The sequence below is a fragment of the Arachis hypogaea genome, chromosome 3, assembly GCF_003086295.3.
Source record: "Arachis hypogaea cultivar Tifrunner chromosome 3, arahy.Tifrunner.gnm2.J5K5, whole genome shotgun sequence".
Taxonomy (NCBI): Eukaryota; Viridiplantae; Streptophyta; class Magnoliopsida; order Fabales; family Fabaceae; genus Arachis; species Arachis hypogaea.
In genome coordinates this window covers 8,360,018-8,432,106 of record NC_092038.1, presented here as the reverse complement: position 1 = coordinate 8,432,106, position 72,089 = coordinate 8,360,018, and the positions used below count along the sequence as shown (strand labels likewise).

Below are 72,089 nucleotides of genomic sequence, written 5' to 3'. Positions count from 1 at the left end.
CGACATGAATGAGACTGACCATAGTTTAAGTAGTTGCATCTCTACACAAGCGTAATGCAGTGTTCAATGGTCCTACCTGGTAAGGTTTGGGAAGGATAAATGTATGTAGCCTTGTGCCTGAAAATGGAGATGTAGTTGTAGATTGTAAGCCAGAAATAACAATAATATATGTTCCTCCTTCAGTTTGGAAAGAGAAGAAAAAGCTCGGTGGTTTTGGCATAGGCATAGCAGTTACACCATCAGAAGATTTCCATCTTATTTAGTTTTCATCCAATGCATGATATAATTTATTTAGCAGACAAATCTAGGGGGAAAAGTTTTGTTGTGCTTGTAGCAACTCTGCATGTTGTATGGAGTTCCAGTTCTACACAAACTTTAACATTGTAGAAGTAAACTTGAAGGTTCACAGACTCTGTTGTTGAAAATTTTCATAGAACTTTTCTCCTGAACTTATTGCAGGTTGCAAAGGACTGGTTAGTTGTTACTTGTTAGGGGATCATATGAGACAATAAATTTCAGGTTTCACCAAGAACTTTCAGATTTATCTGCCTTTGGTGTCGAGGTTGGTGATAGGAATTAGGAAAGTCCTGTAAAGCATTTTGGCCTGGTGCTACAGTGTGGGAGAGCCTGTCTATGACTCTGTATACCTATGTTGAGATTTAAAGCCGAACTATTAGTATAATCTCATCATATTTTTACTCTTCTAAGAGACTTTTTTGCTTTTAGTTATTACAATTATCAAATCATTTGGGTAGCGTTTGTTTTCGGAGACAGGACACGGGAGACATGGACAGCACATTCTTAAAATGCGTTTGGAAGCAAAGACATGGACACTGAACATATTGTCTCTGGGACAGTTTTTTATACTTTTGTGTCCACTCTTTTACGAAGGACAATGATGGACACGGGATTTGGAACAGGGACACAGACTGTTTTTATGAATTTTTTTTTCTGTCTATGGTGCTATTTTTTATTATTCCACTGTTACTCCTTCTTATCTTTTCTATTTTACGTTGTTCTCAGAAAGTATTTTTTTTACTCCATGCTCTTTTTCTATCTTTATATTCTTTTTCTTTCTCTTTTTTTTCTCAGGTACTCTCTCCTTTTTATAAAAATTTTTATTGGATTGGATAATTTCTTTTTTCTTATCATTCTTACTTCAACATCATTTTAACCTTATATTATATTATTTGATTTGTAATAAAAATAATAACAAAAACAATTAGTCTGGACTTTTAAAAGATAAATATTATAAAGGTAAAAGTGATATTTTAAAATGCTAAAAAATAATTTATAAATTGTAATTGATTTTATATAATTTAAAAAAATTAATTTTTTGAAAAGAAAAATAAAATTTTAGATAAAAAAAATTAATTTTCTAAATAAAAATAGATTTTTATGTGCAAAAATTAATTTTTTTTCCATTTAAAAAGGGATTTTTTTTAAAACTGATTTTGTATTTAAAATTAATTTGGCTTATTAACCTAAATGAAATTTTTTATTAATCAAACTCATATTTTTTGTTAATATTAACCATATGTATTCCTACATATTAATAATAAATTTAAAAAAATAATTATATTTATAAATTTTATTTTAATATAAATACTATTATATAATTTTTTATTAAAATTTTGTACTGCTTCAAATATTTTTTTCAAGTTTTCACTGTTTGTACTCCTACGTACTCTCATTATTTATTAAATTAATTTATACTAAAAAATTTGGAATCGCATGGCTATTTTAGTCATTTTATATAATATTTTAGTATTGTCCATGTATATCCAAACATAATACTGGACATTACATTAGTGTCCTATCCATTGTATCCAAACACGATACACAAAATATAATTTTTAATATCTCTATCCTATTGTCTTTGTCTCAGTGTCCTGTTCTGTCGTGTCTCTACAAACAAACGCTACCTTGGAGTGTGTTCCATTTATCCTGAATTTCATGTTCTAGCTGCTAAAAATTGGTGAATTATACGATGCTTCTTATTCCTCAACCTTATCACTTTTAAATTAACTAACAATGCTACTCCTCTATTATATAAGTTGTTGTACACTATTTTGGTGTATGATTTAATTGTAATTTGTTATACAATATTTTGAAAGTATTATTATCAACTAGGGACTGACAATATCCATTTATAAAAAAACCACGTTACTTATTCGGTTATTCCTCAATCCTGTTATTGACAACTAGCGGCTCAACAGGCACTATCGTGCCTGTTCAGCCGCTTTTCTATTAATTTTAAGAAATTAATTTTATTTTTTTGTTAATATATTATTTTCTCTTTAAATTTATTAGATAAGTATTTTTTTATTTTAATATTAATGTGATCTTATTTATATCATATTTTATTAAAATTAAAATTTCTATAAAAATTCTTTAAATATTAAATTATAAAAGCTCGCAATAGAGAGGTATATATATTATCAGAAAAAATATAATTTAAAAAACGATAATAACATTATCCTAATTTAAAAAGAGTATACATAAACTAAAATATATGTTAGTTATTTACAAAAAATAATTTTTATTTAAATGTCATGAATATTCATATTTGTCTTCATATATTTTAATTTTTAAGTGGTAGGTCAAAATATGAATCTAAATATGAAGAGGCTTTCATTTTTTTATAAATAGTGAAAGATAGAAGAAATATGAATTCTTATTTTTTTCGTTTTAAATATCAAACTGTAAGAATAATTAATAAAAAAATAGGAGAGTATAAAAATTGTGTATTTAGAAAAAATCATTCATAATTCATTATACATCTTCTTATCAATAACTTTTCGAGTTTTGAAAAACTGTCAGATTTATTGACCATAAAAATAATTATATAACCGCTTCAATATTATTCAATTAAAAATTATGTGTAACAAAATCAAAATATAAATTTAAAAATATTATTTACAAATTTAATATTTATAAACGTTATTAAGTTTAATTATTTATTTTTAATAGTATTTAATTTGAGACCGAGATAAAAATTTATATTCAAAAGACTCTTTATCTTCGTGCATAATTCCAATTGTTAAAAAATATTTTATTTTTTTAAATTTTATAATTAATTTTTAGATTTTTTTAATCTCATTATTTTTTTAAAATTTTTAATTTATATTTTTATTATATCCCCTTACTATATTAAACACTATTCTTTCTCTTACTATCTCTCTCTAAACACATACTTGTCATTGTCTCATCACCATTATTATATTTCCTTGTTTTCCTTTCTCATTTTTTCCTTCTCCTTCCACCTTCTCTTCACCCGACCGTAATTAATTATTACCAAGTATTATTATCGCAACTTTTAATCTTGTCTATCACTTCGATTTATAATCATCTATTATATTAACTTTTATGAGTTGTTGAAATTTCGCTAAAAAAAAGTAAGAAATAAAGCATTTAAAATTTTTATCCAAATTATCAAATTAACTTTTAGAACGTATAAAATTTTTAAATTTAAATTAAATTAGATATTAAACAAATTTAGTATGTTGTTATTATAGGTAACAAAATTAAAAAATAAAAATTTAAAAGCATTATTTACAAATTAACTATTTATAAACGGTATTAAGTTTAGTTATTTATTTTTTAATAGTATTTAATTTGAAGTCAAGATAAAAATTTATATTTAAAACACTATTTATCTTCATGCATATTTCTAATTGATAAAAAATATTTTAATTTTCTTTTTAATTTTATGTTTAATTTTTTTAAATTATCTTTAATTTTGTTATTTTTCAAAATTATTACTTTATATTTTTATTATATCCCTTTACTATATCAAACACTTTTTTTTCTTATTATTATTCTTTATACACATACTTGTCATGGTCTCATCGCCATTATTATATTACCTTGTTCTCAATTCTCATTTTTTTTCTTCTCCTTCCACCTTCTCTTCACCCGACCGTAATTAATTATCACCAAGTATTATTATCGCAACTTTCAATCTTGTCTATCACTTTGATTTATAACTATTTATTCTGTTAACTTTTATGAGTTGTTGAAGTTTTGTTAAAAGAAGTAAGACATAAAGCATTTAATTTTTTTTCAAATTATCAAAATTTGATGTCAATAATCCTAAAAAACAATATCAAAATATATTACTTTTAACTAAAATAATTAAAAAATACATAATTGTAAGTTTTTAAACTAATAATTATAAATTTAAGTCGCAATTTAATATAGTACATCGGGACAAAAAGGCAATCATTGCTATTCATATTTGACTGCTATTATCTAAGTTTTACATTTATTTTATTGTGCACATTAATTTAAGTGTACTTTATTATTTTATTTTACATGTTTTGAAATAATGCCATTGTATTATAAGGATGAGATTAACTTTCATAATCTAATGCGAATCTTTTTATTATTTTGTTTGTTATTTAAATACTATCTATTTAAAATAGTTACTTAAAGTGAAACACTATATAAAGAGAGATAAAAAAAACTTTTAGATTTATCGTTCTGGTTTGCTTCTTATTAATTCTCACTTAATATACTCAAATTTAATGGTTTTGATGGTAGTGAATTTTTGTAATTAGTTAAAAAATTTTAACTTTTTCTTTCTCTCTCTCCGATCTTGAACAAACTCAATTTTATTATTAAATAGTTTTTTAAGTTCAGACTTCAGAATATTTTTAACTTTTTGTATAAAGGTTAGACTTAATAAATTACCAAAATTCAAACCTATTCTCTTAAACTACTTCTTGATCGTATAATTAGAATCGTTTAAACGGGAGATCATTAGACCCTTAAAGTTTTTAAAGTAAAAGAAAAATACAATAAAATAAATTAATTAAAAAATCTATTATAAAGGTTGAAATAATAAAAAATGTATAACATAATTTTTATTTTGTCACATTTAAATGTTATTATATGTAAATCTAATAATTAATAAAAAATAATATTATCTAATGTAAAATAGATTAAAAATAAAAAGAGATTAACAAAATCAATTAACAAAATTCTAAAAAATTAATTAACAAAGTTTTTATATTGCTACATTTGTTGTGTTATATGTCGAACTAATAATTAATAAAAATAATATTATCCAATGTAAAATAGAATACAAATAAAAAAAAAAGAAGTTAACAAAATATGTGTGAAAAATTTTCATTCTACTGATAGGTGTAGGCTTTTTTTTTATCTTTTATATGTTAATTATGTGATAAATAAAAAATATAAAATTAACTAATTTTTTTGCAATACAATTTAGGAAATTAATAAATGTCAACTATAGTACTCTATATAATTAAATATCAAATCCAGTACTCTACATAATTAATAGCTTAGATAGTTTAGGAAATTAACATATTAATGTTTTTAACGAATCTTTGATGGGTGCGAATTTTCTTGCGTCCTATATATATGCCAATCAAATAACTTAGCCAATATGTAAAATAAATAATATTGTGGTAGACAAAATTAATAATTTAATTTATTTTCAAAATAAATATTTATGTATTCAAATTTTGAACATAATACTCTACATAATCAATATTTAAAAAATTAAAAAAATATTATTACAAAGTAATTTAAAAAAAATAAGTTAACAAAATATTTATAGAACTCTTTCATTCAATTACTGTTTTCTTTTCTTTCTGCATCAAATTGATAAGACAAAAAAATATTTCTTTCTACATTAAATTTATAAAAAAAAAGACATAGTAGTATTTTCATATGTCAAAAGTTGATAATAAATTAAAAAGGCAGATAAATGATTGAAAATATAGATTAGATACTTAAACTAAAGAGAAGAAAAGATATAAGTGGATGTTACATGTGAAAATAGTAACCGCTGTAAGACTAAATGAAATTAACAACTGCAGTTGACGAATGCAATGAAAGAAGACGAAGGCGAGAGCGTTGAAGAAAGGAGAATAATAGCATAGCAAGAAAAATACAGAAAAGTAAAAACTAAACTACTGAAAGGATAACGTACTCAAAACAAAAGGATATAAATTAAAATTAATATAAGATTAAACAAAATATGAACATGATAAAGAATGAAGACAATGACAGAACAAACGATATAAACTAAAACTAACAAAGCATGAAGATATTGATAGAACAAACGATATAAACTAAAACTAACATAGAATTAAACAAAGCATGAAGATGATGAAGAATGTGAAGATATTGATATTCATACCAGTCCATTTTCTTTTTATTTATTAGCAATTTACAGACTGTCTTACATTTTTTAAAACTGTCATTTTAGTGGGAAGTTATTGGATTTTTTAAAATAAATTTTATGTCTATTTTGTCATTATAATTTAGTTTCCAAAATAGTTTATTGTAGGATTAATATAGTCCAAAAAATTGGACACCAAAATCATAGTCAACTCTCTGTATTGGCTTTATATATTGTTGTTAGACGTATAATATATATATATATATATATATATATATATATATATATATATATATATATATATAGAAAAAATAATAAATTAAAACTTACATGGCTCATGAAATAGAAAAATAAAGAGAAGAAAATAATCATAAAGGTTGAAACAATAAAAAATGTATACCATAGTTCTTATCTTGCCACATTTAAATGTTATATGTCAATCTAATAATTAATAAAAAATAATATTATCTAATGTAAAATAGATTAAAAATAAAAAAGAAATTAATAAAATCAATTAACAAAATTCTTATTTTAGGTCGCCAAATTATTTGAAAAATCAATTAATAAAGTTTTTATATTGCTACATTTATTGTGTTATCTGTCAAACTAATAATTAATAAAAAATAATATTGTGGTAGACAAAATTAATAATTTAATTTAGTTTTAAAGTAAATATTTATGTATTTAAATTTCGAACATAATACTCTACATAATCAATATTTTAGAAAATTAAAAAAAATTATTACAAAGCATTTAAAAATAATTAACAAAATATTTATGAAACTTTTCATTCAATCATTAATAGTCAAAGACATATAAAAAAATAAAAACAGATATCAAATAAAAAGAAACTGTTTTCTTTCTGCATCAAATTGATAAGACAAAAAAAAATATTTTTTTTACATTAAATTGATAAAAATAAAAGGAGATACAGTACTATTTTCATACGTCAAAAGTTGGGAATAAATTAAAAAAGCATAGAAATGACTGAAAATATAAATTAGATAAGTAAACTAAAGAGAAGAGATATAAGTGAATGTTATGCGTAAAAGTAGTAACTCTGAAATTTGCAACTGCAATGGATGAATGCAATGGAAGAGGATGGAGGCGAGAATGTTAAAGAAAGGAGAAGAACAGAACAGCAAGAAAAATATAGAAAAGTAAAATCCAAACTGCAGTGGATGGAGGCAATGGAAGATGCGTTGTTATATTTATAGAAGTAACAAAACTGTTTTCATTTTAGTGGGAAGTTAATAGAAGTAACAAAACTGTTTTTATTTTAGTGGGAAGTTATTAGATTTTTTAAAACAAATTTTATGTCTATTTTGTCCTTATAATTTGCTTTATTAAATAGTTTATTGTAGGATTAATATAGTCCAAAAAAATTGGACACCAAAGTCATGGTCAACTCTATGTATTGGCTTTATATATTGTTATAGATAGTTTGGAAGTATTTTGGGAGATAAATACAATTTTGGTCTTTAACGTTGAGGGTCAGAATCGAAATCGTCCCTCTTATAATTTTGGATTTAAAATCGTTCTTAAAGTTTTTTTCGTATTAAAATCGTCTTTTTAAATAAAATTTTTAATTTAATTCTTAAACTACTCCTATTTTAATAAATAAAATAAAATTTTAAAATAAAATAAATATAAAATAAAAAAAGAAAGAAAGGGATAAGAGAAGCGGGGTGGGTGGGGACTGGGGAGAGAAAGAAAGAAAGGGGGGAGGGGGCCGAGAAAGGGGTGGGGGAGGGCGGAGAGAAGGGGGACGCACCGCCGCCCGCCGCTTCTTCTTCTTCTTCTTCTTCTCGCCACCACACTGCAGCCCCTTTCTTCTTCTTCTTCTTCTTCCCGCCGCTGCACCGCCGCCCGCCGCTTATTCTTCCCGCCGCTGCATCGCCGCCCGTTTCTTCTTCTTTTTACCGCCGACCCACCGCCGCTCGCCAGTTCTTCTTCTTCTGTGAATTTCTGGATTTCTTCTTCTTTTGTTGTGGAATATTATTGTTGCTTATTTGTTGTTTTCTGCTTGTTAATTTGTTGATTTGTTGTGGAATATTATTGTTTCTGCTTGTTGATTTATTGGGGGTGGCGAAAGGGAATACGGGGAGGGGGAGGGGGAGGGGGGATGCTGGGTGGGGGGAAGGGGGAGGCAGTGAGGGGGAGGGGAGGGGACGCGGGGTGGGGGTGGGGGGAAGGGGAGGGGTGGGACGCTGGGTGAGGGGAAGGGGAGGCAGTGAGGGGGAGGGGAGGGGACGCGGGGTGGGGGTGGGGGAGGGGAAAGTGGGGAGGGGTGGGACGCTGGGTGGGGGAAGGGGGAGGCAGTGAGGGGGAGGGGAGGGGACGCGGGGTGGGGGTGGGAAAAGGGGGGAGGGGGACGGCAGTGGCGTTGGTGGTGATGTTGGTGGTGGTGGAGTGGTAGTGGGTGTTGATGATGATGATGATGGTGATGATGATGCTCATAATGGTGGTGGAGTGGCAGTTGGTGGTGGTGGTGGTGGTGAAGAGGTAATTATGTTGGTAATGGTGATGGTATTTTTATCCAAAAAATAAAAAGGACGATTTTAATACGAAAAAAAACCTTAAAGACGATTCTAAATCGAAAATTAAAAGATGGACGATTTCGATTCTAACCCTCAACATTAAGGATCAAAATCGTATTTATCTCTATTTTGGGTCTTTTTTTTTGTAAATTAAGTCCAGCATTTTCTATATTTGGGCTATATTACATGACAAAACTACAAGGATCAGGTTCATAAACAAATCCACAATTCCGTCACTTGGTTTTTGTGGAAAAAAAAATATATTTCTCTAACATGAGTTGATCAAGTGATCATCTTATTAATTCTTTTAAAATAAAATTCAGATCCTGAAAGATTAATTTTTCTCATGTATAGTTGGGGATGAGAATATATATATATATATATATATATATATATATATATATATATATATATATATATATATATTCTTTCATCTACCTCGTGATATTTAAAACAAGAAAGTGAAAAAACTAAAAGAGTGAAAGAATAATACAGTTCTTGACTGAAAAATAACAGTCTCACATTATAATTTGTGTTGATATATTAAAAATAGATTTATTGTAATTTAGATAGGCTGGTTTGTTTTAATTTAAGATATTTTGGTTTTTTACATATCTTTTAGTCCTGCAGTCCAAAAATTAATCTGTTATGATATTAAGCTTGGTATATGCACAAGAGGTGATTTGAATTAGATCACTTATTTAAGTAGACTAATAAACTAACCACTAAATTATTTAATTTTAATTTAAGATATTTTATTAATATATGTATAATTTATTTTTTATACTTCTAATAAAATTTTAATATAATGACAACAACAATAACAAGAACTTATTCATTAAGTGGAGTATTAACACTGCAAATAAAAATAATTTAGTTAATTTTTTTAAGGCAAATAATAAAAAAAATTTCATTGAAACCTATAAACTTATAAGATTTTTTATATATTAAAACTTTTTAACACGAAAAGCTCTGTATGTGTTTCTCTCGTTATTACAATTGTTTATTTATCTGCGAAACTAAAAAAAATCTACTTTTATAGTTATTTTTACTCTCTAATTGTTTTTTTTTTGTCTCTAGTAAGTGTGTGTTTGGATTTCAGTTTGCAAATGAGAGTTTGTACAAAATTAATTCTATAAAATTGATTTTAATGAAAAGTAAGTTTGGGTTAACGTGATTTATATTTGACAATCTTTATATCAAAATTAATTATAGTAAAATAAATATTGTTTAGATTATACTACTCAAAATCACTTTTAGATGAAAAATTACTAAAAGAGACATTCATCTAAATATTTTTTTTGTTATACATGCAAAATCAGAAAACTAACAAAAATAATATAAAAAATATTTATCATATAAATAAAATAAATAAAATAAAAAATAAAAATATGAAAGAGAGTATTATAAATTTTATAATGTCAAACAAAAAAAAATATTCTATAATTTTTTTACTACTGTCAGTACTCTTTAATTTAGTATTATTTTGGACTATAAATTTTTATTATTTATGACTCTATTATTATTTATAATTAATTTTTTATTTATTTGTCCTTTTTTATAGGATCATAATTTATATTATACAAAATTTTGATAATAAACGTAGTATATAATAATTACAATTACAAATATTACAAAGTTATAATAAATAGATAAAATTAATACAAAATAAGAATAGAGTACATCAAAGAATAGAAAAAAATGATAAAAAATAATAAAAATTTCATAAAACCAACAACATATATCATATGAACAAAAAATTACAATAAAATCAAATAAAAAAATAAAAAATTTCATACACAATATAAATACAATGCAGGAAAAGATAGAAAAAAATTTATATGAACAAAAAATAATAAAAATATTATAAAAAAAGTCAACAACATTTGTCATATGAATAAAAGAGCACTACACAAATAATATAAAAATATTTATCATATAAATAAAAAATATAATAAAAAATATAAATAAAAAATACAATAAAAATAAAATATAAAAATGAGTATTAAATATTGTTGAGTTAAGAAATTAACTAAATTAATTAGTGATGACAAACATTATTTCTGGCAAAATAAATAATTAGTGTTTGATAAATTAATCAATGAGTATATGTTGTTAATTATTTATTATTATGTTGCAGGCCTTAATTAAGTAACAGCAGCCCAACATCAAACAAAAGATATCAGCTAATGGGCTGAATAGTAAGTGAAAAATAAAGACAAGCTCAAGTCATTCATCTCAAGCAAAATTCATCAAAGAAGCAAAGCAAGGCACCAACGAGCTGTAGTAGAGAAGAACCCGATCCAAGCCCGAAATTGATTTTCAATTTCCCACCATCTTGCCTTACCAGAAGCAACGTTCCTCTCCTCTCTAATCAAGTCACATCAAGGCTTCGGAAAAGTAAGAAAGAGAAAGAGAAAAAACTTTCTCCCTTAGCTAGTAACCAAAGAAGCAAGAGAGAGAAAATTTAAGCTTGAAGCATAGAAAGCTAAAACAGAAAATCCAAACCAAATCAAGCTATGGTTAAAGGTAATCTATCTCATCTTGCATGCATCAGATCTTCTTCTCTTCTTCTCAACTCTCTGCTCTATCCGAAAATGGCATTCAAGGGAAAGTTGTTCTCTGCCCTATTCTGCTTCACATCTACGGTCACAAGTGATACTTGAGGACCAAGTAGTTTGTCAATGGCTAAGATCAAGTTGACCATGAGAAGATTTCTATGGTTATTGCTTTGTGGCTTTCGGTCAAGATGAGAAAGTCAGAGGGAAAGTTTCTACTCTGGGGATTAAGGTGAAAAAGTGAATCTGTGGGTTGGTGAAGCTCAAGGCTCAAGGTGTTGACCTTGGAAGAAGAACCAAGAAACATGCAAGGAGATAAAAAGAAGCTTGCTGTTCATTCAGAGGCAAGGAGAGAAAACCAGAGAGTGAGAACAGTGTTCTGTTAAGAAGTTCCTCTACTTGGAAAATGCTTTCTTTCAAAGAAGTATTCGGCCAATACTGAAGAACTGTATCTGAGGTTTGTGAATCTGGTTTTGCACATAGCAAAGAGGCTGCTGATGAAGTCAATCTCCTTTATGTTTTACTGATTGTAATGTATTTATCTTTCTGTAATTTCTTGTGAGAAAAGGCATTGTGAGAAAGCTCAAGTAAAAGTCATGAGTGAAAAAAGGTTGAGTGATACACTTGAGAGAAAAGCCTAGAGTTATTTTCTGATTTCTTTAGGTATGTTTATGTCTTGTATCTTGTACCCGTGAGGTATCCCTTTCTTAGTTGGGTTAGCACTAAGAGGTATAGTTAGGTATTAGCATAGCCAATGTCAAGTTAGGTTAGAACTTGAGTGTGAAAGGATTGAGTCAATCATGTGTTATTGGTGTATGTAATACTGTTAATTATAGTGAAATTCTTCCATAGTTGTGGAGGAGACTGGATGTAGGTTGCATAGCACAAGGCAACCGAACCAGGATACTTGCTGGTGTTAGCTTTTCTCTTCTCTGCTGTGTTCTGTTTTCTGATATTCATGAGACAAAAAATAAATTGTCTCATAAATTTCCGCTGCTAAGTTCAAATAGAATCAGAATTGCAAATTTATTTTAAAAGAGAAATAACAGCAACTTAAGAGGAAGGCATAGATTCAACCCCCCTTCTCTTAGCCTACTACAACCTTCAAATATAATAAAAAATTAAAATATTCAATTTGCTGGTAATTAAAACAAATCTGAACTATTTTGATAAAAAAAAGTTGTAACTAAAAATTATGAAGAAGCAAGAAGAACTACAAAAAATTAATCCTTTTTATAGAAGAAAATAGAGAGTATGGTTGGTAAAAAAAAAAAAATTATCTAATTTTTTAAGGGTGACCACCAACTATAAACGTGAAACGCAGAAGTTACAAATTTTAGCTTCTCCTTAACATGGGTTCAAAGGCAGAATCATTTCTGTGTTTAAAAAAATAAAAATTACCAAATATAACACTAAAACTTTTAAGAAATTCAAACGCATTTCTATCATCTCTGATGTGGTTGCCAAACACACCATAAGTAGTAAGTCTAAAGCATCCGAATTCCATTGTCAAAAGCTCGACAAATTCAATTCGACATAATTGAAGCCACAAAAAGTAGTTGAAATCTATTAACACAAATTTTTTTATTGCATTTTCTTATATTTTAAAAAGACTAATGCTAGGGAATTCTAATCGATATATATTATATCAGTTACTATTATAGTAAGTTGTCAAATAAATTTTTATAAAATTAACTAAAAGTAAATTTTTATTGAGTTTAAATTTTAAATATTTTTTAATTAAATTTTAAATATTTGTATTTTAAAATTTTTTATTTTTTTGTATAAATATATTTTTTTATTTTTGACGTTTGCGATTCTTTTAAAATATTTTTAACATTTAGTTCATTTAATTTTATTTTAGTATTTTTTATTTGTATCAAAATTACACCTAAATATTAATTTTAGATAAAAATATTATAGATAAAATAAAAAAATTATTAGAAATAAAATTAAATAATAAAAATATTTTTAAAAAAATTTATAAACGTTAATAATAAAAAATATACCTTGTTCTTTTATATATTAAATATTAAGGGTAATATTAATCTATCAATTCCATGACTAGACAAAATACTTCCAAGACACTAAATTTTTAGCCGCCTATATTAGTGCAGAAGTGGGTCCCCGTTCGAGACTACCAAACCCAGTTTCTTTGCTTGTCCATATCTTCCCAAATTTCAGTACGAAAATTAGCTAAGGAGTACATGTGTATTGATAATAATTAATTAATAACTATACATCACAAATTCTACTAATTCTTTAACACTCCTCTTGAGCAAATATATAAACACTCTCCCCCACACAGTTTTTTTCTTTCACAATAACATGGAAGAAGCAAGTAACTGGCTGATACCTACTTCAATATTTCTCCTCTTCTTCTTTCTTGTTTCTAAATACATTCTTCAAATCCATGGCAAACACAAAAACCTACCACCAAGTCCACCTTCTCTACCAATGATAGGTCACCTTCATCTCATAAAACAACCCTTACACCAAAGCTTTCACAACCTCACACAGAAATATGGCCACATGCTGTTCCTCAAACTCGGCACACGAAAAGTCCTTGTTGTCTCTTCACCTTCCGCCATTGAAGAATGTTTCACAAAGAATGATATCACTTTTGCAAACCGTCCCACCACACTTGCCGCCAAGCTTCTCAACTATGGTAGTAGGACGATAGGATTTGCTTCCTACGGCGACCACTGGCGCAGCCTCCGCCGTCTAACAACCTTGGAGCTCTTCTCTACCAATCGTCTTGCCATGTTTGAAAGCATTCGTGAGGAAGAGATTCAGTTGTTGCTGAAGGAACTCTTTCAAGAGTGCATCAAAGGTGGTCAAACTCAAAAGTTAAAGGTAGAACGTTATAATATCCAGTTTGGCAAAGAGATTCAATTCATATACTCAAATTTTCAGCTACTAATCAATTATAGTATTTCACCGACTAACTATAATTTAAATGACATAATCTCTCCATACTCATTATTTAAAAATCTCCGATTCAAGTTTCATTTCTAACTTTGGAAAAAATATATATATCATGTTAGCTAATATTTTAATTCATGTATACATAGTATCAGTAAATTTTAAATATATAATATATTTTAGTGTATCACAAATTTAGATATATTATGTTGTCTATTATTTTTATTATCTTTATTAGTCCATATACTAAGATAAAGTTTATGTAAAATTATTCTTCTATTCATTTTTTTTATTTTTTTTATTTTTATTTTTGGTTTGGTCACTTAATGATAATAGGTAGAACTGAGGCCAAAATTTGTGGAAGTCTCTTTCAACATGCTGCTGAGGATGATATCTGGGAAAAGGTACTATGGCAAGGATATTGATGAGGAAGGTAAAGAGTTCCAAATTCTGATGAAGGAGTTCACGGCGCTTCAAGCTAGTTGCTTGAATGACTTCATTCCAATACCGGAATGGATTGATTTTCAAGGCATGAAAAAGAAGATGGTGAATTTGATGAAAAGGGTGGATAGTTTTCTTCAGAAACTACTTGATGAGATCCAAAGGAATAGGAGCATCAGAAGTGATAATAATAATAATGGGAAACTGAATTTGATTGAAGTCATGTTGGACTTGCAAGATAAGGAACCTGAACTCTACACGTATGAAACAATGAAAGGAATCATTCTGGTGAGATATTTATTTCTTCTTCACCTTATTAAGAGATTGTTATAAGGGTTTGGCTTTTTGCATGCGCTATATTTCGCTTTTATTAAATAATTAATTTCTTTTTTTTAAATTAACAGTTAATCAATAAAACAGAAAATAAATAACGATAAATGCTTAATAATTTTAATTTAGAATAATATTAAAAATTTACTTTTTTCAACTAATATTAATCAATTTTTAGAAATAAATTTTATTACTTTTTAAATTTTAAATTCTAAATTATAATTTTTTTTATTTTTAATTTTAAATTATAAATCTAAATTCTAAAATTAGTTATTTATATCTTTTCATATAATAAATAATATATACATTTGGCTCTAGGCATGGTATTGTGGAACAAGCTGTGTGCTTCAGAAAGCACTTCGTGTTTGATTTTTTGGTTAAATTATTGGAATTATAGATAATCTTCGTAGCTCTTTATATTTTTTGAGTTGAGAATGAAGCAAATTCGCATTTCACTTCTTGAGATATTATTAAGTATACCTTATACAAATACAAAGGTAAAATTCAAATTAAAGGTGGTACGAATATATAATGGCATCTATTTAAATGAAAATATTAAAAATATATTTTATAAAAAAATTTTGTATTAAAAATATATTTTATCTATTTAGTTATACTTTAAAAAAATAATATTTTTATATTATATCAAAATTAAATTATATAATTTATAATTTAATAATTAAAAAATATCTTTATATAAAGATAATTATAAAATTTTGGTGATAGTATCACCATATATAATAATGTAAATCGCACACCATCATTCATTCCTTTTGTCTTTTTGTTGGAAGAAATGAAAAGTATTGTTGAATAGACAAGGTAGAAAAACAGAGGGAGAAAGTCATAACACGTAATGAGAAAAATTGACTGAAAATACCCCACATCATATGCCGCTCCAAATTAAAGAAGACGTATCTCTACCAAGTCTCTCATCACCATATCTTGACAATAATATCTTCTAGAATAAAGCTAGTAACCAAAAGTATATTAGCCAAAATTCAGCTAAATATTTTTGGATAAATTTAAAATTTCTATGAATTAATATATGGATGTTTCTTTTATTAAGTATTAGAATTTTTTTTTATATTAAATGGATGTTTTTTTATATATTTTTTGAATTTGTGATTGTTGGAGGTGAATAAATTAATGTGAAAAAAAGGAAGAAGGTTTTTATAGATTTTAATTAGGTTTATTTAATTAATTTAAAATTTTTAAATTTTAAATTTAAAAAATTTAAAATTAATTAATTATTAATATAAATTAATGTAGTTTTGTTTAGTTTTTGGCTGATAAACTTTTGATTTCTTATACTTTTCCTATCTTCTGTCTTCTACATGTAAAAGAAATTTTAATTCACATATAATTATTATTTATTTTATATTCATTATCAATTACTGATAAACTAATTGAATAATCTTAAATATAAAAAATATATAATAATAATAATAAATATTACATACATTATAAATATTAAATTAAATAAGATAATTTTATATTATTTGTTTCTTAGCATAACCGAAAAAATATATGTTAATTTGCTTCTAACGCCAAAAAACTTATAACCGCTGCTTATATTAGCATAGGCAATGATTTTTTGGATTTGGATATAAATGAACTTTAAAAAATAGTACAAAAGGCGTTGCCTAAGACTGGTTTAGAGAATGAATTTTGGGGAAATATTGTAAGATTTGATGATGTTGTCATGTCATATCATAGGTCAAAAATGATTTCAATCACTAATTATTTCAAAAATGAAAAGAGCTAACTAACATAGTAGCATATGTTTTACGAATACGTTTTTTAGAATATCATAAAAAAATAATTTATTAAAACTTATTAAAAAAAACTTTTAATATTTTTAATGTTTGAAATATATAAAAAAATTAAAAATAGTTATAATTTAAAAACTGTTAAGAATCCAGGCATTGCTGATAGCTGGGTCAGAAACTTCGGCTACTACAATGGAATGGGCAGTGTCGCTTCTCCTCAACAATCCACAAACAATGAAGAAGCTTCAACACGAGATAGAAACACACGCAGGCCATGATCAACTCTTGAATGAATCAAACGCTTCCAAAATGAAGTACCTGCAGAACATAATCACTGAGACACTTCGCATATACCCCGTGGCACCACTTCTCTTACCTCACGAGTCTTCAAGTGATTGCAATGTTTGTGGTTATGACATACCGAAAGGGACAATGCTGCTTGTGAACTTGTGGACACTGCAGAGGGACCCTAACTTATGGGCTGATCCTACAAGATTTGTTCCAGAAAGATTTGATGATAATGGAGATGGTAGTAAAGTTTGTTACAATATGATTCCATTTGGTGTTGGAAGACGAGCTTGCCCTGGAGCTGTTTTGGCAAAACATGTTATGGGACATGCATTAGGAGCACTGTTTCAGTGTTTTGAATGGGAAAAAATTGAGGATCAAGTGGACATGGCAGAGGGAATAGGGCTTACGTTGCCCAAAGCTCAACCTTTGGTTGCTTTTTGCAAGCCACGTCAAGAAATGGTTAAGGTTCTATCCAATATATAATTTGTGCATGCATGCAACACTCTATATTTAGGGGGAATAAATTCTATATATATATGTTTCATATTATGTGTATTGCACTATAATGTGAACATTATAAAGGCCTAAATGCTAAATAGCTTAAATAATATATGCTAGCTTCTTTTTCTTCCTGATTAGCTACCTGCCATTGTATTAAAAAAAATCGATACACAAGGTTTAATTTCACATTAAAATAAAATTAAAAAAAAAATAGATGTAATGTGGATATTGTTCATACCATGACCCAATAATAAAGGCCCAGGTCCAAAAGAAAGGCTTAGTCCAGAGGATTGAGCCTTGCTAAGCACCGACCTTCGCATTATGAAGTCGGTGTTGACTACGATTTGTCCTAAAGAAGTTGGACACGAGATTAGCTGGCAGATAAACACTCATTCAAATGAGTAACTGCCCCTAAAATCTCTCTAACCACTTCATCAAGCCATATCTTAACCTCCCTAAGATAATGGGACGGTTAACACCCTAAAGATATGGCACTACTCCAACGGTGGTTATTAGCTCACCACTATAAATACACTGACACCCCTCAGGTATCTCTAAGCCCAATACTCTCTAGACCTGCTCACACTCTTGCTAACTTAGGCATCGGAGTGTCTTTGCAGGTACCACCCCCCTCTCCTCGCACAAACAAGTCGGACGGAGCCTCCCGAGTCGCAGATCCATTCGGAGTCCTCTTCCTTCACACATTTGGACCAGCCAACGCCATCCATTCTGTTAATCTCCGGTTACCCACCATAACATTGGCGCCGTTGCCGGGGACCCGAGAGATCATCCACCGATGGCGGACAGATCCGACGAAGAAGGTCATGTGGAGACCGATTCTGAGCAAGAGAATCTGGAGACAGGCAATAACGATATGGACCTCACCCTCCACCAGGAAATTGATAATCAGCACAGAGAAGGCACCTCCGGAGTAAAAAACCCGAAGGTAAACTCCTCAGAAGGGCGCGAGTCAGAAAAAGAAGGACCATCCCATGTAACTGAACTCATGGGATTAGTCCACAGCCGCCTACAACAGTTAGAACAAGAGCGGGAGCGACAAAAGGAAACTGAAAAGAGCTTAAAAGAGGAGATGGAACGACGAAAAGAGTTAGAAAGAAAACTCTTAAAGTTAGAATCCTCCCTCAAAGGTCGTAACTCCCGTGAGGAACAAGAAGAGCCGCCCTTAGGTGGGGAGGATCCTTTCAACGAGGACATAATGAGAGCAAAAGTTCCGAGGAACTTCAAAAGCCCTGATATGGACCTCTACGACGGAACCACGGATCCAAAGCATCACCTGAGCAACTTCAAAAGTCAGATGTACCTAGCCGATGCTTCCGACGCTACACGATGCAAGGCCTTCCCGACCACTCTATCGAAGGCAGCGATGAAGTGGTTCGATAGCCTCCCTCCGAGGTCAGTTACTAGTTTTGAAGACCTCTCAAGGAAGTTTTTGATGAGGTTCTCAATCCAGAAAGACAAAGTGAAACATGCACTGAGCCTTCTGGGAATAAAACAGGAGGTCGGAAAATCTTTACGAGCCTATATGGAAAGGTTCAACAAAGCATGTTTGGAGATTCAAGACCTGCCCACAGAGGCAGTCAAAATGGGGTTAGTCAATGGACTTAGAGAAGGTCCCTTCTCGCAGTCCATATCTAAAAGACACCCCGTTTCTCTAAGTGATGTACAGGAAAGAGCTGAAAAGTACATCAATATGGAGGAAAACGCCAAGTTGAGAGACTTGAGTTGGCGACCTGGGCCCCCTCCCTCAGCAAAAGAGAGGAAAAGGAAAACCAAGAAAAAGGAAGAACTCGGTCTCGAGAGGCCAAGAAAATATCACTCTTATACTCCTTTGAAAGTTTCTATAGTGGATGTATACCGAGAGATTTGTAACACTGAAAGACTGCCACCCCTAGACCCATTAAAAACAAAAAAGGGGGGAGCCGTAGCAATTACTGTAAGTACCATAAGATATATGGTCACTCCACAAACGACTGTTACGATCTTAAAAATGTGATAGAAAAGCTGGCTAGAGAAGGTCGGCTTGATAGATATCTCATAGAAAGGTCGGACGGTCATGGAAAGAGAAAGCGAGACGATATGAATAGAAGAGACCCACCACCGCAGACACCAGAGAGACATATCCATATGATCTCAAGAGGGTTCGCGGGAAGGGGACTTACCAAATCCTCTCGCAAAAGACATCTCAAAAGAGTCTACCAGGTCGGAGAAGAGTCATCCGATCTCCCTACCATTTCATTCACAAAAGAAGATGGGCATGGAATAATCCCTGGACACGATGATCCAGTAGTAATAACTATGATCCTAGCAAATGCCCATCTCCACAGAACCCTAGTAGACCAAGGAAGCTCGGCGGACATTCTTTTTAAGCCCGCTTTTGACAAGCTAGGGTTAGATGAGAAAGAATTAACAGCCTACCCCGACACCCTATACGGATTAGGAGACACGCCAATAAAATCACTAGAATTTTTGCCCCTTCACACCACTTTTGGAAAAGAGGAAAAATCAAAGACCCTGAGTATAGACTTCATAGTCATTGACGTGGGGTCAGCATATAATGCGTTAATCGGCAGAGCTACCCTTAATCGACTCGGAGCAGTGGTATCCACTTCCCACCTCTGCATGAAATTCTCGACCTCAGCGGGAATAGCAACGGTAAGGGGAGACCAAAAGTTGGCGAGGAAATGCTACAATGAAAGCCTAAACCTGAGAGGAAGGGGCAGAGAAGTTCACACAATAGAGCTCGGTGGCGCAAGGGCCAGAGAAGAGCTGCGACCACAACCGGGAGGAAAAACCGAGGAGATACAGGTCGGCAAAGAGGAAGGGAAAAATACTCATATAGGAGCCAACCTAGGGGAAATCCTAAAACAAGAATTGACCAAGCTCCTAAGAGATAATTTCGACCTCTTTGCCTGGAAGGCCTCTGACATGCCTGGGATAGACCCGGAGCTCATGTCCCACAAGCTCTCGGTTTATCCAGGATCCCGACCTGTACAACAAAGAAGACGCAAGCTCGGTCCAGAACGAGCCCTAATAGTAGAAGAGCAAGTGCAGGCGCTCCTGGAAGCTGGCTTCATCAGAGAAGTCAAGTACCCAACATGGCTAGCCAATGTAGTGCTAGTCAAAAAACAGAACAGCAAATGGAGAATGTGTGTCGACTATACCGACTTAAATAAGGCATGTCCCAAGGACCCTTATCCCCTACCAAGTATTGATACCCTAGTGGACTCCAGCTCGGGGTACCAATACTTATCATTTATGGACGCCTACTCGGGATATAATCAAATCCCGATGTACGAGCCCGACCAGGAGAAAACATCATTCATCACACCCAGAGCTAATTTCTGCTATGTGGTCATGCCATTCGGATTGAAGAATGCCGGAGCCACATATCAAAGGTTGATGAATAAAGTGTTTTCCCCTCACCTGGGGAGCCTAATGGAAGTATACGTCGACAACATGCTGGTAAAAACCAAGAAGGAAGTAGACCTCTTGTCAGACCTCTCACAAGTCTTTGACACCATAAGGCTGCACGGGATGAGACTAAATCCCGCAAAATGCGCCTTCGCGGTGGAGGCAGGGAAATTTCTAGCATTTATGCTAACACAAAGAGGGATCGAAGCCAATCCCGATAAGTGTAGAGCCATCCTAGAAATGAAAAGTCCGACTTGTGTGAGAGAAGTTCAGCAACTGAATGGCCGACTCGCAGCCATCTCCAGATTTTTGGCAGGATCGGCACTAAAGTCCCTTCCACTATTCTCCTTACTAAGAAAGGGATGCCGGTTCGAATGGACTCCTGAATGCGAGGAGGCGTTCCAGGAGTTCAAAAAGTTTTTAAGCCAACCTCCTATTCTGACCCGACCAGTATCTGGAAAAGACCTCGTCCTGTACTTATCCGTAGCAGACAAGGCTGTCTCATCAGCCCTAATAAGAGAAGATGAGGTCGGACAACATCCAGTTTATTTCATCAGTAAAGTTCTACAAGGCCCTGAGCTAAGATACCACAAACTAGAAAAGTTTGCCTACTCTTTAGTAATAGCCTCACGAAGGCTACGACCTTACTTTCAGGCTCACACAATAAGAGTCTGTACGAACCAACCCATGAAGCAAATCCTCCAAAAGACGGATGTTGCTGGGAGAATGGTCCAATGGGCAATAGAGCTCTCCGAGTTCGACTTAAGATATGAAACTCGGACGGCGATCAAAGCCCAATGTCTCGCCGACTTCGTTGCAGAATACGCAGGAGATCAGGAGGAAAAACCGACTACATGGGAACTCTATGTAGACGGATCCTCCAACAAAACAGGAAGCGGCGCAGGCATAATATTGGTAGATGAAAGAGGAACCCAGATAGAGGTTTCCCTAAAATTTGAATTTCCAGCTTCAAATAATCAGGCAGAATATGAAGTCTTGATCGCTGGATTAAAGCTGGCAGAAGAGGTCGGTGCTACAAAGGTGATGATATACAACGACTCACAAGTAGTGACCTCCCAGATAAGCGGAGAATATCAGGCAAAGGACCCGAATATAAAGAGGTACTTAGAGAAAACTATGGAGCACCTTGGGCATTTTGCAGAAACCGAGGTTAAACACATAACTCGGGATTTAAACAGCAGAGCAGACGCCCTGTCCAAGTTAGCAAGTACCAAACCAGGAGGGAACAACAGAAGCCTGATCCAAGAAACCCTCCAGGAACCCTCAGTAGTAAAAATAGAAGACAAACAAGAAGTACTTGAGGTAGTCGGTTTAAACCTCGGATGGATGAATCCCTTAGTCGAATACATGAAATTCGACATCCTCCCTAAAGAGGAGAAAGAAGCTAAAAAGATCCGAAGGGAAGCACAGCACTACACCTTGGTGAGAAACATCCTCTACAGAAGGGGGATATCGACACCATTGTTAAAGTGTGTACCGACCTCAAGAACCCCCGAGGTATTGGAGGAAGTACATAGTGGGATCTGCGGAAACCATCTTGGAGCAAGGTCACTAGCCAAGAAAGTAATCCGAGCTGGATTCTACTGGCCGACCTTGCAGAAAGATGCCACAGAATTTGTGAAAAAGTGTCAACCATGTCAGATGCATGCAAATTTTCACGTGGCTCCACCAGAAGAGCTCATCAGTATCACTTCTCCATGGCCTTTTTCAAAATGGGGAATGGATTTGTTAGGTCCTTTTCCCCAAGCACCAGGACAAGTCAAATACCTGATCGTGGGAATAGATTACTTCACAAAGTGGATAGAAGCAGAACCATTGGCCACCATCACCGCTCAAAGAAGTCGGAGGTTCCTCTACAAAAATATCATCACAAGATATGGGATACCTTATTCCATTACTACAAATAATGGAACCCAATTCACCGATGCTACCTTCAGAAGCTTAGTGGCCAGTATGAAAATCAAACATCAGTTCACCTCGGTGGAGCACCCACAAGCCAATGGGCAAGCCGAGGCAGCCAACAAAGTCATACTGGCAGGGCTAAAGAAGAGATTGCAAGAAGCAAAAGGAGTTTGGGCTGAAGAGCTCCCTCAAGTGCTATGGGCCTACAGGACAACGCCCCAATCCGCCACTGGAGAAACGCCCTTCCGACTAGTCTATGGCGTGGAAGCAATGATACCAATAGAAATCAAGGAGCAAAGCCCAAGGGTAATTCTCCATGATGAGATCGGAAACATACGGGGGCACAAAGAGGAGCTCGACTTGCTTCCCGAAGTCCGAGAAGATGCCCAGATAAGAGAAGCAGCATTGAAACAAAGGATGACTACAAGGTACAACAAAAAAGTCATTCGAAGAACATTTGCCCTGGATGACTTGGTCTTAATCAGAAACGACATTGGAGTCAACAAATCAGGAGAAGGAAAGCTCGCCGCAAATTGGAAAGGACCATACAAAGTCAATGAAGTTTTAGGAAAAGGTTATTATAAAGTGACTGACCTGAACGGCACTGAGTTTCCAAGGTCGTGGCATGCTTGTAATATGAAAAGGTACTACAGTTAAAAGCGAACTCTACTCCCTGATGTACTCTTTTCCCAACTTCATGATTTTTTCCCAAAATTAAAGGGTTTTTTCTGGAGAAGGGTTTTTAACGAGGCATCATAGTAGAGGCTAAGGGAAAATAGGCTATTAAAACCCTTAGTAGCAAGAAGGTACCTCCCCAATTAATAAAGATCTTTTTTCATCTACAATATCTCTTATAAACTCCTTTCTATTTTCTAAGTCCTTCTACGAAACGCGCCGACTTAAGCTCGACAAAACGTGAAAATCCCATGAACCGACCTAGATGGTCGTTAGGATAAAACGACGAGGTACAAGTCGGTGTAAAGAGGTTATATAAGTCGATCGTATACAACTCGGAAACAACTCAACTCATAAGTCGATACAAAACTCCGAGTAGAGAAGCTCGAAAACACTTCGACTCAAAAGTCGGAGTGAAGAACCGAGCAGAAGAAAAACGCATCGCAAAAATAACCTAAGTCATAAGAACTCAACATAATTGAGCATAAGGAATAACAAAAAAGAGATTGAAAAACCTAGGAAAAAGTTTAAAGGCTGTCTAAAAGTCCTTAGACAAAAAGGCTTAGAAAAACAGACAAGCCAATGGGAAAGGTTTTCGGAAAAAGATCAAGGGAACTTTGAAAAATCAAAATCAGAAAGGCATACACGCATAAGGTAACTTAAACCCTTATTCAAAAAAGGGTATTTATTTTGTTAATTTAAAACCCTTATTAAAAAAAGGCACTTTCTAAAACATTTTGTTTACGGCCTTAAAAGGCCAAAAGAAATTGTCCAAACACCACCAACAAACAACATATAAAGAGTTTAAAAAAGGGGGGACTCACAGGCCGAGCCCCCATATAGCCATAAAAAGTTATTTCTGCAGAGAAGTAGATGGATCACCACCACCAGAATCAGGAGCGCCACCAGGACCGGAAAGAGAGGCATCCACAGGAGATGAAGAGGAAGTCGGAGGAACAACTGAAGAACTCGAAGCGTCCTTGGAACGAGGAGGGGACTCAATGATCCTCTGCCCCCGAGTCTTCAATTCCGACTCGGAAACGATTACGGGGGCAGGAGGATCCACAATAGCACCATCAATGACGACCTTGTCAGGATGTAAAGGAGAAAGATCCAAGTCGGGAGCAATAACTCTTACTTGCTCCAGGAAGATCCTCCAAGACTCCTCGGCACCATCAGCGATAGAGTCCTCCAACTCGGCATACGCATTTCGAGAGTTCAGCAAATCCTTCTTCACAGACACAAGATCTTGAAATAAACTCTGATAACTCTCTTGTGCTATTTTCCTCAAACTCGCCTCCATGTTGCATTGGGCCCGCAGCTTACTCTCCTTTTCCCGAAGGCTGTCTCTCTCCGCCCTCAGCTTGGCGACCTCCTCCTTCAACTCCCTCTCATGCTCCTGATAAGAAAGAAGCCTCCCCTCCAGCTCCTCAACCTTCGAGGTTAACCCCAAAGAGCTGAGAGGAGTCTTCTCGAAAATATCCAAAAGCTTGCCACAAACACCCGCCGCCCTAAAACTCTCCTCAACCAGAGTGGTGAGGTGGTTTCGAACAGAAACATCATCCAAATTATATGAGGATAGATGTTCTTTCGGACGAATGCAAGAGCATCCGCCTTAACCCCACCATCAAAAGAAGAGCCAGACTCTAAAGTCTTGCGCTTCTTCTTTTCCGGCTCAGAAAGAAGTCGGGCGGAGGGGAATGGCCGAGATAAGGCTGAAGAAGAAATCACAATGGGCTGAGGGAGAGTCCCCACGTTCTGAGGAGGAGGAGGAGGAGGAGGAGGAGAGATGATTGCCCTGGCACCATCAGCCCTGGCCCGGGACTTGGCTTTAGCCTCCTGAACTCTCTGGTAAGACTCCTGAGCATTTTTCCTTGCCATGTCTGCAAAAGAAACAATTAGCAAAAATTACAAGTCGACAAACCTCAAGTCGGCAGATACAAGTCGGAAATAAGAAATGCATATACTACCTAGTTGCGACCGAACAAAGGTCGGCGATCCCTGGAGGAATTTCCTAGTGTCCAAGTATGGGGCCCTCCCCCACACTTCTCGGAAAAATCCCACAATGGCCGCCTCCACCTCGTCCAGGTCATCCAGACCGTACTTCTCGCAAGGGGAGGCCTCCAACCAATAGAGGGGGAAGCGAGGGGAAGAATTCTCATCCAGGAAAAATGGGTGGTGACCCTCTACGGCTTGCACTTTGAAAAAATAATTTTTGAAGTCATGGAAGGATTCGTCAAAAAGGGTGAAAATTCTCCGACCTTGTATGGCTCGGAAAGACACCCATTGCTGCTTGTTATTTAGCCCACTAAAGGGCTTAGTCATGTGAAAAAGAAAGAAGAAAATCCTCAAAGAGGTCGGAAAGTCCAAAGCGTGACTAATAAATTGATAAATTTTCAGAAAACCCCAAGAATTGGGGTGAAGTTGGGTAGGGGCAACTCGACAGTGGTGCAAAACAGACACCTCAAAATCCGAAAAAGGAAGAAAAACACCCAAGCGGGTGATCATACATTCATACATAAAGAAAAAATGAGGGGCCGCCTCATTGGCCCTCCCAAAACAAACCCGGTCTTCTGGACCCGGGACTACCAACTCATACTTTGGCTCGTCCTCCTTCGAAGTACAAATCCTGTGGTGAGTACGAAGATGAGTAATAAACTCAGCGTCGACCAAGGGTTCCTCCCCTAGAACCGTAACATCAACCCATTGAGAAAGAATATCTATGGAAGCCATTTCTTTTTTTTATAAAGGGTGACAAAAACCTACAAAAGGAAAAGAAAAGAAAAATAAAAAACACGGTCTCTAAAGGGAGGAGATACGGAGCCAAAATCTGCAAACCAACCTATCTACCTACATAATAAAAGCATGCAAACACAAAGCATATCATGAAAGAAGAAAAGCTAACCTTTATCCAAAAGTGAAGGTTGGAAGAAGCAGAAGTCTCCAAACGCAAGAATGCAGCACGAACGAAGAAAGAAGAAATTTGAAAGATTGCAGAAACGGAAAAATGAAAGAGAGGAAAAGTATTTATAAACATGCTAAGGGGCATAATGGTAAAAACGGAGCAGTCATTAATGAGAGTGCACCGTTACCAAAGCCATCAATCCCTAAGTACATCCCTAACGGACACGACGCTTGAATAGACGTAACTGTCAGAAACAAAAGGTCGCGAAAATCACGTTGGTTTAAAAACCCGCGTCTCCTCCAAGAAGGTCGGCTACGAACCCGAGTTAAATACTCGAACCCAAGTCTTAAAGAGATCTTGGGCTCAAGTAGGGGCACTGTTCATACCATGGCCCAATAATAAAGGCCCAGGTCCAAAAGAAAGGCTTAGTCCAGAGGATTGAGCCTTGCTAAGCACCGACCTTCGCATTATGAAGTCGGTGTTGACTACGATTTGTCCTAAAGAAGTCGGGCACGAGATTAGCTGGCAGATAAACACTCATTCAAATGAGTAACCGCCCCTAAAATCTCTCTAACCACTTCATCAAGCCATATCTTAACCTCCCTAAGATAATGGGACTGTTAACACCCTAAAGATATGGCACTACTCCAACGGTGGTTATTGGCTCACCACTATAAATACACTGACACCCCTCAGGTATCTCTAAGCCCAATACTCTCTAGACCTGCTCACACTCTTGCTAACTTAGGCATCGGAGTGTCTTTGCAGGTACCACCCCCCCTCTCCTCGCACAAACAAGTCGGACGGAGCCTCCCGAGTCGCAGATCCATTCGGAGTCCTCCTCCTTCACACATTTGGACTAGCCAACGCCATCCATTCTGTTAATCTCCAGTTACCTACCGTAACAGATATCAAAAACATTACTTAGATACTAAAATTAATTATTAAAATCAATTATTTATCTTTAATATATATTTTATATTAATAATTAATTTTAATAGTTCATTTTGATACATACCTATTATAATAGTATGATATATATACTCTAAAAAAAAAAAGAAGAAGGGAAATTTCCGTATAGTAGCTGGTAGTTAGTCTTCTCCATCACTTTAGAAAAATTGTTTTTCACAATAACGATGGGCCAATGGGAGGAGACTGGCGGCCTTCTTAGCTTCACTAGTCTTTTAGCTAAATTGGTGCCTTGAAAAATTTGTAATAATAAATTCTATCATTAATTAGTGTAAAATTACTCATTCACATAGACGACGTTATATCATGGGTTTTTTTTTTCTCAAATTGAGAGAAAAAAAAAAATAGAAGAGACAAGTGACTTTTTTATAAGTATATTTTCGTTTATGAAACATACACATTGACACAAGCATAAAAGTACCACCAATTTATAATTATCATGGGCACTACTGAATTACTAAACATTTGTAACCAAACACATTTTACAAAGCTTGCATAATTCCTATTCAATTTTACTTAAGGTTTCAATTTTTTATTGTTAGTCAAACATTGCAACTCATGTTTGACTACTACAACTTCCAAAACACTTCTACGATGTTCTATGTGTTGACAAATTGTAGCATTTTTTAATCCTCCAGAATTATTGATAAATAGAAGATAATCATTATGATGTGCTCCAGTTATATTATCTATTTTTTTTTTTTACACATTCTAAATGTTTGCACCATTCATTTCTTAAATCATTTTACGTAGTAGTACTGTATTGTTATTAACTTATTATTCACCTAAAAAGAAATAAGAAATTAACATTGATTAAAGACCAGACACAAGAAACATGGACACAGGTAAACTCATTCGTTTGGTTAAATTGGTAAGCAGAAATAAATAGGTTGTTGCCGGCGTTAAAGTCTATTTGGGAAGTAATAAAAGGTTTTTTTTTAATTATGAAAAGTTTATCATTGTCATTGAAAAAAAAAAAATTTATTTCAAAATAAAAGAGATTGTTGTGCTATTTTTATTTTTGGTTTTGTAAAAAATATTTTTTGTTTCTCCTACAAATATTAGTTTACCACTATTTTCACGTAAGGTTTTATCGGCTAGAAGTACTAGTATTTTATTATTTTTATGGAATATTCTATCTGTTAAAAGTGTTGTCTTCTACCATTTTTTTTAATAGGGTCATTTTCTTATTTTACAACATTTTTCTACTTTTTTATATATCTCTTCGTATACAAAATGTTTGTTTAATTTTTTTAATTTTTAATGAACAAAAACTATTAAATTCATAAAAATATGTAAAGAAGAGATAGTGGCTGAAAATATATTTAGAACATTAATAATGCTGGTTGGGCAAATTTAAAAATAAAGTTCTTGAAAGAGACTGGTTTAAATTATGTGTATAAACAATTTAAAAATAAGTGGGATTAGATTATGTAAAATCAATATTTAATATTTAAAGGTATTCATTATCATCATTATTTTAATATCTATTTTTTTGTATAAAAAATGATATTTGTTGAGTTATTTATTTAAATACTATAACTTTAAAATAAATACTTCTATATAACTAAAAAGTAAAATATAAAATAACTTAACAATAAATTATTATTAATAAAAATTCTTATATTTTTAATTTTTTTATTTTTAAAAACTTATTTAAAAAGTTCAGATGAACCTTCTTAGTTTAACATTAAAAAGAGTAGGTCCATTTAGAGGAATCCGTCCCAGATTTGGTTAATAGTTCCAGAAAAAAACAATTAAACATGCCAAAATTTTTAAGAGGAAACACAGCCTTTAAATTTTTAATAAGAGAATAAATATCAGATGCATTGTTGCTAGCAATAAGAATATCATTTACATTAAATTAAGAGATAGATAATGGAAGGATTGGTTTGTCAAACAAACAAAAAGGCACAAACTGCACTGTTTTAACTTTTAAGGTTGCATCAAGTGTACGAAACCAGGACCTTGAAACCTGTTTTAGACCATAAACGGCCTTATGAAATTTACATATAAAAGCAGTATTTGGATTAAGGAAGCTTGGAGGTTGGACCATATGTCCATATAATCCACGCTTATTTTTTGCTCAAGTTACATTAGATGAAACTCAAATTCGAGATTTCTTACTGGGAGGGACACATATGCGGTCTGGATTATAGTTCGTTGACAACCAGTCTCATTTTATATCATACAATCTCTCTTTTAAGATTTTTTAATAGCATAGACCCACTTATTTTTTTAATTGTAAACATTATACAAACAAATCATTTTAATATCTATATCCGTCACAGAATTTTATGGTTCAATTACGGAAAACTACAACTACTAGATTTTTTTTTCCCGCTCAAAGAATAAGGTCCATTTATTTTTCGTTTTCAGTCTGGATAAACTCCATTTCTTTTTTTTTTCTGACGGGGATAAACTCCATTTCGAAAGTTGAGATATTGTAACACGTGGGCCAAATTTTCTAACCAAAAAAATGTAACCCAAATTTTATCACAAATGGTGGGCTCAAGCCCAAATTGTAAAATACACTCATATGTAATATCGTTTTGGTCCACAAAAAATATGGGCAACAACAAACTGAACTTCATGACCAAAAAAAAAAAAAACAAACTGAACTTACTCTGCAAAGTAAAAAAAAAAGGAAAAGTATAAATAGACAATGAGAATATTAAATAATGTGCATGAAGCAACTTATTGGCCAGCGATAAATCTTTAAATGAAACTCAGTATCGCGACAGATTAGTTCTTGGCCTGCTGGGTTAAAAGATCCCGTGAAAAACAAAAAATATTAAATAATGTGAACAATGGACAGATATTTAATTCAAAATATCATTTTGACTGATATACGTGCTGCATGGAAGCGTCCCTTCACAAGAGCATCAAATCTGCAAACACTATCATGTTAAGTAAGCATGTTAACATTATTGTTAACCTTTGCTTTTTTTTTTCCCTGCTTGTGGTACAGATTTGGTTTGGAGGAAACAAGAATCAAACATCATTAGCACAAAGTTTCATGGACAAGGTGAAGGTTCATGACCTTGAAAAAGTTTTGGAGCCTTTGTTTTATTATTGAAAGCAAAAGCGCCAGTCTAAAGAATCATTTGGCGACTTCACTGCCCGCATTGTGAGTTTTGAAATTGTGCTCTTTTTGTTTGCACCTTTTTTTGTTTTAATCTTCAAATGATTATTATAGGGTTTGGCCAAAGTGACACCGTTTTCTTTGTCTATGGATTTGAGAAGCTTAAAGAAAATGCCGAGAAATGGGAAGGTCCAGTAGTGGCACCAACACGATACAACCTTATGCAATTTTGCGAATGGTGGACAGGTGACTGACTATTACTCTGCTGTAACGGTGGTAACCCTAGGGCTGGATGAGATTCATGTTTGGATTTTGATTACTTTTGACGGTAAAAAGCTTTTGATGTAGAAACTTTGGATACATTATCTTTTATCGTATGCTTTGCCTTCCTGAACATACACACTAAGTTTTTGTATCAAATTTTGGGACTTGGGTTGTAGACAACTCTTTTCTTGTCCACATTTGTCTTGTCTAGGTGAGAGAGTTTGTTCAATCTTTATCTTCATTCAAACTCATTGTGTTCATTGTAATAACATGCTTAGATTTACACGGAGGTTATTAACTGAATATCATCATGTATCTGAAACCATAAATGATAACACGGGAGCATTCATTACATTCCCTTGATCTAGGATAGTGTAAAGAAATTCTTAGTGGAATATTTGACATAAAGGAAAATTGTATACTTATGTATGGTTTTTGTTCTCATTGCCTTAATTGTTAAGTGCAATCCAAACTCATTGTGTCCTATGTATATATAAAAAGAAATTAGTTAATACTAGTGAAATCAACCGATCAATTTAAATTAGTTAGGCTTCCTCTCATCTAGTTCGCCGGAAGCAAATAACGTCCAGCAAATTGGAGGCTGATTTCTATTAGCTTCCCCACCTTCCTGGCTTTTGCAGTTTCGTTCTTCCCACATCATAATACAATGCCATTTATTTTTAGGAATAATTTTGTTTGAAAAATATATAATTAAATTAAGGATCCGCTATGGAGAATGGACTATTTATATAACGGGCTATTGAGTGAACATTGATTTTGGGATTCACTAAGAATCGAGCTACCTTTTGAATTTAGCGTTCTAATACTATGTCATGATACCACTCATCCCAAAAGTTTCAACAAATAGAAAAAAGTAGCCTGTCCGGTCTCTTTGGGACGGGCCAATCAGAATAACGTCCTTTGAGAGTTCGAGATGTAGGAGCACTAATGGTTATATCTCTAATACTTTATAAACATTCATTATACACATTATACAAATATTCTATTGGTTCCTCGTACTTTTCTTTAAATTAATCTTTCCCTTTTTTTTCACAACAATGTGTTTTGTTTTGTGTGACGACCTCCACATCCTTATAGATTGATAGTGCAAGAATCTTTTTGTTCATGCACTCACACACACAATGAGTTCATTCTCCACTGAGTTATAACCAATCTCAAAAGTCGAACCAAGTGCAATTCAGCTATGCCTCCACTTCCAAATGCAATATATATATATATATATATATATATATATATATATATATATATATATATATATATATTATCTTTCTTTTGTTGGGTCAAGACTCAAGAGAAAAAAGTAATATAATAAATATGGAGCCTAAGTAGCCCAATTAAAATGGACCTAGTTGTTATTGTACAAGACGTTTAAAGCAAAAGAATAAAAAATAAAAAAATGTCCTTACCAATAAATAAATAAATAAATAAAAAGAGCATAATAGTTTTTTTTGTTTCTTACTGTATTCCCTAACCCGACAAATTGCGGATCTAAATTCCATTTAAGGGTCTGTCGCTGGCCAATTATCATGTTGGTTAAATGTAATAGTTATCAATTATCATGTGAAATGTGGTAATCCGTTTCCTCTCTTATATTTCTGTCTTCAATTTTTCTATGCTTAATGCTTATACAAATTCCCTAAAATCATTACAGCAACATTGTCTTGTCATGATTTAGAATTTAGATTGCACTACCAGTTACTTTATATGACCAAACATTACATTACATTAGAGAACCATTCAAGTAAGTATATGTTTCAAAGAAGATAAAGCTCCTTTTATAGCGAAACATTTGACTCTGTTTCTTTTATTAATTATCATATAATCCACTTTGGGAGATGGGGGCTGTGAGAGTGTTACTAGGTAAGGTTCCTGTATTAATCATTTAATCTTTTGCAAAGATTTGTATCTACCAATTTCCAATTATAAATTATTACTCCGTAGAATGAAATATTAAACATTGACTTGTGTCAGATACTTCCATTCGAAAAAGTGTCAGGGCCACATTGCAATTTTTCATAATAATAATAATTTCATGTTATTTTATTTTTTGAAAAGCTGCAATGAACCATTAAAAAAAAGGAAATTTGCTAAAAATTCAAGTTTTTCAATGGATTTGGAATCTTACAACTTGTTCATAAGAATCACTACCACCGTATATATAATAATCTGTAACGGTAAAATCATGAAACTCTTCAAAAGGGTTTTAATTATAATAATTGAACATATATTTTATTTTAATTTGACATAGAGTACCTTTTTTCTTCCACCTTAACTTTGCTTTCACAGCAATGGCAGCATTAAAATTTAAAGATATGAGTATATGACTGTACTGCATCAATTATTAATTAATTAATTAACTAATTTTATGCACATTGTTTATTTTCTCTCATTTGTCCACGTGGTGCTCATGCAATGCTTCATATATACTTGTACTACCCACCGGTACTTTTTCTATCTTAATTGTAGTATATGGTAAGTTTGAACATTCAAAAATCAAAATAGGAGCTAGATTCTAATTTCATAAAAAACCCTTAACCACAATAAGAATGGAAATTGATATATATGGGTGACGGCAGGGACGGACATAAGGGGACGAGTGGCGGCTTCGCCCCCCAATTCTTTTTAAGAGTAATAAATTATTATGTATAATTTAATTTTTAAAAAAAAATATTTAGTATTTAATTTAGTATAAATAAAAATTCAGTCTAATTTTAATATTAATAATTTTTAATATCTAAAAAGTAAGTAACAATATTAAAGAAATCTGAAAAAGATATTATTACTAATATTTTTTAATTAAATAAAAAATTTCAAATATCATAAAGTGAATTCTTTTTCTTCTTGTAGCAGTCTTCTTTTATTCATTTGGTATTAATACTCTCTGTTTCAACTGCTACAATTAAGAGATCTTTTTCAACTATGAATATTGTGAAAAATAACTTAGAAATAAAATAAAAGATGAATTTCTTGATAATTTTCTTTTAATTATATTGAAAAGAAAATTACTGAAAAATTTTACACAAATTCCATTATCGGTGAATTTTATGATATGAAGAATCGACCATTTTGTTAGTAAAAAGTATACACATATTTCTTTTTACTTTAAAACATATTCTCTGTCAATATATTTTTATAATACATCTTATATTATATAATTTTTTTACATAATTTTTAATATTATATGTGTTATTGGCCCCCTATAATATCATTTCTGGATCCGTCTTTGGGTGACGAATCATATTTATTTAACTGCGCGCATAACTCGATCTATAGTTAATGTTCAAATTTAAACCAACTGAATTTCTTATTCCGTATGCAATAAAATGTGATGATGATTATAAAATTAAAGAGAAATTCTTGGCATACAAGAGATTAAGGCTTGTAAGTCCAATTAAAACTAACGTTCAAAATGCGCTTCGAACTGTTCTTCTTCCTCTTCATCTTCTTCTTCTTCTTTTCTTTCGTTTCTTACCTTCTCTTTCTTCTTCTTCTTCTTTTTCTTGCTGCACGTTCTTCTTTCTCTTACTCTTCTTCTTCTCCCTTTCTTTCGTTTCTTGTCTTCTCTTTCTCCTTCTTCTTCTTTTTGCTGCACGTTCTTCTTCCTCGTCTTCCTCTTCTTCTTCTTCATTTACGTATTTTTCTTTCTATTTTCTTTTTTCTCGATTTTCATTGTTTTTTGACATCAAGCTCTGAAATCGTTTTTGAAGAAGAAGAAGCAGCAGAAAATGAAGAGAAGAAAGAGAAAGAGTTCTGAATTATGCATAAGGTGTACTTCGAGTGTATTTCTTAAATTCTTTTGGTGTAGTTTTGTAATCCTTTAAGTGTATTTCTGTAATCTTTTGGATGTATTTCTATAAGGGTAGTTCTCTGGTGCCCAAAGTTACAATGACTAAGAATGGCCAAGATTTGGCTGTCCTACAAATAGATGACATATAAAAAGGAGTATACAGATTTTTAGTGGGATTGATTATTATAAATGCTAGTAATTATTGTAGGACAAAAAAAAATATCATGACCAAAATTCTGTGTACATTATATGGGCTTTTTATGTAAAACAAAAAAGTCCTATTAATCATTTTTGAGTGAATAATACCCAAAACTAAAAATCCATTATAACGATGGATCAACAAAATTTCTTGAATTATTAATAAATAACGGTAATTTGAAAAAAAAAAATAAAATCATAGAACATTTATATAAATTCTTGCTATTAATGTATTTGTAGCATAAATTATATGAGAGAATAAATTTATAAAATGTTTAAATTTTATAACAAAATATTATTTTAATAAAATAACTATTAAACATTATTATTATTATTATTATTATTATTATTATTATTATTATTATTAAAAGAGAAATTATTGGGATTAACAATTTTTAGTATTTTTAGTCATTTTTTGAGCAACATAAATATTAAATTATAGTGACTCTGACGATCAAATAAGTAATGATGTTAAGATTTCCATGTTTTTAAAAGAGGCTGCATTGGCAGATGCTGAATATAAAAAATAAAGTGCATGATATATATAAAATAAAGTATATATTATAATTTTTTGCTTTGAATATACTAAAATTTTTTAATATTTAATTTAATTATATTTTATTTTTAACTTTAAAATAAATTTTAATTTGACTTTGCAATAATATCTATTTTTACAGTATATAATTATCCGATTATTTTTTTAATTGCATTTAAATAAATTACACTTAATCTTGTTACTCTAATTCTAAATATATATTTTTTAAAATTTTATTTTTAATCACATTACTTTCTTTTTAAGTACATTTAAATTCGAATAAGAATAAAATTACAAAAAAAATCAATAATTATCTATAATAAAATAATTAACATTATTTAAGGATAAAAAAATATAAATATTGAGAGGACAGAATTATGATGCTTTCATTTTTAATATAATATGGTATTATTGATTTTTAACTAATTTATTTAAATAAATTATCTTAGGTATGACATTATGAATTTAAGATTTATAGATACCAGCTTTAGTGAATTCAAAAAGTGAAAAGATAAATATTATTAATAGAACTTATTATAAAGATTTTTATTAAAAGTAATGTTACATGGCCAATAAATATTATCATTTTTGTCCCGTACTTAATCAGTAATAATTGATACTCATATTACATAGCTCTTACACACAATAAACATTTAATTTACACCTATGTTTATTATTTTCACTCAAATTTTTTATAATTTATACACATGAATTAATAAAATTTATCTGTTAAATATAATTTAATATTTATGTTGCTCAAAAAATGACCAAAAATACTAAAAATTGTTATTCCCAATAATTTCTCTTTTAATAATAATAATAATAATAATAATAATAATAATAATAATAATAATAATAATAATGTTTAACAGTTATTTTTATTAAAATAATATTTTGTTATAAAATTTTAACACTTTATAAATTTATTCTCTCATATAATCTATGCTACAAATACATTAATAGCAAGAATTTATATAAATGTCCATAATTTTATTCTTTTTTTTCTCAAATTATCGTTATTTATTAATAATTCAAGAAATTTTGTTGACCTATCATTATAATAGATTTTTAGTTTTGGGTATTAAACTATTAATCATTCAAACATGATTAATAGGGCTTTTTTGTTTTACATAAGAAGTCCATATAATGTACACAGAATTTTGGCCATGACATCTCCTTTTTTGTCCTACAATAATTATTACCATTTATAATAATCGATCCCACTAAAAATCTGCATACTCCTTTCTATATGTCATCTATTTATAGGACAGTCAAATCTTGGCCATTCTTAGTCATTGTAACCTTGGCTACCAGAGAACTACCCTTTCTATAATCGTTTGGGTGTATTTCTGTAATCCTTTTGGTGTATTTCTGTAATCATTTGGATGTATTTCTGAAGTTTCATTATCTTCAAAACGATTTTAAAGCTTAATTTCAGAAACCATGAAAATCGAAAAAAAAACGAGGAGGAGAAGAAGAAGAAGAAGAAGAAAACCGTTGAATAACGCATTAAAAGACTCGTATGTGTAGCAACTTATAAGACTTGTAAGTCAAAAAGACTTGTATGTGTAGGAGACCTCAAAATTAAAATTTTTCAACATTAGACTAATTAATGAGCTTTATTACGGTGATCCATATTATTATATGAGAAAGTTTAGTGGTCATTATTTTTATTAAAATTTGGTCAGTATTTAATCATTAAAAAGAAGGATTATGTTATGTATATACTAAAATTAGCCACCAAAATCAGCTACTAGTATAAAATATATAGTAGAATACAAATACACTATGAAAATAAATTAAACCACACATATATTTATACACAAATATATTAGTAGCTGATTTTAGTGGCTGATTTTAGTGTACAAATAGCATTTTTCTAAAAGGAAAGTGAGTAATCATACACCATTAGATATAATCTCACACCATTAAAAATACTAATAATAACTAATTGATAGCTACAAATCACAAAATATACTTATTCCTAGCACTCCTCTTATTATATTACACATTCTCATGTTTAGTGGATAACATTATAAGATATTATATAAATTTATATTTGGATCATTTATATGAATAAAATAAATGAAGCTTAAAATTATACATACTTCTATTAAAATCGAATCAACTTAACTCGATTTATATATAATTTTAGAAATAATTAAAATATTATATCAATTAAATTATTATTTAATTTGTAAAATTAAGTGTAGAACAAACGTTTTGATGATATTATGCGTTACTTCTAATTCTAAAAAATTCAAGTTTTAATTCATATGTTATTTTGGAGAGCTATACTTTATATTAACTTTTTTAATATCAAAAGTCTCAGTTATGATTCTTTAGATGTTAATGAGTCAAAGAATAATTTTTAATAAAATTTTAAAAATCATTTATTATTTTGTTTTGAATTTATAAATTTGTAAAAATGTAGATTTTTTAGAATTTGAATTAAAATATAAAATTTGAATTTATAATCTTATTCGCTCATATTTTAATTGAATTTAAATTCGAGTATTTTTATTGATATTTATATTTTAAAATTAATAAAAAATAAATAATTTGTACAAGTAGTAAATCAAATCAACTTGATTTACAAATTAAGTATAAATAAAATTAAGTTGATTTAATTTACAATAGAAATGTAAATCAGACAAACGTGTAACTGAATTGTGTTTGAGACATCTATATAATTTTGTATAATAGTTTGATTCGATTTACATGTATTTAGTGTAAATCAAATTAAGTTGATTCGATTTACAATAGAGATGTAAATCAAACAAACGTGTAATCGAATTGTGTTTGAGATATCTGTATAATTTTAAGACACATTCATTTTATTAATATAAATTATCCTTTAATTTTCATTTATACATTAATAGTGTAAAAAGTTTCACACACAAATAACCAATTTTATATAGATAAATTTTACTCAATCCTTTTTAAAATAATATGTAACTTACCTTTTATGATGTGTCAACTTCTAATTAAATATTATCTTAAGCTAATAACTAATCATACTTATAATTTGAGTTACTTCAATTTAATTAAAGTTAATATCTTAACCATAATAAAATTATTTCATAATTAAATTATTATTTAAAATAAATAATTATATAATTTTTAAAATATTAATAACTAAATTCTGTTTTATTTTTCAAATCATTCTTCCCAAAACACAAAGAAAAAACTGAAAAACTTTTTTTTTAAATTAGGTATCGTAATTCTTTTAGTAATGACTTTTACTTCTCTCATTCATTATCGTTGCATTTTCCAAAATCATTTATCCTATCAAGTAATTAACTTGAACATATTTTAGCAAAAATAAACTCATAAAATTTTTATTATTATCCTATTTTCTATAATAAAATTAAACTTTTATCATAAATAGTGAGATTCATTTAAAAATTTAAAAGTTCACAAGGTTTATAATTTGGTAAAAATATATTGGAAAGAAACAAAAAATAATAATAAATGAAGTGATATCCAAAATATTCAACTATTATCACAAAGAGGTAATGAGCTGTGAACGGTTACATTGAGGAGTGATAATGTGCCGGAAACTCAGAAGTGTTTTTTAGAAAATAATTATTTGAAAAAAAAAAAGAAATTTAGTGATTAATATTTTAAAAAATTAGATAATCACTCGTCTTAAATAATAATTTAATTACAAATGATTTTATTATGATTAAGATATTAATTTTAATTAAATTAAAGTAACTCAAATTACAAATTTTTTTAGTTAATTATCAGGTTAGGGTAATATTTAATTAAAAATTAACAAATCATAAAAGATAAATTATATATTATTTTAAAGAAATTAATTAAATATAATTTATTATTTTATATTGTCTAATTAGTAAAAATAGCTAATTTTCATATCTAATACTTACAAAATTATCAAAAAACATGAATCTATGACCGTAAATATATTAAAAATAATCTAACATTAGATTATCAAAACACATACATATATATAAATTAATTATGAGTTCATATTTGAATTCATCGCTGAAAGATAACACGTTTGCTAAGTTGATCTTCTAATTATATTAATTCTTGAAAAATATAACATAAATTAAAATAGTTCTTTTTCAAATTAGATGATAACGTGTTACATTTAAATATTACGTAATATAATGGTACAATAGGTTAATATCACGTGTTACAAAATTATTGATGAACCAATTATAATATATTAATTAATTATTTTGTGATATGTGACATTAATTTATTATGTCATTATATTATTTGATATTTAATACATTATCATCTAACATATAAAAAGATTTATTTGATTTATAGTTATATTTTTTAAAAATTAATATAACTAATAAAAATTTTTAAAAATTAGTTTAGAGAATAAAATAATTTTTAAAGATGAATTTAAGTATTAACTGAAATAATTATTACGATCAAATGATCATATCTTAGAGTAAATTATGTTAGATTCAAAATTGGTGTCTAAAATACGAAAATAGCTAGACACATAAATGCAGAATTGAAAAGCGTACATGAGCATAAACAGCTAGTGGTAAAGACAACACAAGAGAGAGAAGGGTCCAAAAATTTACAAGTATTGAACAGTTGCAACTTCGATATACGTTCCAATCCTCGTGGTGCATTAATTTAAGCCCTATTGGTGCATGCCTTACTTACTCTCTCGTCGCTTACAACATTATTTGATTTTCCATTGGCTTCTTTGAATTTGGAAGAAAAAAACATAGTATATTGTAATTAAATAAATAGAGAAGCCCAAGGCCAAATTAAAGAGAGAATCTCAGCGTGGCACTGTTGCGAATGAGAGATACAAACCGAGACAAAGTGAGAAAAGGATCAATCTTATTAGTATAGTTGCATAAATCTATTTATATTATGGTTGTATTCTATTTGACTTTATCTAAAATTCAAAGTAGGGCAACACAAGTGTCACACTAGCTATACGATCTGCATACACAACAATTTAAATGTGTGTGCGGTCATTTTGATTTTGATACTTAAAAATTAAAATCCTACTTTGCAAATGAAAAAGTATAGGTAAAATAATTATTAATTTTGCTTTTTTAAAAAACAAAATTTAAATAATTATTAATTAGTGATAATTAATTAATATATAGTACAATTTAAAAATATTTATTAACTTATTATTGACTAAATTTTTATTGGTTACTTAGTCAGATTGTTTACATTTTACAAATTTAGAATGATACAAAAAAGTCTACATAGTAACACTGTAACGTCAGTGACAAGTACAAGCCAAATCATGTTTTCTTTGATTCGGATCCTAGCTTCGACTTGTCTAGTTATTTCATTCAAAACTATTATATACAAAAAATAAATTATTAAATTAGTTATTATATAGGCTAATTTTTTTATATGAAAAATATTAGTATTTTTATTGAAAATAAAATTATTTAGCGTAATTATATATAAGTGAATTTTGTAGGTTGAGAATTAACATGCAAAATGTGTGTTTGATATGTGTCAGTATCTTGACAATCACATAGGATGCGTATTGAACACTTTTTTTTGTATTTCTACAATACTATATACACTTCAAATATTAATGTTCAACTAAAATATTATCTTCATCTCCATATTAAAAATAATTTTTATATTATATATTTATATATAAATATATATTTTACTTAATTTGTTATTATTATTATTTTATATAAATGTCGACTGATTATAAGTTAAAAAAAGTTAATTTTTATATATTTTTTTAATTAATGTCAAACTTAAGTGCATGGTATTTTAAAAGCTTATTTAGTGTTTATTTTATCTATATATCAAAATTAACTTCTTGATAATTCATTGATGGTTAGATACCCATATATTTAACTAAAATTCACCATTTATTTTCAAATTAAAATTTAGTTTATTACTTCAATGCATCATCAATATTCCAATCACTTAACTATATGCATGGGCTCATGTTATGAAAAATTATAAATCATAACGTTTTTTTTTTGTAGGAATTGTAATATTATTACTACTATAATAATAGAGTTTTATAAAACAATTTATCCATAAATATTCTCTTAAATAGTCATAAATTTTGAGACATGACTAACAACATTACAAAGCAAATAGAACAATTTAATCAATTAATTAATTATGTATGAGAATAAAAAAGACAGAAATGATCCTACTAGAAGCCATTGAAATCCTTTTAAGATTAAACCTGTGAAAAAGAAGTATCGTTAATAATTGAGAGAGTGAGATTGCGACCGTTGAAGAAGAAAGAGTTGAGACAGAGAATCAAAATTTGTTCAGCTTAGACGGCACGGACGATGTATATTTATTGGCATACTCGCATTTAATCGCTGATTATTAATGACTCACTGACACTTTATGTGATTGTTAAGAGCACACCTTGTTATGTGTGACTTCCTTCAAAACATGCGCTGACAAAAATTTCCTCATTTCAAATTTTTTTTTTTAAATTTACAAGCACGAGTTTCTTCACCTATGCTTAATTGCTAATAAAAATTATTTATAGTACTAGTAGTACTACTTAGTACTAGTATTTCACTATTTATATTCCATTTATTCGTAGTATTCATTGTTTCAGTTATGTATTTACTATTGCTTCTTCAAGTGGTAAGTTTTATTTCTAACTTTTTAGTATACATTGCTATCATTTTATTTTATCAATGTATTAGTATCACATTCAAAACTTGAATATAATAAACATCCCTCGGTTCATTATTGGCGCGGGAAAAAAATATATATTTTCCATGATTCTATTAAAATGAGAAGAGAATAAGAGGAAAAAAGTAATAATAAAATTGGGATAGTAATCAAATACATAAAAAAATTGTGATTATTTGATATTAAATTATAGTTACTTTAATTTGGGCAGCTCCAGCTTTTAAGCTTGTGTATCTGCTACTATATATATATATATATATATATATATATATATATATATATATATATATATATATATATATATTCTTGTTCCGCCGATGGTTGTATAAAAAAATACATAAACACACGTTTTTAGGGTTTTTTCCCCGTTACATAAGAATTCAATATAATTATTTTATAACGTAGTCAAATATATTCAAATTTGAAAGTAGGAGAATATAATGAGGAAGAGGAATTGGACATTTGGTTGATCAGAATTAGACAAAATAAAAAATCAAATCATAACAGGGAAATCCACCAGTACTTATTCATTAGTGGGACTTACTAAAGTCTTTTTGAGTATGGACAATAATATCATGATTTTTTATATCTTAACTACTAGTAAAGTGTACGAAGTGAAGTGACGGGTCCGAATTTAAAATTTAGAACTTATTATATATGCTATTTCAGTGATTATCACGTAAAAATGTTTGGCAAATTCTATAGGAAAAATAATTTTGTATAAAAAGAATTAAGATAAGTGTATAATTTATTTTAAAAAATTAATAAAAATAAAATAATATATTATATTAGATAGACATCTAATTATTTATCAATTTTTTTTATTTTTTTTATTATTGCGTGTATCAAAATATTTTTATATAAAGGTGATAGTTAAAAATTATTAGATAATTTATCATATTAGACTATATCACTTAATATATTTCATATTCATGTAAAAATAACTTTATCTTAATAATTATTATATAATTATTTAAATAAAGTTTTTTTTTCATATTAGAGTATTTTAGTTAGATTTTAATTTAATTAAATTATTTTCATCAAGAACTTATTGTAATAAATATATGCACATATATTAAATATAATATGCATATCTTTTTTTTTTGTAAAAGATAGAACTATAAAAATATATATCATAAATCTTTTGTTTTTCTCTTTTTATTTATCTCAAACTTATGAATAAAAGGCTTGATTTTATCCTTTAAAATTTTCCTTTGCTTTGTTTTCTCTCCGGTCTAAAACGTTTGATTTCCTTATCATAAGAATATCCATTACTAGAGACGATTGAGATGATTAATTATAATGAGAAACAAACTCAAACTGCACAGAGATTCAAATTGGAATTCGATTTGCTAATATGAGAGTATGGTTAGGCCATATTGGATTTAACTAGACTTGGATTCAACCTAATATTTTATTAGGTCTATTTTAAAAATTTGAATCTAACCTTAAATTTAATATATAATTAGTATATGTAATTTTATAAAATTTATATGATAAATTAGTAAAAATTTATCTTTAAAAGTTAAATTTAATAAATATCAATAAAAATATTAATTTAAATATAAAATATAATATTTTATTATTAATTTTATCATAAAGTATATATTTTAACTATAAAACATGACTCCAAATCATATAAAATTATTTAGGCTAAGTATTTTCTAGATCCAATTCAAAAATTATAAAATTGCAAATAACAAATTAAAATTCAACAAATTTGAATTCAAGTTGAATTTTAAATGGTATAGGATTTTGAAGATTTATATATAATAGAAAAGTATTCAAAAGCCAATAAATTTTATAATTTGTGATTATTAATTAGTCAATATTAATATTTTTAATAATATAAATTATATCTAATGGTATAAAATTATTAAAGTTTTTTATTAATTAAGTACTAAATAAATTTTAATAAAAATAGCCACTTTATATGATATATGAGAGGTATAAGGGATACATACATATTATTGCATGTATAAATTAAAAAGTATAGGGTAATAATTAAGTTGGAATAGATGATTGGTTAGTATATATAAAAGGAGCAACAGTAATGTTTTTCAAATTCCGATGAAGAAGCAGTGGCAGTGGCAGTGTCCGACGTTGGAAATAAATAGTTACACCACACACAACATAACATACACACATAACATAACACCACGGTGGATACTACAATGAAGATGGCAAAAATATCTTCTCATGAAGATGCTTTGGTTAAAAGTGTGGTTTATTTATTTAGCCACACTTTAAACAAAAACAACACTTTTATAAATATCAAAATCTAACCATACAATCCATCATCCAAAGGTCAAAAAGAAATATACTCATATGAAGACAATTATGCCATCTTCATTGTAGTATCCACCTAACACCACACCAAAAAAGAAAACAAACCACCTTTCATTTCAAATCTCTTGCATTGTGTTGTGTATTTAACTCACTTCACGAGGACCTTGTTGCACTCCACACCACGCCCATTCTCTCTCTCTGTTTTTCATTGCATGGTATGTATGAAACCCGTACCACTACTACTCCCGCCATGTCATCAAGGAGACCCCCACTCAATAAGTGGCACCTTCCACCGCCTCCCACTCCCCGCATCCTCCACTTCCCTCGTCGCCGGAGGCCTCACAACGGCAACAACGCCGACACCTTGCTTCATGGAGAACGCCGTGCATCTGCGCCTCCCATCGTTCTCTTTGCTAACGGTGGGGAGAGGAGAGAGAAAGTCGCCGAAAGAAGCAGCAGGGCGGTGGTTGATGAAGAAAACTACTGCAAGTTTCAGGCGGAGATGCTGAGGGCTGAGTGTAACCTTTTGCGGATGGAGAAGGAGATTGCATTCAAGAAGCTTGAGAAGACTCGTTCCAAGATCGACACCACTCTCAGATCTGCACTTCGCACTCTTGTTTCTGTTAGTTCTACTCCCTTCACTTCTCTTTCTTTAATATATCATGTATGAAAATGATTTGGTGGACATTTTTGTATATGCATTACGCATGCATCTATCTTGAATAATGCAGGGAAGAATAAAGATTTGTGAAGGGGAGAACATTGAGAGTGTTTTGGACGAAGGGATTCGTGAGTTGACGGAGAAGATTCAGAGGCTGCAAAAGAGATCAACAAATTCATCCCAGGCTAGTAATAATAATTATAACAGGAGAAGCAAAAATTTCGACAAGCAAGTCTCGGTTTTGCAGAGAAGACTTGACAAGATTGGAGGATCCTCCAATGACATATACTTGAGGGAGTTTCAAGAGATGGCAAATATAAGCTTCTCGGTTAACACCATTCATGAATCCGTTGTTGCAAGAGGAAAACTAAATGTAAGCGGCAAAAACAAAAGCATTAATCAGTCACTAGCTAGCATCTTAATCTACATTTTGAGATATTTGTGTTTGTTTGCACAGGTGGAGATATTGAAACGGAAAATGGAGGGACTATCAAAGGGGGTATTGTTGAAGAGAATGGAGGAAGAGTACAATTCAATGTTGTCAAGTGCTAATAGTTCTGCTTCAACTTCAAAGAGAGTTGAACTTCATGATTCATCATCTTCTTCCATCCGAGTACCTCAATTGCATCAGGTATAAATACATGTTTATTTACCTTATTTTTAATGTATATTTTATATTTCAATATCATTCTATATACAGTAACTGATTTTTTGTATAAGGTAGCATATGTAAATGCAGTATTCCTGAACCCAATTGTGGTGTTGTTTTGTTTAAAACTGCAGGAAAAATTGGGTTATGAAGGAGGGAAATTGTGTTCAGGAGAATGCAAGATGATTGTTCGAAGAATCGTGGAGCAGGTTAGAGCTGAAACAGAGCAATGGTCCCAAATGCAAGAGATGCTTGCTCAGGTTAAAGAAGAGATGGAGGAATTGCAGGCTTCTCGCAACTTTTGGGAAGATCGAGCCCAGTCCCTTCAAAATGATGTAAGAAAAACTTATTTAGATGATTACTCACTCGAAGTTGTGGAAAAATAGTTTGACATATTTGACTAAATTGTTATTGAACTGTTTATACCTAGGTGCAAGAATGGAAACAAAGGGCTATTTCGTCTGAAAATAAAACAAAAGAGCTTGAAGCGAAAATTGCTACGGTCTCTGGTGATCTTGAAAGGCATGATGAGTTGGAGAAGAGAGTAGTGATGGTTTGCAACTCAAAGGAAAATAGTAATAGCAACAAGCATAAAGAAGTTTCAGGGAATGGGGAAAGCAAGAAAGCACAACATGCTGCCACCATAGGTGGAGTCCTCGCCACGAAACGAACACCGTTCCGAGACATTGGGAACTCATCATCATTGCTGGTGAACCACAATGCCAAGCGATTTTCCCACTTCCATAGCCATAACCATAGCCATGTTGCTTCAAATGCTGACAAGATTTTCTACGAGTGACCCTCACTAACACAACAAATATAGATATCATATAACAACCTTTAACATAATGGGATGGATAAAGATAAAGGTGATTTGGTATGTGTCAATGTAATAATGTGTACTAAGTCAAAAGAAAATGAATGCCCAAGGTTGTTATATTCATGGCATAGGTTACCAACCAAATTCATTATCCAAATGAATATGAAGAGTGTAATGCGTTTGTTGGCCGGCCTCGTTCATTATTTACAGCATGATCAAAGTATAGTTTTGAAGCATCAGCTCTGTGAAAATTTGTGTTTCTCTATCTCCTTCATATTCCATACACAATGCTATTTAATTCGGAACAATAACTTTTAGTTTTACACATATACATAACGGTCCCAACATATTTCAAGGTTTAAATTCCAACTTCTTGGATTCTGTCTCAAATTTTATTTAGAAAATTTTATTGAAGTACGAAATTTTTTTCTCTCTAAATTTATAGAAAATATATTTATTGTATATGACAATTTTGTAGGTATTTTTTTAATAAAAAGTAATTTTCACTCTTTATTGCACCATAATATTACTATTTTATTTAAGTTTTTCAAAAGAGAGTGTGTAAAAAAACCTCTTACTACTATTTACAAAATAAGTTTAATTTTGATGTATTGATATTATAAAACGTTTTATATAGTAGTTCAATTATATCTGTTTTTATAAAATATTACGTAACAAAGATATTTTTAAAAGGTCACCAAAAATTTATAAGATAATTTTTTTGGATTAAGATATTCTAGATAATTATATTTTCTTTTTCACTAATAAATATGGATGAGCTTATTATATGTAAAACGGATTGTCTTGATATTCTGTGTATCATGTAGTAGTATTCATTTGAAGTAACAGATTTGGTTCACAAGATTCAGGAGCTATTATCTCGACTTTGGTTTGTTCATGTTGAGTGGGTGTACCAGAAGTACTTTTGTTCATGTTGAGTGGGTGTACCAGAAGTACTGCGGATTGGATGGCCAGATATGATACCAAAAGTAACTCTAATCCAATGTTCTGAAAATCGGACCGAACTGGCCGGTCGAACCGGTTCAACCGAGAACCGACAATACAAATGGTCCGATCTTCACCCTAAAACCGTTAGAAGAAAAATCGTTAAAAAACCGTCAAATCGGCTGAGAACCGCTCGGTTAGGCCAGACCGGTGACCGGCCGGTTCAGATAAAACGGCGCCGTTTTAAAATTGTAATTTAAAAAAAAAAGGATCCAGTGCTCCTGACCCCCCCCCCCCTTCCTCCTCCTCCTTCCTCCAATCATTCATTCATTCATCCATGTTCTGGAGAACTCTGAATGAAAGAAACCCTAACCGTGTAGCCCTCCGCCTAGCCCTCCATCGTCGCCGCCTAACCCAGGTCCTCAGCGCCGCCGCCGTCCCAGCTCCTCAGCACCGCCGCTTTTTCCTCTTCCCCGTGTCCAGAACCCAGAAACTCGGCAGGTTCTCTTCGGCTCTTCATCTTCGCTGGCTTCTCGGCACGGACCCAGGTTAGTGGCTTCTCTTCTTCATCTTCACTGAATGTTTGGTCTTCTTCTTCAATTTTTGTTCCATTTTTTATTTTTCTTCTTCCAACCACCGTCTTCTATGTCGTGTTCGTCGCCTGGCCTCTGTCTCCGTCGCGCTTCTGCCCCTCTGCTCAGACTGCTCAGAAGAAAAACACTTCTCCGTTCCGATTTCCTTCCTTCGAGTTTAGAGAGCAGAAGCTCAACCAAGAAAAAAACCCGAGACTTCGAAGGTCAGTTCACAGCTAACTTCTTCTGCCTTCTTTATTTATGCCATGTTCAATGATTATTTGATTACTGATTATTTGAATGTTTTGTGTTTTAATTTTTTATTGAATGATTATTTGATTACTAATGAGCTCTGGTTCTGCTTCTGCTGTGTTGCTGTTTTTGTGTGTTGTGATTTTTAATGGTTCTGCTGTGTTGCTGTTTTGTGTGTTCTTTATTTTTTATTCTGTAAGTTAACTACTTGCCCTTTCTCTAGTCCATAGTATCTTGCAATTGCATCTGTTTGTAGAATGTGGGGTAGCTGACAACAACAAAGCTTCAAACCAGAATAATATAATAGTGTCTTGTAATGTGAACAATAATTCTGACTCTAAGATGGTCACAATCAAATTTTATGCACAAAAAACATGTAACGTGACACTGAAATGCATCATTTATGCTCTGTTCTGAATTTCTGATTTCTGAATAATCATTGATAAGTTGTGTTGTTGAAATTATTGATAAAAATGGCTTTGCTATGCTGCTGCTGCTGATTTTTAATTTCTAAGTCTGCTATTTTTGAATTTTTGTTGATAGATTTATTGATTTCAGGGTTTAGGGTAATTATTTGTTGCTGTTTTTTTAATTTTTGTTGCTGTTAAACAAAGTGCTTGAACTGAATTGTGTGTTTCGAGGTCCTCTGAATCCTAGATTCCTTTCCAAATTAAAGGTTTTGACATTGAAAAATTGCCCCTTTTTAAGAACCATTTTTTTGCAATGGGGCTATTCAATATCTCTCAGAGCTCCAGAAACTGAAAATTCACAGTTGCTTTAGATTAGAAGAACTTATTCCAGTCACAGAGATCGGTTATGTTCTTCCAAAACTGGATGTGCTGCTGCTAGCTAACTTGCCAAGACTCAGATTTGTAACCATAGACATGACATTGAGATGGTCCTCTCTACAGGTGCCCTTTGTTGAAATCTTTACCATTTTGCAAGGATAAGGAAACAAACTTAAGATCCATGTGGAATGAGTTCAGGTGGAGACACAAAGCTCAATCCAAGATATATTTCTACCCTCGAATGAGCTTACATGTTAGTCATATTTCTTCATGGTTCACATTAATGTTTTATGAAGAAGTAAAAAGCGAGTTGTGCTTGTGCCTGTTGTAATAGGGTGCTTATTTGTAATTTATTTATTATTTAATTCTAAAACGGTTTTTTTTTTGTTGAACCACAGTTAGACCGGTTAGACCAGTAAACAATGAACCAGTAACTAAAGCGGTTCGATGACCGGTCCGGTTCTCAGAACCTTGCTCTAATCATGTTATTCATATCCTTGGATATAGGATTTAGTTTACTTTATTTCTTTGCATGTTTTTTTTTTGGTCGAATTTCTTTTCATGTTTAAACACACAAAAAACATGGATGGACTTATTTTCTAAAGGGTATGGCACAATCCGTTGTTTGGTAAAAAAAAGCAAAACAAAATGAAAAAAAGGGGAAAAAAAAGGAAAGAAGAAAATGGTAATGAGTAGTGTTCATTTGCAGCAGCTAGCAAGCTGAAAGTGATCTTTGCCAACTCAACGGTGGTGACGCCCGAGTGATGGTTGCCAATTGAATTAACGCATTTCATTCCCTCTTTTCTCGTCTCTCCCTCTGGTATTCCTCTTTTCCTCTCTTCTGTTGCCTTGGAATTTGGGTTCTTAGGGTTTTGTGGGGAGTGAATCCTCTCCAATGAAAAAAAAAATTGGATGGTGTCCAGTGTTTAATCTCATTCTTCATTGCTTTCTCTCTCCTATTTGTTTTTGGTTCCACTTATAAAATTAAAGGTGAGAAATCACACTTTATTCTCTCAAGTGTTAAAAAAAATGGAGAAGATCCATTTCCAGTTTTGTGGGCATGTTTGTTTGTTTGGTTGTTCTTGTGGATTAGCATAGCATATGCTTTGGAATTTGTGAATGGATATGGCCTGAAAAAGTTGGAGAAATGCGTAGCTCTGTAATTGCCTTTTTTCTTTTTCTATTGCTTGCTGCGATATGTCTTTTATTTTTATTCATTTTAGTTAAGAGTAAATGTTTCGAATCAATTTCAGTGAAAATTTTAAAATTAGCACTGAAATAAAGTAAATTAGTTTTGATCTACAAGTTATGCATAGCCCTCTTCTCTACTTTGTTATACTTTTCTTCTCACTTAGGTAACTACATAACTGTCATTGGTCTTCTGTATTCTGCTGATTAATATATCTGGAATTTTCTCTGTATTCATTTTTCTGTGGCTTAATCTGTAATTCTGTATAATCAAGTTATAACAAAATAGAATTAGAATCACTCTTGCATAAATAGTGACAGGAGCATTATGGATTTGCTAAGTCGTTCGGAACTTGATTTGTGTAGCGCACACACATCACATGAGGAATAAAAATTACTGTCTCTTTGAACTTGAAGTATTGATAGTGGCTACTTATTTCTGGCTAACCTTTTATCAGGTTTGGGCTTTAAAAAAAACTTAACAACTTCGCTGCATTTAATCCTTTATTCATTTATCTATCTAAATGTTAAATTTTTGTTAATTGATTTTGTGTCTCAATAGCTGTTTTATGTTGTGTAGCATAATCATATTCTTAATTCCTTGTCTTTGTATTTATTTTTCTGTTACGTCTTCAATCATATGTTCCTTTAGTTGCAAATGTGAATTTATTTCTTTGCATTTATGTGAATTCTTCAACTTTTTATCTTCAGGGTTTTGACATGTAAATCTGCAAGCTTGAAAACACAAGAGAGTGTGTGAATAAACTATGATTGTCTTACCTTACTGATTGTATAAGCCCCAAAGTGGCATCATGTCTGGGGAGCAAGATTTAAGCACATAATAGAAGTTGGAGAAGTGTTTTCATATGATAGATTAGAGACTTGAGGCAACATTTGAAGAAAATTGGGTAGCTTCTTGTGATGGATCATCACTTGGCTAGTGATTCTCCGCAGGTTCGTCCTAGATGGAGGAAAGTAGCATATGGCGGTATGCAACCTGGTTTTGATGACAATCATACCGATGAATCTTTCCTTGAAGGAATGGTCATGAATGCCAATGTTGTAAGAAGGGACATGCTAAAGGTGATGTTAGACTCTGTTTCCATTTCTGAATACTTATGCATTGTAGCTCTTGTTGTCTTAGTATGGACCTACACACTAGAATCAACCATTGATGAGAGTCGTCTTCTGTGCATAGATGTTAGTCTTCTAGTTTTGGGTTTCTTGATTCTCCTTTTCACTCAGGAAAAGATTTCCCTTAGCATCCTTGTTCATCATTATTTCCTCAATATCTCGTTTTTCATAATGGGATTATATGTTTTGGCACCCATCTACCAAACCCTTACAAGATCGATCAGTTCTGATTCCATTTGGGCGTTAACTGTATCGCTTCTCGTGATTCACCTTTTCCTGCATGACTATTCGGAATCAACTGTCAATGCACCGGGAGCTCTCAAAAATCCTGCATTGACCAGTTGCATCTCTGTAAATGCTTCTGTAGTTGCCTCTGTATTCATTGCTTCTCGCCTTCCGTCGAGACTACATGTTTTTGCCATCATGCTATTCTCCTTGCAAGTTTTCCTATTTGGTCCCCTGGTTACTTACTGCATTAAGAAATATTCGTTCCGTTTACACCTGTGTTTTTCGATCAGTTTGATGGTTGTGACATTAAGATTCGTGTACATGCTGCATTGCTTACTTTTCGTGTTGTTGCTTAGTTTGCTGGTTTTTGTCAATGTGGTCTGCCCTTATTGGCTTATACGGATCCAGGAGTACAAGTTTGAGATCAATGGACCTTGGGATGAGGCTAAGCTTTGTTTTGCTATTACAGATTGAGATAAAAACAAAGCAATTTTGAGTAGTTTTCTGGGGTTCATGTGAATGTAATCTTCTTATTTGCTGATTATGGTCCTAGATGCAAATTTTGTAATGCATGGGGCCATGGAGTTACCCTAAGTTTTTTGTGTCCTTCATAATTACAGAATGAAACTATAGTGAAAGTTTTATGTGAACAAGTTTTTGAAAATTAGTTTCACCTAATTTGAGTTATGGTGCCTTACCCTAGCTTTAAACGGATTGTTATTGATAATGCAAGTTTAAATTAATATAATTTGGTCCCTTTCCAAAGATTCACTTGATATGGTTTAACACTCATAAGGTACTTATTCCTTCTCATTCATGGAGTTTCTAATGATATATGGTCACCAACCGGACATGGTTGACCTTATTACAAAGCCATGGATTAGAAATTGACAATGTTCTTCTCTTTAAAGCTTTCAACAGTTTCTTTGAGGCTTACTTCCAAGGGTTGGAATTCAATTCCCAAACTCTTTGCCTTCTCTTTAGAAATCTGATATGTTGGCACATAGTGCCCATCATCCTCGCACCTATTGATTAAAAAAAAAAATTCAAAGTGAAATAAATTAGAAAAAAGATAAAGTATTATTTTGGTTCTTAATATTTGGGTTAAATTCTAATTCAATACTTAACGTTTTAAACATCCTATTTTAGTTCTAAAAAGTTTTAACCATCTTATTTCAGTCATAAGAAGTTTTAAATGGAATTAATGTTGTTCTACTTTTAAATTTGACACGAACAATTAACATATTTAAAAGTTAATAATATTTTATTTTAGTACATAAATAAAATCTAGCCACTACTAATTACTAATGTAAAGTTTTTCTTTTGATTATGGAGTGTTAATGATTGATTGATAGTATTTCGAGGCTTTTTTACAAGGAGATTGAGAAAAAAAGTGTTATAAAAAAGTTTTAGTTATATTTATCTATTATATGACCCAACTCCGCCTATGTTACACTTGCGGTACATAGCCGGTCCCAAGCCCGGATAAAGGAGGAGGGTTGTGTTAGGTCTTCGGCAACCAACGTAAAAATATAGCTGAACCCCTCATGACATGAATCAAAAACATTATTGCGCTAAAGCTAGGTCGTTACCCGGAAGTAACGCGCCGTATGGCTCGAGTACGGTGTCAAAGCAAGAGCCGCTGCATCGGTGCCCGGATGTAGTGTTAAATGAGCAAGGGTTCTCGCGTTTTCGTGAACGGACGAGGGTAAATAAGCTAGTTCACAAAGGAAAAGGTAAAGGTCGAAGCGACAAAAGGTTGAGATTTGGGACATGGAACATAGGCACTCTAACAGGAAAGTCCATGGAGGTGGTGGATACCATGACAAGGAGGAAGATTAACATTATGTGCCTACAAGAAACGAAATGGGTTGGTGCAAAGGCTAGGGAGTTGGATTCTTCTGGTTTCAAACTTTGGTATACAGGAAAGGTGAAGAATAGGAATGGAGTTGGAATAATTGTGGATAAGCAGTGGAAGAAGGACGTAGTTGATGTCAAGAGGGTGGGAGATCGGATCATCTCTATCAAACTTGTGGTGGAGGGAGGTGCTTTTCATGTGATTAGCGCCTATGCACCGCAAGTGGGTTCGGACGAACAACACAAGATAAGGTTTTGGGAGGATCTAGAGAGTTTGGTTCAAGGCATATCTTTGGGAGATAAGATTTTCTTAGGAGGAGATTTAAATGGCCATGTTGGGAGAGAAGTGACTGGATATGGGAGTATTCACGGAGGCCATGGTTTCGGGGTGATCAATGCCGAGGGTAAAACTATTTTGGACTTTTCCTCAACTTTTGATCTTCTCATCGCAAATACATGTTTTAAAAAGAGAGATGAACATCTTATAACCTATAAGAGTGGCATGACAAGCTCTCAAATCGACTTCTTCTTGTTGAGGAGAGTCGACCGGAAATTTTGCATTAACTGTAAAATTATCCCGGGAGAGAGTTTGACAACACAACATAGGGTGCTCGTCATGGATTTTCGCGTTGAGAAAAAGTTGAGGAAAAGACATCATACGAAGAACCCAAGGACGAGGTGGTGGCGGATGAAAGGTGAGGAACAAAGAAGCTTCCTAAGACGGGTAGGAGAAGAGGCAAGGTGGGATGGGAATGGAAGCGCGGAAGAGATGTGGAGGGAGATGGCAGAAGTTATTAGAAGAACAACAAAAGAAAGTTTTGGTGAATCTAAAGGAATAGGACCAAGAGACAAGGAGTCCTGGTGGTGGAATGCGAGTATACAAGAAAAGATAAAGATAAAAAGAGAATGCTTTAAAGAGTGGTCTTTATGCCGCAATGCAGATAACTGGGAAAAATATAAGGCGGCTAAGAAAGAGACAAAAGTGGCTATAAGTGAAGCAAGAACAAGAGCATATGAGGGTCTCTACCAGTCTTTGGACACGAAAGAAAGAGAAAAATGTATATATAGAATTGCAAAGAGCCGGAAAAGAAGAACGAGAGATTTGGATCAGGTTAAGTGCATAAAGGATAAGGATGGAGAGGTGTTGGCTCAAGAGGAGAAGATTAATGAAAGGTGGAAGAGCTACTTCTACGAGTTATTTAATGAGGGACAGAAGACTCTTCCGAGCCTTGGTCGATTATGCACAAGGGAAGAAGATCAAAACTTTGACTACTATCGAAGGATTCGAGACTTCGAGGTAAAAGAGGCTCTAAAGCAGATGAAAAATGGCAGGGCAGTAGGACCTGATAATATCCCGATTGAGGTTTGGAAGGGTCTTGGAGGAAAAGACATCAACTGGTTAACCAAGCTTTTTAATGAGATTTTAAGGTCAAAGAAGATGCCTGATGAGTGGAGAAAGAGCACCTTGGTACCTATCTACAAGAATAAGGGGGATATACAAAGTTGCGGAAATTATAGAGGGATTAAGCTTATGAGTCATACTATGAAGTTATGGGAAAGGATGATAGAACGGAGGTTGAGAAAAGAGACACAAGTAACAGAGAACCAATTTGGATTTATGCCAGGCAGATCTACCACTGAAGCGATATACCTATTAAGAAGGATGATGGAGAGGTATCGTAGTAATAAAAGGGATCTACACATGGTGTTTATTGATTTGGAAAAAGCGTATGATAGGGTACCAAGGGAGGTCTTATGGAAGGTTTTAGAAAAGAGGAGAGTAAGGATCGCATATATTCGGGCAATTAAAGACATGTATGATGGGGCCACAACTAGTGTGAAGACTCAAGGTGGTGTGACAGAGGAATTCCCTATTGGTATAGGATTACACCAGGGATCATCCTTAAGTCCATACCTTTTCACATTAGTCTTGGAAGTACTCACAGAGCACATCCAAGAGCCTGTGCCATGGTGCATGCTTTTTGCCGATGATATCGTCCTTATGGGAGAGTCAAGGGAAGACCTAAATAAGAAGTTGGAGTTATGGAGAGAAGCTCTAGAAGTGTATGGTCTGTGCATAAGCCGTAGCAAGACGGAATATATGGAATGTAAGTTCAGTTTGAGAAGGGAAAACTCCAATATAGAGGTGAAAATTGGAGAGAACACCTTACGAAAAGTTAAAAGTTTTAAGTATCTTGGGTGCATCATACAGGATAATGGAGAGATTGAACATGATGTAAATCATAGGATCCAAGCAGGTTGGTCAAAATGGCGGAGTGCATCTGGTTTTATATGCGACAAAAAAATGCCTTTAAAACTTAAAGGTAAATTCTATCGCACCGCTATAAGACCGGCTATGCTGTATGGTACGGAGTGTTGGGCGGCTAAAGGAGAGCACGAACATAAGCTGAGTGTGGCAGAGATGAAGATGTTGAGATGGATGAGTGGTCATACGCGATTGGATAAAATAAGGAATGAAGATATAAGGGAGAGAGTTGGAGTAGCACCCATTGTGGAAAAGATGGTTGAATCGCGTCTCAGGTGGTTTGGACATGTGAGAAGAAGACCGATAGAACATCCAGTCAGGAGGGTGGATGAGATGGAAGATGGACAAAGGGCGAAAGGCAGAGGAAGACCTAAGAAGACCATCCATGAGGTGGTCAAACGAGATCTACATGTAAACGGTCTCTCTGTAGACATGATACATGACAGAGCACAATGGCGTCGTTTGATTCATGTAGCCGACCCCACTTAGTGGGACAAGGCTTTGTTGTTGTTGTTGTTGTTGTTGTTGTTGTTGTTGTTGTTATCTATTATATGACCCAGTAACTATCTATTTAAATTTAATAGTAGAACAATATTAAACCCGTTTAAAGCTTTCGTTTGAAATGTTAAAAAGTAAATTAAAATTTGACCCAATTATTAGAAAATAAAATAATACTTTAGCCTTTGAAAAAAATTGATTGTAATAAAGGGATTTCAATAAACAATTAAACTTACTCAGTAGTAATTTGTAACGTTGGGTAGAGAGAATTTAAAATCCTAGCAAGTTCAGAGTAGTGAACCACTCTTTCAGACAAACAATATCTTCCACTAGCTGAAGCAATCTCATATGCCTTAATGTGTGCCTCTGCAACATCTTTTACATTGACCCATCCAAAAGAACTATTTGGAAATTTTTTCCCTGAAATCAACCAACTTAAAGAATTCTTCCATGTTTTTCCCTGGTAACAAGGAATGTATCAAACCAAAAACTCTAGTGTTTAAATTTTGAATGAAATGTACCATTGATTAGATTGAGGATTGGCTCAACACTTGCATTAACTTCTGGTTGCAAGAGAGGTCCTGCCACCAGCACTGGGTTGATAACAACCATGTCAACGCCGTTCTTCTCTGCAAACTTCCACGCAGCTTCCTCAGCCAAAGTCTTTGAAATTGCATACCACTGCCATGTCTGAGAATATGAATAGGAACCGTGTCAATTCAATGTACATAGATAAGTATAAACAACGCCTTTATAAAAAATAAAAATTAAAACTAACCAATTTATTGTACAAAAGAAAATTGAGTATGAATAGCACATTTTCTTAACAAATTTAGTCACTTAGACACTTAGACCAGTTTGAGTAAACAACTTATTTAAGTTCTTTTTTAAAAAATAATTTAAATAATAAATATTTATATTAAAAGTAATTTATAAATAGGTTATTTTGTATTTGATTTTTTAATTTTAAAAGTATTTATTTTAAAAAAATGTGATAAAAAATTTTATATTATGAGAAAAGTTATTTTTTTTAACTTCTCTATAAACACTTAAATAACTTCTTAAAAAACTATACTTTGATTTTAAAAATTTTACCAGATATTAATACTACTACTTTTTATAAGTAAAAAATTCAAAAAAAATAACTTTTCAAAATTTTCAATGGACCTTAGCTTTTTACTCTTGGATACATGAGCTGGCCAAATTGGGTTTAATTTGGAATGAATTTAATTCTAATATTTTACTGGACTTATTTTATAGGTCTTCGATCTTAAATTAATCAAAACCTATCGAGTTAAACTGAAATCACCTAATTTATATAATTTTATATGACTTAAACCCAGGTCAAAAATTATACTAGTAAAAATAACAAACTTAAATCGGACAAAATAATACCTCTATCTTCTACTATTAGAAAGATGTACGGATAGAAACAAATGTGTAGATTAAAAAATGTCATTCAATTCCTAACTTGGATGTGCTTGCTCGGTTAAATTGGTGTTTAAATCTAAGAATGAAAAATAAATAAAAGAGAGAGAGACACAAATGAAACCTTCAATTGGTGGGAGAATTGAGGATCTGAGAACCAGGTCTCATCAACTACTACTTCAGGAGTTTTAGGCCTGGAAGAGAATGCAACTGCGCAAATAGAAGATGTTAAGACAACTCGTTTCACAGATGGTGATTTTGCGCATGCTCCAAGTACATTCACAGTTCCCTTCACTGCTGGATCAATCAATTCAGCCTGCAACCATAAATGAATTAACTCAACAAACAGATCTGTGGGCTGCAAAATTAATAATAGATAGTTTAGATAAATATAGAAATATCATTAATTTCTATAGGACCACTTCGCTGCACTCGTAACTCTATGTAGGACCAGTTTCCTATCCGGAGACATGGTAGAGTATGTGTGTGGTTTTGGTAACATATATGATATATTTTATTCTCTTCCTTAAAAATTAGGGTGATCACGGTATCGTGTATTCAATTATCCCGTTGAATCCGAATCGAATCAATTAAATTGGTTCTAAAATTAACGGATAATCGGGTTTAATCTAAATCAAATCAAATCAATTGCTCTCTCTAGTAATTAGTCTGGGTAGGGGCAGAATCCGAACCAATCAATAAATCCGATAATATATTAATTAAATAAAAAATTTTAAAAATATATATACCTTTTAATATGTTTGAATTTTAATTTAATATATTTAGTTTTTAATGTGTTTGGTGTTTAACATGTTTGTATTATTTCTATTGATTTTATATGTTTATTGTATTTACAGAATTTTTAAGATAAAAAATTTATTTTTTCATGAATTTTTGTTTCATCGAATACCCAATTATTTGAATTGAAATAATCCGTTTTTAATCGGTTTGGTTTGGTTCGGATACATACGCAAAAAAGCATAAATCCAAACCAAATAGAACCAATTATAATTCAATTGGTTCAATTCTAATTCATCGCAAATCTAAATCAACTCGATTCGTGATCACCCTATTAAAAATGTCTAATTTCATAGTGAAGATAACATTTAGATGAATACTCAATTGTATTATATTGTTTGAGACTCAAATTAATAGTTAAAAATAGTTAGATAATTTAATATATTTGATTAAATTATTGTATAATAATTTTCAATTGTTAAACTCATAAAAAATACTACATCTGAATTTTTACATAAAATTTATATAAAATTTTTTATTATATAGATTGGACTCCTTTGTTGAAGTTTTTGGAAAATAGTTGTTTTTTTTTTAAAGTAGTCATTTGTTTGTGGTTTTAAAAGGAAAAAAAAAAACAGCTAACATGATTTGCCAGCGGAATTGAATGCATGTAAACAGTTATTAGAATTAATGCTTAATATTTTTACAAATTTATCAACAATTTAAATAAGCAAAGTTAATCTTTTATTATTGAATAAATAAATAAATTAAACTAGTATTATATATACTAGTATATCAATAGATATTAACATATTTATTAATTTTTTTATTCGTTAAACATGTATAAAAATAATAAAAGATTAAGTAGTTGAAATGATGACCTGTGTATGACCTATAATTTAATTAAGGGTACTTTAAGAAAAAAAAATGGACGTTAACTCATCTTATATTCTCAAATATATATATATATATATATATATATATGTTACGGTGGGTAACCGGAGATTGTCTGAATGGATGGCGTTGGCTGGCCCAAATGTGTGAAGGAGGAGATTTCCGTGTGAGTATGCAACTCGGGAGACTCCGTCCGACTTGTGCTCGTGAGTAAATGGGGGGTGGTACCTGCAAAGACACTCCGATGCCTAAGTCAGCAAGAGTGTAAACAGGTCTAGAGAGTATTGGGCTTAGAGATACCTGAGGGGTGTCAGTGTATTTATAGTGGTGAGCCAATAACCACCGTTGGAGTAGTGCCGTATCTTTAGGGTGTTAACCGTCCCATTATCTTAGGGAGGTTAAGATATGGCTTTATGAAGCGGTTAGAGAGATTTTAGGGGCGGTTACTCATTTGAATGAGTGTTTATCTGCCAGCTAATCTCATGCCCGACTTCTTTAAAGTAAGTCGTGGTTGATACCGACTTCTTATGTGAAGGTCGGTACTTAACTAGGCTTAATCCTTTGGACTAGGCCTTTTATTTGGGCCTGGACCTTTGTTATTGGGCCAGGGTATGAACAGTGCCCCTACTTGAGCCCAAGGTCTCTTTAGGGCTTGGGTTCAAGTATTTAGCTCGGGTTCGTAGCCGACTTTCTTGGAGGAAACACGGGTTTTTAAACCGACGTGATTTTCGCGACCTTTTGTTTTCTGACAGTTACGTCTATTCAAGCGTCGTGTCTGTTAGGGATGCACTTAGGGATTGATGGCTTTGGTAACGGTGCATTCTCATTAATGACTGCTTCGTTTTTACCATTATGCCCCTTAGCATGTTTATAAGTACTTTCCCTCTCTTTCCTTTTTCCGTTTCTGCAAACTTTCAAACTTCTTCTTTCTTTGTTCGTGCTGTATTTACACGTACTATATTCTCGTGCTCCGGAGACTTCTGCTTCTTCCTATCTTCATTTCCAGAAAAAGGTTAGTTTCTTCTTCTTCTTTGCACTTTTCGCATGACTTTACTTTGTAGAGGAATAGGTTTGTAGATTTTTGTTCGGTTCCTTTTCTCCTCTCTAGAGACCTTTTTTGATTTTTCCTTTTCTTTTTTTTTCCCTTTGTAGGTTTCCTTCATTTTCCTTAGAGAAAGAAAAATGGCCTCCGTAGATTGGGTTGACGTTACTGTTCTGGGGGAGGAGCCGTTGGTTGATGCGGAGTTTATTACTCACCTTCGCACCCACCATCGGCTCTGTACTTCGGATGAGGATGAGCCTAAATACGAGTTGCTTGTTCCCGGTTTAGAGGACCGAGTTTGTCATGGGAGAGCCAACGAAACGACTCCCCATTTCTTCTTTATGTATGAGTGCATGATCACCCGTCTGGGCGTCTTTCTGCCCTTTTCAGATTTTGAGATGTCTGTTTTGCAGCATTGTCGGGTTGCCCCTACCCAGCTTCATCCCAACTCCTGGGGTTTCTTGAAAATTTACCAATTTATTAGCCATGCTCTGGATTTCCCGACTACTCTGAAAATCTTTTTCCATCTTTTTCATATGACCAAACCTTTTAGTGGGCTGAATAATAAACAACAATGGGTTTCCTTCCGAGTCATACAAGGTCGGAGGATTTTTACCCTTTTTGATGAATCTTTTCATGACTTTAAAAATTTCTTTTTCAAAGTGCAAGCTGTAGAGGGTCATCACCCCTTTTTTCTGGATGATAATTCTTTTCCTCGCTTTCCTTTATACTGGCTGGAGGCCTCCCCTTGCGAGAAATATGGTTTGGATGACCTGGATGAAGTAGAGGCTGCCGTCGTGGGGTTCCTCCGAGAAGTGTGGGGGAGGGCCCCATATTTGGATACTAAAAAATTTCTCCAAGGGTCTCCGACCTTTGTCCAATCACAGCTAGGTATTCTTTTCTAGTATGCTAAATTTTCGACTTGTTAACTCAACATTCCGACTTGTTTGATTCTTTAGCTATTGTTTTCTTTTTTCAGAAATGGCAAAGACAAATACTCAAGAATCTTTTCAGAGGGTCCAAGAGGCTAAAGCTAAGTCTCGCGCTCGGTCTGGTGGTGCCAGGGTTATCTCTCCTCCTCCTCCTCCTCGGAATGTTGGAACTCTTTCCAATCCTATGGTGATTTCTTCTTCAGCTCCCCCTCAGCCGCCCTCCGTCGTCCGACCTTCTCCTGATCCCAAGAAGCGCAAGATCTTAGAGTCTGGCTCTTCTGGGGAGGTTAAGGCGGACGCTCTTGCATTCGTCTGAAAGAATATCTATCCTTATGCTCGTATAGGCATGGATGATATGTCTGTTCAGGGCCACCTTACCACTATGATCGAGGAGAGCCTCAAAGCGGCGGGGGTCTGCGGCAAGCTCTTGGATATCTTTGATAGGGCTCCTTTCAGCTCTTTAGGGGCGACCTCGAGGGTCGAGGAGTTGGAAGGGAGGCTTCGTGCATATCAAGAGCATGAGGGAGAGTTGAGGAAGGAAATTGCCAAGCTAAAGGAGGAGAGAGATACCCTCCGGGAGATAGGGAAGGCTTTGCAGGCCCAATGCAACATGGAGATGGAATTGAGGAAAACGGCACAGGCCAGCTATCAAAGCTTATTCAAGGATCTTGTGTCTGTAAAAACTGACCTGTTGAATTCTCGGAAAGCATATGAGGAGTTAGAGGACTCCATTGCCGATGGCGCCGAGGAGTCTTGGAGGATTTTCCTGGAGCAGGTCAGAGTTATTGCTCCTGACTTGGATCTTTCTCCTTTACATCCTGACAAGGTTGTCATCGACGGTGCCATTGTAGATCCTCCTGTCCCCGTAATTGTTTCTGAATCAGAGTTGAAGACTCGGGGGCAGAGGATCATCGAGTCTCCTCCTCGCTCCAAAGATGCTCCGAGTACTTCGGTTATTCCTCCGACTTCCTCTTCTTCTCCTGTGGGTGCTTCTCTTCCTGGTCCTGGCGGTGCTCCTCCTGATTCTGGTGGTGGTTTGCCTGCTAAAAAATGATTTGTGGCTATATGGGGTCCGGCTTGTGGGCCCCCGTTTTTAAACTTTATTTATTTCTTATTGGTGGCGTTTGAACGATTTCTTTTGGCCTTTTAAGGCCGTAAACAAAATATTTCAGCAAGTGCCCTTTTTGAATAAGGGTTTAGATTAACAAAGTAAATACCATTTTTTGGATAAGGGTTTAAGTTACCTTATGCGTGTATGCTTTTCAAAACCCTCTTGATCTTTCTCTGAAAACCTTTTTATTGGCTTGTCTTGTTTTTTCGAGCCTTTTCGTTTAAGGGCTTTTACGCAGCCTTTAAACCTAGGTTTTCCAATCTCTTTTTGTTATCCTTTATACTCAACTTTGCTTTAGTGAGTTTTTATGACTTAGGTTATTTTTGTGATGCGTTTTTCATCTACTCGGAATATTTCCGAGTTTGTTTTACTCGGGTTCTCATTTCGACTTAGGAGTCGGTTTGTTCCCGAGTTTTTTACGATCAACTCATACAACCTCTTTACGCCGACTTGTACCTCGTCGTTTTATCCTGACGACCATCTAGGTCGGTTCATGGGATTTTCACGTTTTGTCGAGCTTAAGTCGGCGCGTTTCGTAGAAAAGACTTAGAAAAATAAAGAAAGAAATTATAAGAGATAAATGAAAAAGATCTTTATTAATTTGGGGGGTACCTTCTTGCTACTAAGGGTCTTGATAGCCTATTTCCCTTAGCCTCTACTATGATGCCTCGTTAAAAACCATTCTCCAGAAAAAACCCTTTTGGGAAAAAATCATGAAGTTGGGAAAAGAGTACATCAGGGAGTAGAGTTCGCTTCTAACTGTAGTACCTTTTCATATTACAAGCATGCCACGACCTTGGTAGCTCAGTGCTGTCCAGGTCGGTTACTTTATAATAACCTTTCCCTAACACTTCCTTGATTTTGTATGGTCCCTTCCAATTTGCGGCGAGCTTTCCTTCTCCTGATTTGTTGACTCCAATGTCGTTTCTGATTAAGACCAAATCATCTGGAGCAAATGTTCTTCGAATGACTTTTTTGTTGTACCTTGTAGTCATCCTTTGCTTCAACGCTGCTTCTCTTATCTGGGCATCTTCTCGGACTTCGGGGAGCAAGTCGAGCTCCTCTTTGTGTCTCCGTACATTTCCGACCTCGTCATGGAGAATTACCCTTGGGCTTTGCTCATTGATTTCTATTGGAATCATGGCTTCTACACCATAGACTAGTCGGAAAGGTGTTTCTCCTGGGGCAGATTGAGGGGTTGTCCTATAAGCCCATAACACCTGAGGGAGCTCTTCAGCCCAAGCTCCCTTTGCTTCCTGTAGTCTCTTCTTTAGTCCTGCCAGTATGACTTTGTTGGCTGCCTCGGCTTGCCCATTGGCTTGTGGGTGTTCTACCGAGGTGAACTGATGTTTGATTTTCATACTGGCCACTAAGCTTCTAAAGGTAGCATCGGTGAATTGGGTTCCATTATCCGTAGTAATGGAATAAGGTATCCCATATCTTGTGATGATATTTTTGTAGAGGAACTTGCGACTTCTTTGAGCGGTGATAGTGGCTAATGGTTCTGCTTCTATCCACTTTGTGAAGTAATCTATTCCCACGATCAAGTATTTGACTTGTCCTGGCGCTTGGGAAAAAGGACCTAACAAATCCATTCCCCATTTTGCAAAAGGTCATGGAGAAGTGATACTAATGAGCTCTTCTGGGGGAGCCACGTGGAAATTTGCATGCATCTGACACGATTGACACTTTTTCACAAATTCTGTGGCATCTTTGTGCAAGGTCGGCCAGTAGAATCCAGCTCGGATTACTTTTCTGGCTAGTGATCTTGCTCCGAGATGATTTCCGCAGATCTCGCTATGTACTTCCTCCAATACCTCGGCGGTTCTTGAGGTCGGTACGCACTTTAATAATGGCGTTGATATCCCCCTTCTGTAGAGGATATTTCTCACCAGGGTGTAATGTTGTGCTTCTCTTTGGATCTTTTTAGCTTCTTTCTCCTCTGTAGGGAGGATGTCGAATTTCATATATTCGACTAAGGGGTTCATCCATCCGAGGTTTAAACCGACTACCTCAAGTACCTCTTGCTTATCTTCTGTTTTTGCTATCGAGGGCTCTTGGAGGGTTTCTTGAATCAGGCTTCTGTTGTTCCCTCTTGGTTTGGTACTTGCTAATTTGGATAGGGCATCCGCTCTGCTGTTTAGATCCCGAGTTATGTGTTTGATCTCGGTTTCTACAAAGCGTTCGAGGTGCTCCAAAGTTTTTTCCAAGTACCTCTTCATGTTAGGGTCCTTTGCCTGATATTCTCCGCTTATTTGGGAGGTCACCACCTGTGAGTCGCTGTATATCATTACTTTTGTAGCACCGACTTCTTCTGCCAACTTTAGTCCGGCGATCAAGGCTTCATATTCTGCCTGATTATTTGAAGCCGGAAATTCAAATTTTAAGGAAACCTCTATCTGGGTTCCTCTTTCATCTACTAATATTATGCCTGCGCCGCTCCCTGTTTTGTTGGAGGATCCGTCTACATAGAGTTCCCATGTAGTCGGTTTGTCCTCTTGATCCCCTGCATATTCTGCCACGAAGTCGGCGAGGCATTGGGCTTTAATTGCTGTCCGAGTTTCATATCTCAGATCGAACTCGGAGAGCTCTATTGCCCATTGAACCATTCTCCCTGCAACATCCGTCTTTTGGAGGATTTGCTTCATGGGTTGGTTTGTACGGACTCTTATTATGTGAGCTTGAAAGTAAGGTCGTAGCCTTCGTGAGGCTATTACTAAGGAGTAAGCAAACTTTTCTAGCTTGTGGTACCTTAGTTCAGGGCCTTGTAAGACCTTACTGATGAAGTAGACTGGGTGTTGTCCGACCTCGTCTTCTTTTATCAGGGCCGACGAGACAGCCTTGTTTGCTACGGATAAGTACAGAACGAGGTCTTTTCCTGGTGCTGGTCGGGTTAGGATAGGAGGTTGGCTTAAAAACTTTTTGAACTCTTGGAACGCCTCCTCGCATTCCGGAGTCCATTCGAAGGGGCATCCCTTTCTTAATAAGGAAAATAGTGGAAGGGATTTTAGTGCCGATCCTGCCAAAAATCTGGAGAGGGCTGCAAGTCGGCCATTGAGCTGCTGGACCTCTCTCAAACAAGTCGGACTTTTCATTTCTAGGATGGCTCTACATTTATCGGGATTGGCCTCAATCCCTCTTTGTGTTAGCATAAATCCTAGAAATTTTCCTGCTTCAACCGCGAAGGCGCATTTTGCAGGATTTAGTCTCATCCCATGCAACCTTATGGTGTCAAAGACTTGTGAGAGGTCGGATAAGAGGTCGACTTCTTCCTTGGTTTTTACTAGCATGTCGTCGACGTATACTTCCATTAGGCTCCCCAGGTGGGGGGAAAACACTTTATTCATCAACCTTTGATATGTGGCTCCTGCATTCTTTAATCCGAATGGCATGACCACGTAGCAATAGTTGGCTCTGGGCGTGATGAATGATGTTTTCTCCTGGTCGGGCTCATACATCGGGATTTGATTATATCCTGAGTAGGCGTCCATGAATGATAAGTATTGGTACCCCGAGCTGGAGTCCACTAGGGTATCAATACTTGGTAAGGGATAAGGGTCCTTAGGACATGCCTTATTTAAGTCGGTATAGTCGACGCACATTCTCCATTTACCATTCTGTTTTTTGACTAGCACTACATTGGCTAGCCATGTTGGGTACTTGACCTCTCTAATAAAGCCGGCTTCCAGGAGCGCCTGTACTTGCTCTTCTACTATTAGGGCTCGTTCCGTGCCGAGCTTGCGTCTTCTTTGTTGTACAGGTCGGGACCCTGGATAGACCGAGAGTTTGTGGGACATGAGCTCGGAATCAATCCCAGGCATGTCAGAGGCCTTCCAGGCGAAGAGGTCGGAATTATCCCTTAGGAGCTCAGCCAGCCCTTGTTTTAGAGTTTCCCTTAGGTTGGCTCCTATGTAAGTGTTTTTTCCTTCCTCTTTACCAATCTGTATCTCCTCGGTCTTTCCTCCCGGTTGTGGTCGCAGCTCTTCTCTGGCCCTTGCGCCACCGAGCTCTATTGTGTGAACTTCTCTGCCCTTTCCTCTCAGATTTAGGCTTTCGTTGTAGCATTTTCTCGCCAATTTTTGATCTCCCCTCACCGTTGCTATTCCCGCTGGGGTCGGGAATTTCATGCAGAGGTGGGGAGTGGATACCACTTCTCCGAGCCGATTAAGGGTAGTTCTGCCGATTAAGGCATTATAAGCTGACCCCTCATCAATGACTATGAAGTCTATACTCAGAGTCTTTGATTTTTCCCCTTTTCCGAAAGTAGTATAAAGGGGCAAAAATCCGAGTGGTTTTATTGGCGTGTCCCCTAATCCATATAGGGTGTCGGGATAGGCTCTTAACTCTTTCTCATCTAACCCTAGCTTGTCGAAAGCGGGCTTGAAAAGGATATCTGCCGAGCTTCCTTGGTCTACTAGGGTTCTGTGGAGATGGGCATTGGCTAGGATCATAGTTATTACCACTGGATCGTCGTGCCCAGGGATTATTCCTTGCCCATCTTCTTTTGTGAACGAAATAGTAGGCAAGTCGGGTGACTCTTCCCCGACTTGGTAGACTCTTTTAAGATGTCTTTTGCGAGAGGATTTAGTAAGCCCCCCTCCCGCAAATCCTCCTGAGATCATATGGATATGCCTCTCTGGAGTCTGCGGCGGTGGGTCTCTTCTATCCATATCTTCTCGCTTTCTCTTTCCATGGCTGTCCGACCTCTCTATGAGATATCTATCAAGCCGACCTTCTCTAGCCAGCTTTTCTATCACATTCTTGAGGTCGTAGTAGTCGTTTGTGAAGTGACCATATATTTTATGGTACTCGCAGTAATCGCTGCGGCTCCCCCCTTTTTTATTTTTAATGGGTCTAGGGGGTGGCAGTCTTTCAGTGTTGCAGACCTCTCTGTATACATCCACTATAGAAACTTTCAGGGGAGTATAAGAGTGATATTTTCTTGGCCTCTCGAGACCGAGTTCTTCCTTTTTCCTGGCTTCCCTTTCCTTCTCTTTAGTTGAGGGAGGGGGTCCAGGTCGCCAACTCAGGTCCCTTAATTTGGCATTTTCCTCCATATTGATGTACTTTTCAGCTCTTTCTTGTACATCACTTAGAGAAACGGGGTGTCTTTTAGATATGGACTGTGAGAAGGGACCTTCTCTGAGCCCATTGACTAGCCCCATTATGACTGCCTCTGTGGGCAGATCTTGGATCTCCAAACATGCTTTGTTGAACCTTTCCATGTAGGCTCGCAAAGACTCTCCGACCTCCTGTTTTATTCCCAGGAGGCTCGGTGCATGTTTTACCTTGTCTTTCTGAATTGAGAACCTCATCAAAAACTTCCTTGAGAGGTCTTCAAAGCTGGTGATCGATCTCGGGGGAAGGCTATCGAACCACTTCATCGCTGCTTTCGACAAAGTGGTCGGGAAAGCTTTGCATCGCGTCGCGTCGGAGGCATCAGCTAGGTACATCCGACTTTTGAAATTGCTCAGATGATGCTTGGGATCCGTGGTTCCATCGTAGAGGTCCATGTCCGGGCTTTTGAAATTTCTCGGAACTTTTGCCCTCATTATGTCCTCGCTGAAAGGATCCTCCCCACCCGAGAGTTGTTCTTCTTGCTCGTCGCGGGAGTTGTGACTCTTGAGGGAAGATTCTAGCTTTAAGAGTTTTCTTTCTAACTCTTTTCGCCGTTCCATCTCCTCTTTGAGGTACTTTTCAGTTTCCTTTTGCCTTTCCCGCTCTTGTTCTAATTGTTCCAGGCGGCTGTGGACTAACCCCATTAGTTCAGCCACGTGGGATGGTCCGCCTTTCTCTGATTCGCGCCCGTCCGAGGAATTTACCTTCGGGTTTTTTACCCCGGAGGTGCCCTCTCTATGTTGATTGTTAACTTCCTGGTGTAGGGCTAGGTCCACGTCGTTATTACCCGTGTCCAGATTCTCTTGTTCGGAATCTGTTTCCACATGGCCTTCTTCGTGGGATCTGTCCGCCATCAATGGATGATCTCTCGGGTCCCCAGCAACGGCGCCAATGTTACGGTGGGTAACCGAAGATTGTCTGAATGGATGGCGTTGGCTGGCCCAAATGTGTGAAGGAGGAGATTTCCGTGCGAGTATGCAACTCGGGAGACTCCGTCCGACTTGTGCTCGTGAGTGAATGGGGGGTGGTACCTGCAAAGACACTCCGATGCCTAAGTCAGCAAGAGTGTAAACAGGTCTAGAGAGTATTGGGCTTAGAGATACCTGAGGGGTGTCAGTGTATTTATAGTGGTGAGCCAATAACCACCGTTGGAGTAGTGCCGTATCTTTAGGGTGTTAACCGTCCCATTATCTTAGGGAGGTTAAGATATGGCTTTATGAAGCGGTTAGAGAGATTTTAGGGGCGGTTACTCATTTGAATGAGTGTTTATCTGCCAGCTAATCTCATGCCCGACTTCTTTAAAGTAAGTCGTGGTTGATACCGACTTCTTATGTGAAGGTCGGTACTTAACTAGGCTTAATCCTTTGGACTAGGCCTTTTATTTGGGGCTGGACCTTTGTTATTGGGCCAGGGTATGAACAATATATATATTATGCTACAAAAAATTATCTTATATTATTTTAAACTATTAACATTATTAGCATTTTAACTTAAATAATATTGTGAACATAATTTATTTTAAATTTTGTTTACTATTACTTATTAAAAAAAAAACTATATGATATAATTTTTTCATCCAAACATACGTAGGACATTTGTTGGAATTCTATATAAAAAATTTTTTTGATATTTTTTATATCCAAATATCTTAATTACTTCTATCTCTGATAAAATATATTTTGACAATTACATAAAAAAAAATCCCCTACTAATTTTTTACTACAATTTACAAAATAAATGTCGACTTAATAGGTACTTGCTTGAGCAACTTTTTTATTGTTTATAAGAGAAACTTTTCTTAAAATTTTTGTTTAGATAGTTTAAAACTTTAGAAAATAGGCAATGGTAGTGGAAAGTAGTAGTATGTATATATTCTCTTTATATATGAAAATAACAAATATAGATTTAGATGAGTGGCCTTAAATTTTGAGAATGTTCATAATCAATATGGCGTTGACAAATAGAGTCATGCTGCTCTTTACTAAAGGCAAAGCAAGCTAGAAAAATGGTGAGAACCTCTGGATCTTTAACAACATGAAGTAAAACAGGCGAAGCTGTGTGAAAGACACCATCACATCCCTCAATGGCAGAGTCAAAAGAACCTTCTTCTAGAAGATCTGCCTTGAAGAGGTGCAACCTCTCCTTTGCACCATTGAGTTTGAGTAAGTGCTCAACCTTCTTTGGATCACCTGCATCCAAAACAAAAAATCAATCATTTTATTATATTCATGTGAGAAATAAATAATGTTACATAAATAATAATAATTAGTTTATTAAAGAAAAAAAAAACTGACTTGGATCACGAACTGTTGCCCTGACAGTGTAGCCACGTTGAAGGAGAAAGTTGACTATCCATGAAGCAATGTAGCCGGAGGCACCAGTGACACACACAACATTTCCAGTGGTGACACTCATTCTCTCCTGAGTGTCTTTTTCCTCCCTCTCTACCTCTGCCTTGTGGGCTAATTTTTTTTATAATGGACAGATATGATGTACTATTTACAGTGAAAACTCAGGTTCAGTCGACTTCACGTGAAGTTGATGGCTGATAGTAGTTATATGAAAATTTAGTTAAATTAGTCAAATCATCTAACAGCTCTCAGTTATAAACTTCACATAAAGTTGACTGTCAGTTTTTATCATTATTTATTGGTGTGAATAAATTGGGTATTTTTTTAATATAAAAATAAGAAATTTGAGGTCAGATTTCTTAATGAAATTTGATGAATATACAAATTTGATTTTTAGATTTGTAATTTTAAACAAATAAAAAATTATAAAGACAAATTTGACTTTTAGATTTGTGATTTTAAAAAAAAATAAAAAATTATAAACAAATAAAAAATCATAAATACAAATTTTATTCTCAGATTTTTTATTTTTAAATTTGACCTTCCAATTTTTTTTATTTCTCGTTCACAATTTTATGATACACTTAATTTTATCTCCATGATACAATAAAACACACCTTTTCTAATATTAAAAATAAAAACACGGCCTTGTGTAGTATTTTTCTTACTTATTATTATTATTATTATTATTATTATTATTATTATTATTATTATTATTATTATTATTATTATTATGTACTACCTATTTTTTCAAGAATCGAATTGAAGCCGTTGATTTGAATGGATTAATTAAGAGTTAGTTATTAAACCAGTTAAATTTAGAATAAAAATTGACCAGTAATAAATTGGTTAAAGAATAAAAAAATTAATCAAACAATCAATTAATTAATCGAACTAATCTGTTTTTTAGTAATTAACTAATTTAAAATAATAAAATATTAAAAAATTATATAATTTATAGATAAATATATTATTTTATATATCAAGTTCAACTCTAACTAAAATTTGATTAAACTTTTAAATTTCTAACTTTACTGGGTTCGATTTTCAAAAGCTTACTAACTATCTTGTACCTAGTTTTACATGTAAGAGTCTACTTTTTATTTTGGTTCTTTCCTTTCACCTTGTATGATAAAGCTTTGAAAAACTGTCCTTTCCTAGTAGTCGGAATTTCGTGGAAAGAAAGTTCGAGGGAACATTCTATTTATTATACTGAGTACTGTTTGGTAAGCAATAAATATCAACTAAGAGTTAGGGGTGGCAACGCAGCGGATAGGGGTAGATTTTTGTTCTATCCGATCTCATTTTGTCGTACAACAATTAGCGTAGAACCTGCTCTATTTAGTAAAACATTGAACTCTAATCCGTCTATGCGGATATCCGCTCCGATCCTATCTGCCCATATAATTATTAAAATTTAATAAATAAAATTACATTTTAAAATTTATATAACCATCATCACATCTATAACATAAATTAAAGTAAAAATTTAAATATAATACAATATTATTAATTATTTACTAATTATTTTACATATATTATACATATTAAAATTATATATATTATATGTATAGCGGGACGGGTAGGAGCAGGTATTACCTAAATTCGACCATGTTCCCGTCCCGTTAAAAATCTGCCCCAGTGCGGGACGGGTAATTACCCGTCCCAAGCGAGTAGGAGCGGATAGATACCCGCGGATTCGGATGGTATTGTCATCTCTACTAAGAGTCAATTAACAATTTATTAAACTAATTTTAATTTGTGTGCTTTTTAATCACAAACTCACTCTTCATATTATTGCAATCAATTAAAATTCATAACTAACCAAGTGTTCGAATTTTATTACGTCGGGTTGGCGAAAAAATCTCTCATTTTATTGTTCCAAGTTTAATTCAAATTAAATCAACCAAATCTTGTCTACTTTTTATTTGAAAAAGAAGCCCTATGCCCAAAAGGGAAGCGTATGGGTTATACGTTTCAGTACATGTATTATGATCATAAATAGATAAATAAATACCAGTTAGCTGATTTGGTTTATATCAATCTTGATTACAAAGTTTTTTCCCATAAAGTCTACTTCGGTGGCTAATTATTATATTGCACAACGTGAAAATCGGCCATTTTTTATATGATTTACACAGGTGAATTATGTTGGGTTTTGAAGTTTTTTGGAGTGATATACATCGTTATGACGATGTTATTTTTTGAAATTAAGGGAAAAAAAATTGAACTGTCCAATTTTTTTATAGAGCAAAAAAAAAAAACATAAATTGAATGGTTCGATTTGTATGAAGCAGAAGTTGAGTTAGACTAAAATTGGACTTACTAATTTTTGGGTTTGAAAATATTTTTTAATGCGAGTACACAT

The 72,089-nt window shown here is 33.3% G+C and overlaps 4 protein-coding genes and 1 long non-coding RNA gene across 16 annotated transcripts; 4 read left to right on the top strand and 1 right to left on the bottom strand.

The window, feature by feature from the left end:
- Positions 1–13,274: 13,274 nt before the first annotated feature.
- Positions 13,275–17,640, top strand: LOC112789279 (cytochrome P450 81Q32). The gene is made up of 3 exons (XM_025831123.3): positions 13,275–14,108; positions 14,514–14,906; positions 16,871–17,640. Exons 1-3 carry the CDS (start codon positions 13,581–13,583, stop codon positions 17,489–17,491), a joined length of 1,542 nt encoding a protein of 513 aa, XP_025686908.1. The 5' UTR covers positions 13,275–13,580; the 3' UTR covers positions 17,492–17,640.
- A 9,921-nt stretch (positions 17,641–27,561) lies between these two features.
- Positions 27,562–31,065, top strand: LOC140183709 (uncharacterized). The gene is made up of 2 exons (XR_011879491.1): positions 27,562–30,543; positions 30,660–31,065. It is a non-coding gene; the product is annotated as an uncharacterized lncRNA (long non-coding RNA).
- A 13,264-nt stretch (positions 31,066–44,329) lies between these two features.
- On the top strand, positions 44,330–46,627 carry LOC112789278 (uncharacterized). The gene is made up of 5 exons (XM_025831122.2): positions 44,330–44,871; positions 44,981–45,283; positions 45,368–45,541; positions 45,694–45,894; positions 45,990–46,627. Exons 1-5 carry the CDS (start codon positions 44,467–44,469, stop codon positions 46,356–46,358), a joined length of 1,452 nt encoding a protein of 483 aa, XP_025686907.1. The 5' UTR covers positions 44,330–44,466; the 3' UTR covers positions 46,359–46,627.
- A 965-nt stretch (positions 46,628–47,592) lies between these two features.
- Positions 47,593–52,150, top strand: LOC112789276 (phosphatidylinositol N-acetylglucosaminyltransferase subunit C). Of its 10 annotated transcripts, XM_072232309.1 has the most exons (6): positions 47,593–47,872; positions 48,026–48,120; positions 49,060–49,189; positions 49,335–49,390; positions 49,646–49,756; positions 50,836–52,150. In XM_072232309.1, the coding sequence occupies exon 6, from the start codon at positions 51,046–51,048 to the stop codon at positions 51,958–51,960; it is 915 nt and encodes a 304-aa protein (XP_072088410.1). In that variant the 5' UTR covers positions 47,593–47,872; positions 48,026–48,120; positions 49,060–49,189; positions 49,335–49,390; positions 49,646–49,756; positions 50,836–51,045; the 3' UTR covers positions 51,961–52,150. The 10 variants fall into 10 exon arrangements, with proteins under 10 accessions (XP_072088410.1, XP_072088411.1, XP_072088409.1 ...); XM_072232310.1 differs by lacking the exon at positions 49,335–49,390 and having other exon boundaries at positions 49,649–49,756; XM_072232308.1 differs by lacking the exon at positions 49,335–49,390.
- A 36-nt stretch (positions 52,151–52,186) lies between these two features.
- On the bottom strand, positions 52,187–69,828 carry LOC112789275 (cinnamoyl-CoA reductase CAD2). Of its 3 annotated transcripts, none has more exons than XM_025831108.3 (6): positions 69,665–69,828; positions 69,387–69,559; positions 57,660–57,851; positions 56,629–56,797; positions 56,344–56,527; positions 52,187–52,511 (listed from the first exon to the last, which is right to left on the bottom strand). In XM_025831108.3, exons 1-6 carry the CDS (start codon positions 69,783–69,785, stop codon positions 52,367–52,369), a joined length of 984 nt encoding a protein of 327 aa, XP_025686893.1. In that variant the 5' UTR covers positions 69,786–69,828; the 3' UTR covers positions 52,187–52,366. The 3 variants fall into 3 exon arrangements, with proteins under 3 accessions (XP_025686893.1, XP_072088407.1, XP_072088406.1); XM_072232306.1 differs by having other exon boundaries at positions 56,629–56,788; positions 57,651–57,851; positions 69,665–69,812; XM_072232305.1 differs by having other exon boundaries at positions 56,344–56,567; positions 56,663–56,797; positions 69,665–69,812.
- Between the last annotated feature and the right edge of the window lie 2,261 nt (positions 69,829–72,089).

Bases quoted from the DNA above. Each gene is read 5' to 3' on its own strand.
- LOC112789278 (XM_025831122.2), top strand. From the start codon at position 44,467: ATGTATGAAACCCGTACCACTACTACTCCCGCCATGTCATCAAGGAGA. The intron at 45,284-45,367 runs GTAAGCGGCAAA...TTGTTTGCACAG, and splicing joins TTGCAAGAGGAAAACTAAAT to GTGGAGATATTGAAACGGAA. The intron at 45,542-45,693 runs GTATAAATACAT...TTAAAACTGCAG, and splicing joins GAGTACCTCAATTGCATCAG to GAAAAATTGGGTTATGAAGG.
- LOC112789276 (XM_025831117.3), top strand. From the start codon at position 51,046: ATGGATCATCACTTGGCTAGTGATTCTCCGCAGGTTCGTCCTAGATGG.
- LOC112789279 (XM_025831123.3), top strand. From the start codon at position 13,581: ATGGAAGAAGCAAGTAACTGGCTGATACCTACTTCAATATTTCTCCTC. The intron at 14,109-14,513 runs GTAGAACGTTAT...TAATGATAATAG, and splicing joins GTCAAACTCAAAAGTTAAAG to GTAGAACTGAGGCCAAAATT. The intron at 14,907-16,870 runs GTGAGATATTTA...TTAAGAATCCAG, and splicing joins CAATGAAAGGAATCATTCTG to GCATTGCTGATAGCTGGGTC.
- LOC112789275 (XM_072232305.1), bottom strand. From the start codon at position 69,785: ATGAGTGTCACCACTGGAAATGTTGTGTGTGTCACTGGTGCCTCCGGC. The intron at 56,568-56,662 runs GCAAGTGTTGAG...CCTTGTTACCAG, and splicing joins TCTTGCAACCAGAAGTTAAT to GGAAAAACATGGAAGAATTC. The intron at 52,512-56,343 runs GTAAGTTTAATT...TTTAATCAATAG, and splicing joins ACGTTACAAATTACTACTGA to GTGCGAGGATGATGGGCACT.